We start from the raw sequence: 72089 nt of genomic DNA, 5'->3' as shown, positions 1-72089 counted from the left end.
CGTTGTTTAACCGTCTGCAAGTTTTAGTGAGTAGTGAGTGAACAAGAGGGAGCCCCTCGATTTCTCCACTCAGCATACGAAGGGTTTCCCCCTCTCATTCTTTCTCTCCCCTCATCCTTTTGTAATTCCAAGTTTAATGCTCGCCGAGAAGTGTGTTTATGCTTCTCGCGGGCAGAAGTAGACAGGGACGATTCTTCTTCTGAGTTTAACGCACTCCAGAATTGGCGCCAAAAGTTGTGTACGAAACTCTGTGTGCATGCATGATGCTGCTTGAACCGTGTTGTGTCGTCTGCTTACAAATGACCTGTTTGGTTCAAATACACGGAATTTCCACTTTGTCAAGGTAACACCAAAGTAAACAGACTGTTATAAGGCCCGATTCTACCTCTGTTTGAACTTTCTGCTTAATGTTTTTTTTATAAAAGAGTTTCCAGTGTTGAACGTACTAGAAAATTTAATTTTACTATCTTACGAAGATGTTGAGTAATCTTTTTTGAAAATCGCAGTTAAGTCTCATATTCGTTTTACTAATTTCAACCATGAAAAATTTGTTATATTGTTGATAATCATCAATCAAAGAATATTGTTACAATGGGGAACCAAGATCTAAGTGGATAGTTAAGAGAATGCATATACAAACTACTAAATGTCATCTCATATTGTGAGTACACTTGCTGTGCATGTTGATGCCAATCGTTAAGACAACGACCTTACTTCATAAGTAAAAGGCAACCCCGGTCGATAATAAACTTTATTTTCCCGTTACTTCAAAGGCAATAATTTGATTTAATATTCTGCTCAACATTCACAAGTCCCACTCCCTATCTGTTTTAAACGAATAAATAAATTAATTTGCTTTGCAAAAATTATTCTACCCAACAGGGAAAATGGTGGAAACATGATGACATCACTTTCCGAATACCTCAACAACTTCTTGATTCGTGCACAGCGGGCTTCGACCTTGTTGAACCGTCCTTATAATGACCTTCACCATTTTAAGAGCTTGACATTTCGAGTATACCCTAAGAGGACACCTTTTCGCTGAACATGTAAATGCATGATGTGTCCCTAAACATTACTTGGTGATTCTGTAGTCTGCCCGCATATAATGAGCTTTTGACCCCGTCCAACGGAATGCCCTTCCATGCAACCCCTATCGTAAAAAGCATGGCAATTGAAGTGTTTGGCTCTGCATTTGTTAGGGAAGACGACGATCTCTGTGAATGTAAATTGACATACTTGATGTGTCCCAGAAGACTATATTTGCAATCGCTTTGACTTATGTAAACGTTTACCAGAATAGTTGTTACAGGATATTGCCCTACTGCTAGGAAATGCTACGACATGTTTACCACATCCTAGAGCCTTCAAATGTATCCCTGTATTCACAAGTCAATCCTGTATAAATCTGCAACTGCATGGGAGCTACCGCTATACTAACATTTCCGACGAATCTGCAGACAAGTGGCAATGTGGTTTGTTGTTGATGCTGTTGTTTGAAAAGGGGCGTTTTGTTACCTCAATATTGCGGGCTGGGCAATGATGGACTTTCCGCCGTTGTTTTCATTAAGAAAATATGTAATCTGAACATTTAAATTATTTTGGTAGTCGAAAGAGAATATCCAGCCAGGCGTACACAAGTATTACTTTAGATGGGTTATAAAAAGCAAAACATATGCCCATTTCTTCTTTGTGATTGAAAATTCAAGTTATTGTCAAGCCATGATTCCATCAGTCTCATTTTGGTAAACACAGCAAGTTAAATGCATGTACACGTACATATATAATACAGGCCCTACGTATCTGATTTTCTATTCATCAAAATAAAATCTCAATGCATTTCCGTTTACACTGGTTGTGTAACTCGGACGAGGGAACATGGCCGATATAAACCAGAGGGTGACATGACTTGATGTGGTGTAATTACCCCCTGGAGCCAAGCGATGGTAATTATTTAGACCTATTTCCAAAACAAAACCTGGAGTGTGCTAAGCTAGCCATGGTTTATCCAGAGATGTATCCCTGTATCTTATAACCACCCTCTAAACCCCCTGCCAGTTGGGTCCTGTCTTATAGTACTAGAGGACTACGGAGTGGCGCCTTCTCATTGAAGGGTGCCTGGTGTTTTGCGAAGTGGAGTGGTGGTGGGTGGCCGGCTATAAGCTGTGGCGTCAAGACAAGGGGTTGACCACCTCTATAATCAAACAGGTGATAATTGGTAGGCGAGAGATCAGATCACTCTATTCTCGTCAGTTATTGTCAAGCCGCTTAAGAGTTGCTTTCCGCATAAGGGGTACAGCTTCACGCAGTGGTTCCACTCGCTATTTTATTAGGGGTATGCGAAGGGGGTTAGATGCAGGGCCTCCAATTGACTTGACGTATTCGGTCATTATATCCATTGTCCGCCCCTACAATAGGTTATTTGTCCTGTTTGTCGCTGATCCTATAAGCTCTTCTTGACTTCAACTTCCAAACTGTGATGCTCTTTTGACTGCATTCCCTTTCTTCCACCCACCCTTTCTCTCCTTTCGCCTGTCACCCCAAAAAGAGACAATAGACTCCTGACACAAGATAGCTGACACAAAACATGAATAAGACGTGGATCTTGCAAGAAAAATACCCTCTAATCGCACAAAGGGAACAATGTAGAAGAAGCACTGAGATAGATTACCAAACATCAGATTAGAAGCAGGGAACTGCGAGAATAAGCGCTCGTAACGAAGCACGGCGTCGGCAAACCTTTCGCGAGGTGTCTTTCTCGTCGCCAACAATTTTGATGAATTCGCGAGACGATACCGTTCAGACACAAGTCTCCTCTAGAGTGACAAAGCATATCTAAAATCACTTGTACGTCTACCAACAGCGTGAGTCATAAAAAATTGAATAAGAAGACACCAAAAAGTGGTTGTTAAACATCCTTCCGTGTTTAAAAACAACAATCGTAATTACTCCTAGCGGCTGCATTAGTCCAGTGAAGTTAAACCCCCTTTCTTGGCCCCCCCCCCCCCCCCATGGTATAAACGAAACAAAAAATAGCAAATGGCTACAAACAACTCTCTCTTCATGTTTTCATCCTCACTTTTCTGTGACTTGTGAGGGTGAAACTTGTCATTTTTTCTGTCAATTTTCAAAGTAAATTATTATATTTGAAGAAAAGTCTTTCTTTTTTTGATCGAGGGATGGTATCTGTCGTTATCTCGCTTTTATAATGGCCAGGTGTCTGTAGATAACAACATGAACTTTATTGAAAGTGTCATACGTTCGATTTTGACCAAGTTGAAATTAGACTGCAGCTACAAAATCAATACCATTACACAAATCATCAGGTTCTCTACCTTTTTGTCCCTTTCAATTTCTCTCTTAATCTTCTCTTAGAATTTTCTAAATTTGTCCACATTCTTGCTTTACAATGTCCTAAATCCCGTAATCTCCATTCTAGAAATTCTGTGCATCAATTTGTCGGTTTGTTTTCCTTCCTCCGATGGAATCCGTGATCTTTCAAAAAGGTACAATACCGTTCCTACCAAGTTAATTGTGATAATCTTCTTAACATAATGTAGGGCACCGTTTGACAGGTCAGTTCGTATTACGCAACAAGTCCACCAAGTGCTATCGACAATTAATTTAAGCAGGTCAGAAATATATCTTATTGATGTATTGCTGATTTAAACCAAATATCACTTGGCAACATTGGTACATATAAATAGAAAGGTCATGTTGTTGATAGGACATTATGTAGACTGACAAACTCCACGTTTTCTTACTTTGAGGCAGCTTTGCAAACATTTCATAGAATCATGGTGCATGAGGTGTGACCTTCAAAATTCTATCATGAAATTACATCAAAATTAATAATATGCAATTCAATTATTACAGAAAGATGAAACTGACTAAAAATGAATTCGTAAGAATTATCATTTTGGAACGGTGTGGGATTGGCGTTTATTGTATAGCACGTGACACCGTAATAGTAATGACTATTCCTGTCAAACGACGCATGTCTGGAATATTTCTATTATAGCTGATGGATAACAATTCTGGCGTTTATGGACCCTTTCAGAGGCCTGTTGATTCTCCAAGAATACATGCAATGTTGGACCACCCGCCGATTCTTTGCCGAAGTCAACGCAAGGTTCCATCTCGGTTGAAGCCATGCAGAACGAGAATCAATAAGGAATGCCAAACATCTGAAAAAGGTTGCATCGATTTTATTCAATAAGACCCCCATCCCCATTAGGAGCAACCCTCTTAGAGACGAGACGGCAGACAAAAGGAAACTGTCAGATTGTGGCGACTTTGTAACTCCCAAGTCCGCCGCGCATTGCAAGCAAATGACAAGTGTGCGTTTGTGTATCTGTGCGTTTTTTTGCGTGAGTGTATAAATGTGTGCGTGTGTAGGGGTGTAGAGGTCAATGGCAGGATAACTGTTTCACTTATACTAGTTTCATTTTGCAAGTAGTCGGTTTAGGAAGTTTCAATCTTGATATCAATGAATTAGAATCTGAAGCTGAGAAAATGAGAATGTGCTGGTTGTGCATATGTTGGTCGGTTTTCGTGTAGGGGGGCGTGTAAAGGAGGATAATATTTGCAAAATGTCACCATTAACAGTATAGTAACAAAAGTCCACGCACGTATTTTTTGCTATATTTGTAGTTTGGTTATTTTTTTGACATAAATGATATGGAGAACCATTAAAAATGAAAGAAATTAGGCAAAAAAAGGCGGCGTCGACTGTGAATGAGTAGCTTTCATATCGGGAGCAGCCTCCCCCCCCCACCCTCCTCCTCCTCTCGTATTTTCCTATTCTCTCTCTCTCTCTTTCTCTCCTCTATCATCCATTTTTCTGAACTCGTGTTTTTTCTGACCACCTCGCTCTTTCCCCCTCTATCAGCTTACATCTAACCTCATGCAAATGGCGGGTAGCCTTCTATACTCGAGAAAAACATGTTCGATTTTAAGTCAATAACGTTCTCGTATTTCGTGCCACCTGCACAACACATTACTATGCAAGCCCGTAGGAAGATAACCCACTTTTTAAAACCAACTCCCTGGCGTGTGTTTTCCACGGGATGGATTTTGCGATGAAGAAAAATACATTTTTTGCCTCCTGGCCATCTATGAGAAAGGTATTTAAAAGTAGCAAAACGCGAATCCATTACGCTTTTAATCCGCAATGGATTTGGCCAAAAATAGTTGTCATGCCATGCATATACGGCGAGCGGAGAATGTTATTGGCTACTAGCAGTCGCATAGCAGCTGATTAAAATACATTTATTATTTGTACATCTTTGCATTGATCATAATGTGAGATAAAAATTCATTAGGAGTACAGGCCATCAATATGTCTTTTTGTGGAAAGAATTTCAAAATGTCAATTCGATTAATTTGTTTCTACTTTGCGTTGAAAAACAAAATGCACCATTACACGATTTATACGTGATATTGACAAACTCAAAGACATATGGGCACACTTTTGCCAATTAATTAATCTCGTTTCCGGCAAAGTGGGCTAAGTTATTGGCTTTTTATAAACTGACATCCATCGTTGATGTATTAAGTATTGATTTCTTACCAGTAAAATAGATGAGAAATTAAACTAAAGGAAATAGAAACGCTACTCGGAAAGTTTTCGTATGGGAATACAATCGAAATCACAGGAAGCGTGTGTAAGCTTGTACCCATGCGTATTATTTGAAGAAAATGAAGCTCTAAAGTAAAGCATAGCGATGTCCTAGTTTTAGATGCATGTACTTGCGGAGCCAACTCTTTGTTAATTAGATCCTCTCCTCTCGAAATGTGCTCATCCCACTGTTTTGGGAGTGTGTGCTGGGGTGTTATTTTGTCATTTTCCACCGTAAGTGATTCTTGGTGCAGCTGGCGGGCTTGAGACCCAATAACAACAGGGGCAGCATTGGTGTACCTATCTTACTTCAGAAGAAGAAACGGCTTGCTCAACGACAAGGTGAGGTTTTATCTCTATCTCCACGCGCTTCGCTCTTCTTCCCACCCGCGGGGCATCTCTAGTACTTGATTTTGCGAGAGAGGAGGAGGAGGAGGAGAGAGGGGAGCTAACTCGGGAGTGCATCTTTCTATTCTTCTTTCTTCCTTACTGTTTGGCAAAAGGTATTGCGCCACGTCATGTCACAACTAGGACACGGTGGCATGGATGACAGTTATTACATGTGCATTGCCGGTGGGCGTATTTGGAGGCGGGGAAGAAATTTGATCGAAACTCATCAGAATTAATGCATATGTGAGACTAAGGAGGTTCGGGTTGCATTCGGGTAGGCTGTCCGAGGGTGCGAGGAAAACATAGCACGTCTATGTCGTATGTCGGAATGTTTCAGAAGCAACTCCTTACACAATTTTCTTTCTATTTTCCTTTTTGTTTGAAGAATTCTTGAGAAATGGCACTTGATCAAGCATTCTTGACAATATTATGGGAATATGGTTTTTCAAGTCATGAATGAATCATCATGACTCTAGTTAATATTTCATATACAGTTTATCGCATTTTACTTGTCCACTCATGTTCAAAACAAAGATTTTCTTGTCGAAAGGGGTGACCTCATCGACACATGATGACTCTTTGGAGGGCATCCTTCCTCCTTCATGTGTAAAAATGAGAAGTATTTTGTTGTAAGAAATACTTAACGAACTTTAATATGCCAATGTCTTTTTCTCAATGAGATTGAGTATTTCACTCTATATTCTTCAAATATAAATTTCCTGCACGTGCCAATTCCTCTTCATTTTCGATAAACTCATCAACTCTCAGTCTCATGAAAAGTCCCACAAGACTATAATCATGATTGCCAATTTTTACTGAATTGGACTGTCAGCCACAAGAATGTAAACTTCCAAAATCTAAAATACCGAGATGCATTTCCGGTCGAGTTTTGTTGATAGATGATGAATAATATTTTGAAGAAAGAAAAAAAGCTCGTCTTGATATTAACGTCGATAGTAGGCTGAATCGCACTCACACCTAGCTGAAATACAGTATTGTTTGTTCGACATATCATCCTAAAATTATTTAGAAATATTTTTGCCTTTTTTAAGTCGACAGTATCTAAATACACAAAGAAGATAATCACGATTTATTCGTAGGGTGAAGAAGCCAATTAAGTGGATTGTTTAGTACGTCACCTTACACGAAAGCTCGGTGACAGAGTTGTGGTTTAGTAATACATAATCCATTGATTAAACCCTTTAAAATAGCACGGATTTAACGGAAGGGGTATATTGATTGATACGCTAGCGACCAGATTCCGACAAAAAGACAAAACACGAATTGGAGATTCACACAGGAGAATGGAGGAAAAACATTAACTAAAAAAAGCCCGTGAGGTCTTTATTTGTCACTAGGACTTCTTTCAGAGGTGATTGATAGCTTCCGTAATTTGTCAAAATCAAAATATTAATGCTTTCCTAAATTGACTTTTTCAGCTCGCAAATCCAGGAGATTTGAAGCGCCAATTGTGCTGATTATTATGTAGACGTCAAAGGTCACGTGGTTAATGAACTTGTGGGGATGAATATAAAGCAGGTGTTTTTTCTCCAAAATTGGAATCTCCGTGTTGGTCCTACAATGTTGATATTAAATAATGAAAATTGATGACGTACATTTTTTTTAAAATTTGAGATCTTATCTGATTGTGGCCCAATTGATACCACTTCCTCTTCTGTCGCAAGATTTGTATTACCCCCTTTCATCTATTTATAAAGCATCACTAGCTAATGTAAGTCACGTACCACACATTAGTCCCAAATAATCATGTTCTCTTTTGCTCTGCATTATTCCTGCAATTATTAAGAGATCTTATTTTCGCACAAGAACAAGAATCGGAGGCATAAAGCACACATGTGAAAAATCATTTTTTTATAGAAACATTATTTCAAAAAACAGAAGCCAAAAATTTGATATTTGTTAAATTATATATTTCTTCATTGTACAAATTAATAAAATAAATTCACAATTTCCCTAGATTTTCAGAAGTATCGACAGAGTTAAATCATAAAAACACCCTTTATTCATACAACTTGTTCACAGTTGATCTAGTTTTAAAAGATTGAGTCTTAATTTTCATCGTTTTTCAAAACTCAATTATTTTCATTTAAATAATATGCAATATTCAATATGTTCAAACCTTCTCAAACTCTACTTTAACTCAAGTTTCAAAATAATGCCGGAAATATGTTTCCAAATACTTTTTTTCAAATGGTGCTTGAACAAACCACTTGACACATATTTCATCTATATGGTAGTTGCCTGAGTAGTGCAGACGTCTTGGTTTCTAAAAATGTATTCCTGTTATGATGGTTTCACTGGAATGAAACAAAAAATAAGAGTGTCCTGTGGTTCGCGTTTCTTTTACAAATTGTTCTCATTGCCATGGTTGCCATAATCATGATATGTTATTATTTCCTTGTGCAACATTTATATGATTGTATAAGTAGGCGCAGACATTGCAATTTAAGATAAGATGGGAAAAAAGTGGAACAAAAGACAAGGCGAAATCTTATATATAGGACATACTGTGAACTCACAAATTTGGTACCGAGTGTGAGCAAATATTCAATTACATGGGATAATTTCGTATCATAAACAACAAAAAAAAAAAAAAAACGAACAACAATAACAAAGCATAAGAAAAGAATACAGGAAAAAAATACGTCCAGTGGTAACTGGCCTAGATCATGTAAATGGACACTCGTCATCGTGTCTCATTTAATGACCCTTATCAGGCTCGTTCAAGAACAATGAATATCGAGGCAAATAAATACCACAGGCTTGAGTACTGCAACTGGGTTGAGAGGGTAGATAAGGAGATGGGTCCAATTTAAATTCTCAGGAAAACAACCTAGGGTATTTTCTTGACATCATTTTTTTTATAATGAAAATGTGTATACAAATACATGCCAAAATATGAGATGTTTTCATCACTGGAGAGTGAAAGGTAAATGACATTAAAGTGAGGATGGAGAGAAGATATAAGAAAACATGCCTAACATTCCTCGGGAGAGATGGAACAAAACGATAGATAAGACAGTAAGTTTCAAATAAATGAATTAAGTTTTAGTTCCACTTATGAAACTAAAGCAAAACGCATTTATGTCTAGTCTTTGAGCACTAGCGTGTAAACTTCTTTCAAATGATAATTTACTCGCAACTTCTAGCAGAGAGTAATTTAACCTTTATATAACTGATCATTTTAATGAACTGATTTTATTCTATTTATATATTAAATAGCATCATAAATTGGAGTTGACAAAGAGTTCATAATGTATTATCGTGTCATGCATCGCTTCATATTTCACATATTAAAAGCTTGACTCAAGTGCAACCTTTGCCAATAATTTCACGCGACCTAACTACGCGCAGAAGGGGAATTGAAATCAATATAATAAAACACTTTAATTTTCATTTGAAGTATTTCTTCTCTCACGCTATAGATGATAGGATTTTCTTGTCAAAACTGCATAGCATCACGAGGTTGAAGAATAATGAGCATAATAACGAACCGAGAGAGATATATACATGCCTTAAGTAAGGGCTGTCATAATATTGGTTCACCCACGATTGGAAATGTTAAGAATAAGTGACTCGAGAGATAAAAGGTGCTCTCAAAAATCTCTGAGGAGCAGCTAGAAATGGGATTAACTCGCCCGTAAGAGGGGTGAATGCAGTCATAGTCTTCAAAATTGTTTATGTATGCTTGATAAGCATAAGAGTATGGGTGAATGTATGAGGCAACAGAGGTAATGGAGGCTAGTGTTGAGTAATGGATAGAAGAAAAATAGGGGGCGGAGGGGTTATGATTAATGCACCCAAAACAAAAAATAATTGTTAAGTTATAATCATCAATGCAATATCATATTTTCATAAGTTCATTCATACATGAATATCTTCAACATATTAACACAAATAATTTTTTGTTAAAGGGAAAAGAACGTAAATTAGGTGAAAAGAAGATTTCCACACTTACTAGTATATAGGTATAGTCGTCAAAAAGTTGCCCGGTTGTTGTGTATTTGTTATTAATTTTAAAGTTAGAATAGTTCTTTCAGAGGTAAAGTAAAAAGAAAAATAGGTAAAGTTTACACATACTGAATAATGACAGGTATACAGTTTCAACATAAATGATTTGCACATCCACTAGAGTGTTTGGCATAGTTTGAATTTCTTTACATCCAGCCCCTCCCCCCTATTGTTGCATATTTCATGAAGAAGGGGAAAACAAAAAGATGACTTTTTAATCCGAGATCCATCAAAGTGGGGCTGCCTTATACCCCTCAAAGCCTGACAACAACACAAAAGCTATCCCATGTCAACCAGGATTTCTCTATCAAGAAGACATCGCTGAAAAATGCATTATGTAAAGACACTCAACCAAGATCTGCATCTGCTTTTTCTGACAGTATGGACTAAGCAAAGAAAAGAAACAGATAATTCGTGACATCAGGGGGAAAATGGGTAAAAGAAACAGGTCCCGTTTCATGTTTTCGGGGGTGACAAGAATATCCACTGGCCTTCAAAAAGGAATAGAGTCAAACTTTATATTGGGTTTTAGACATCCTTTACTTTTTTCTTTTCTGTCAATTTGTTTTCTTTGCAATTTATCCGGGATGAGCTTATGATTTGTAAAACTTCAATTCGACGCACTCCTCTTGGTTATCAGTTTGGTGGGCGAGGGTAACAATAGGCAATTGGCTTTGTCACATAATAAGAAAGAGAAGAAAAAAAGAGACTGAAATCACCAAAGATGGTGGTTTTTGCGGAAAATAAGCCACTGGGATTCACCATGTGATTCAATCACCAACATTTCCGGTCTATTGATCAAGGCAATCCTTTTCATAATGGAAGTCTAGTTTTGTTTAAAAAAATGTCCATGTTTTGGCCAAAAGTCCCTGACTGTATAATGAATATTTCTCCTTGATGCCTTTAATTCCATCATGAAAGACTCAGCAGTTTATATATTAAAAAAGGAAACATTCCTGCTGATCAGAGTGTCCATCCCACACGCAGACAATGGGAATATAGCCAACTAACTGAATAAATCAATATACATGATCCGCAGACGAGGTCTCATGGTGTTGACCGGTATCAGCTTGATAACTTTCCTTTTCTTTTGTTTGTGTTGTTACCGAGATGTGCACACCAGACAAACTTTCTTTCAGACATCAGTCCTAAAGACCAAACTTTCCTCGTGGGTTTTGAGCTCGATACATGAACAAAATCATAAATGCAAAATGAGGTCAATCAACGGAGTGAATGTAGGATGAGGTATGGCTGGTGTTTACGACAACAGCCATTTGCGCATTTTCGGCACATCACCTTAATACATCCAATTTGTAAGAGCGGTAAATTCATATATTAATTTCAGATTCAAATTTGAGAAGATGTCGGTCAAATATTGCTCAAGCAGAGGGTAAATAGGTTGAACCAGATTTGAAAGCAATTGATAAATTGTTTACTCGTAAGTAATTGATATTACTTTCAACAGGTTCATATCTTATGGCGTAAGCTACGGCGGACTTCAAACGCTGCCGCTGACTCGACTGGCTTTGATGAAGAGGGCGAGGTCTGAAGAATGAAATGGCATAACTTTACATGCGATGTTTTTGTTCTTCGCGATATTTCTTTTATACCCCTTTTGATTGTTTGATGCCGTAAATGTATATTGCCATTCGCTGTTTTCAACCTTGAAAATGCAAATGCAATACATATCAATGCCCATATACATTGGACGCAATATGGAGACGTCTTGGGAACTGTTTGATATGGTTAATCTTACGTTGTTGAGCAGTTTACGTGTTGTCGGTACCTTTAGATGTTTGCGGAATGAGGTATGGATGATATTTTCCCTTTCTCCTTTTGTGTCATTTGTCGTACTAGTTTGAAATGGGTAGACAAAGCTAACAAACCATACAAAGATACAGCCTTGGTTTAAATAGCTTCTAGAGGAGACTGGCAAACAAGTTATCTTGGAATATATGGCTCTGATGGGGAAGTTTGCGGTAGCTGTCGTTTCATTTCTTGAACTGTGATCTCTTCCCATCTATTTTAACATTCATCTCACTGTAACAATTTCTTCACAATTGTTCTCTCTGGTAAAAGGTCTGTGTCTTTCCATGTCTCTTTTCTTTCTTTCTGTTTAAAGTGGTAGTCCATCTGCCCAACGTGCTTTCTGTCGAGTTGATGAAGGCCTATATATCCAATTATATATCTATCTATCTTTCTATCCGTCTGTCTGTCTGTATATCTCCCTATTAATCTACATTTTTGTCTGTGTTTCCATTTCTCTCACTCTATTTTTCTCCTATATGACCATGTTGACGATGATTCTCTATTTTGTACTACCAGACATGAAAGACGGAACAATACCAAGGCGTTGGAAAACGTCGGGTTTGATGACACCCTCAATTTGTGGAATTTAGGGAATTAGTGTCACCCCTTGTAATAAACATCTTCTCTTCTTGATTAATTGACTTCGAAACGTCCCAATTGGCCTTAAATCAGACAGCTATATCTATGGGTAAACAACCACACAACATGTTATGAATAGATGGGCATATGTAGCGAATGATTTTTATTACAAGGTATAATTGTTAATGATGTTAATCTTTGGTGTAATATCCAGCTTCTGCGAGTCGATAAACATACCGGCCCCCCTGTTACCCTTTCCTCCAATCCTTTCTTTTCAATTACAAACGCCCACACACACACGGCACACACAAAGCACCCCTCCCCTGTGTCATTTTATTACGCATAATTCCGGGTGTCGTTCTCCTACTTCTATTTGAAACTCGAAGTAATATATATATTTCATCATTTCATCTTGGTTGTACGTCAAGCTTTGCTACATCAATGTCGATGGTACTTCATTTCCTTCAGATTTTGGACGTTACATGAGCATTGTTACATATTTAGTATCTTAAACTATTGCGATAAAAGCAAATATCCATGCATCACCATGTGTAAAAATGTAGTTGGCTCTAGGCATGCTAGGCTTGGGATCTCAACTTGGTTACGACATTTCAATCTTGGTATGAAACAATGCATTTTATACAAGCTCTAAATCCGCTTAAAGCAAATGGTATAATCTCCTGATTTCGATTAAAGATGATTCCCTGTAAACTCCCTAGAGTATAAAAAATGGTCACTGACCCTCGGGACAAAATATTTCGAATCGTATTACTTTTGTTCGAACCCTTTGCTCGTTTGATTATAAGACGTATAACGAAATGGAGTGACTTGAAATGAAATAGGAGGATTACTACCGTTTCATTTTGGGCGTGGAATTAACCACCACGTAAGCTTTCAAAGCCGCTTGGGCACGTTGAGTCTCGACAAGTCAAATTCTTGTTCCCTTAACGTAAAAAAAAAGTGGAACTCCGTTCTCAGATTTCAATCTCGATGGAACAAACATATTTTGTTTTGAACTTAGCTTTCACTCTTGATTTCTGTTTCAGTCTTTAAGTGATATGGAAGGTTGTGCTATGCCCTTTCGTAATTTTTGCTAAAGTATAATCCAGTGGTCAATATTTTCACGCCTACATGACTAGTCACTATTATATTATTAAAAATAGAACACAGGTCGTGATTGTCAGCTCGTGGTGTCCCGTTCCAAAGCGTTGACAGCCTAATTCAATTCCAAATAATGTTCACTGCTTCGGTTACATTTGAAAATAGGCTAAGCGAGCAATTACGATTCTGTTGACAACGCTGTCTAGGGCAGTGGAAATATGACGATGGCCAACCCTCAAACCTGTCAACTTTTCATTTATTTCGAGGGTGAAAACTGCTTTTAAATCATAAGTTCTTTCGTTATTAAATTGTCTTTTTATGAGACTTTTATTCTCTGCATGAAAACCATGTTTTTTATTTTCAGAAATGCAGTTGACCCCCTCAAGTCCAATAAACCATTTTTGTTTCTCCTTGACATACCCAAGTTTGACCTGTGTTCTAGTTCTCAAAGTGATGTTTTTTGATAGAGTCATAAACTTGTTTAATATATTTATAGCCCTGCTATAATCACCGACCATTCTCTTATCAGTCTTCCAATAATTTAAGTTTTATCTAGAAGAACAAATTATATTTTAGTGGAGCAGATAATTCCCTTGGAGTCCACGATGTAGTTGGCATCTAGTCGCTTTTCGTCCATAGCAACTAACTTGCTCCAGGGAAATACCGTGGGTTGTCGCGCATGCACCTTTTTCGCCATAAGAATTACGGCATGTCGAATGTTCTTATAGAATTCATCAGGGGGGTTGGCTCTGATAACTTTGACCCATTTTACCGATTCTCTCTCCTCTCTTGAGTGCTAAGATCCATTGGCTTTCAGGAAACTTGCTCTGGGCAGTTCTTTCACGAACACGTGTAAGAATCCAGTCACACCAACGAAACCGATACTAGACTGACAACAAACCAAACCCCAAAATGGCTTTCAGGAGACGTGCTCTGGGCATTGGCTTGCAGGAAATGTACTCTGGGCATTTCTTCCACGAGCTGGTCACACCAACACGACCGACAGAGGATCGACAATAGACCGATCAAAAATGTACGTTATCTCAAATGGCGAAGAATCGGTCGATTTGATTCGGTGTGACTAAGGTGTGAGAGCCGTGGCGTCCCACTTCTTAACAAGAGGTGAAAGGCTCTCATCGTGTTTCTATACGACATTCTAATCATCATCGACCAAAAGCTCTGTTAAACCCCTTATTTTATATATCAAAGTCATCGTATATCAACCAAGCTGAATAGTTATGGAACACCCTCATGCAACTTACACTACATATGGAAACATGTACATTTAGTCGTGTTACACGTATGACCCAGTTTTACCATCAGCAGTGACAAACGATTTTTTTTGTTGTTTATTTGACGTTTTTCTACTATACATATTCTTTCAATCACTTACACTATACGAAATGTTTAAAGATAAACTTGAGTTCTGGTAAAAAAAGAAAATGAATTCTCTCAGAATCTAACGAAACTTACACTGAATGTTCACGATTACAAATAAATGTCATGTGCCAAACAATTTTGGAAGAAAATGTATACTGGCTGAGTAATGAGCATAGAAAGATAAGGAAATCAGGGTAGTACTAGCCCCGACACCATGTGTGTTGTCCCATATACATCTGTCTGTGTAAGTGATTGTTACTTTACCAAGACTCTGCCAAATTTATGATGATTTTGATGACTCCAGAACCTTGCATTACACACCATTACTTACATGCTATATGATCAACTTTTCTGATCCATTCCACACATTTTCTTTCACAATGCAATTGCATTACCAGAACTTAAGTTTATCTTTAAGTAATAACCAAAAAACGATCTTTTAACGATGAATGTTCCTATGAATAGTTTGATGATGCTGAAGCAATAAGGTTAGTCTGGGGTGATCGATGTTTCTGCATGGTTGGTGAAACTACTGTCTAGACTCTAGTGACTCCAGTGCCCATTTGTCTGAACGCGCCCACTGTTCGTAGCTAATTCTATAGTCCTGATAAAGCACAAACTATTGTCTAAACACTACATAAAGTGTGAACATGCCGGATAGGTTGCCCGTGACTCAACGTCTCCCCGTAGCCCCCATGAATATGGATGCCAACCCCAGTGGAAACGAAGCGAGGGATATGCGGATGCATGCTGTACCGGTCCCCCTACCATCTGGGAGGCGGGACACAGAGAATGGTGACCCATTTTCAACACACCGACGGGAGTCTACTCATGATCAATTAGTGCCGATAATTGGTGCATGGCAGGCAGGGATCCTCCAAGTGTATGTATCGTTTCACCGTCACTTTGATATGGATGCATTGATGACTAATCAAAACGATGTCAGGTTTTGGACGCTGAGGCGTTCATCAGCCGGAACTTTTTATACCGCGAAGATGATCACTTTTCGAACGTTATCAAAATATTTAGAATAATGTATGACACGTCCAGTGTAAATTGTCACACAATCATTCATTATCGGTCATTAATATCATCAACCAACTTCACTACCAACTCCCTCTGCCAACCCCCCTCTCTCTCTGTCTCTTTGTGTCTCTGTCTCTGTCTCTCACCCAAGTTCTCTGTATCCATACAACATTTTAAACTTAGTCAGGTGTTTGATTTTGTTATGATTTTTTGTTGTTGACTTTTTATTGCATTATAAAATCATATGAACTTGTGTAAATGTGTTGCATATTGCAATTAGCCACCAGTGATAGCCACCGTCGCTACGTGGAAAGCAGAATTATTTTTTAATTAAATAGTTTATACGTATTTATTGCCATTATCCATGGGTGACGGCTTAATACATTTTCAAAATGTGATCTGAACGATGCCTAAATTATATCCTTATTGTAAGGGCTCGGTCACCATATTCTCAGATATGCCGGACATCCGAGAAAATGTAGAGCCTCTTTTAAATTAGTAATAATGATATTATTCAGATTTGCATAGCGCTTAATACTACGTTTCTAAGAGCTTTATATTGTAATTTATTATGGCCCCGGGCATTGGATTCGATTACTAGTCCGCACATGATAGAGCGCACGCTCCACTCCCCGGGGAGTATTCCGGCCAGGCGCCATTTTACAAACGCACGCTGCCAATTCAACCACATTGACCATGTTAACGTTCGCATCCTACCGGGTACACAATTACACCTTGGTGGAGAGTGGCAAAGGTAGATTAATGTCTTGCCAAATGGCTTTAGTTCCGCGAACAATGTGATCCACAATTACTTGACGTATCAGCTAGAGCTAGACCACGATATCTCTACACTTCTACCTGTTAATTCCCATGTGCGTTAGAAGTGTGTCAACCCCCTTGTCCCCAGGCGACGTATGTTAGCATAACACATCGATTGCATGATCATGGCGAAGAATAAGAGAGATTTCTTTTCTTACCCCACCTTGGGTATATATGGAATCCCTTCCGAAACCAATTGCCATAAATGCCGCTTGTTCGTTCCACATTCACTTTCAGACAATAGAATCGATCAGTGCATTGCCTCCCTCCGACCACTTACAGAAGGGCCGCTTGGAGCGAGCAAGGTTATCTTAACATGATCAATGAATAGTTCGAGAGAACAAGATGTTCCGCCCTTTAATAATCCATTGATTTGTTTATCAAATTTGTTCGTTTTATAATACAAACTATCATACCAAATAAATACCGCGCCATGATAGCATGTGCCTGTAAATAGTACGTATGAGTTTCGCAGCACAAACACACACACACACACAAACACACGCACACAAGCTAAATGAGTCACTTTCTCCTGAAGATGAGGCACGGGGGCTAGACATTTTGTACGACATTCGATTGCGTGTACTTTAGAGACTGTTGAAAGATTATTTATTCTGTTTTATTGTTTATTGAGGTTATAGTTTGCAGTTCAGATCACACTTATGCAATTTTAGTCTGTTCATTGCTTTATTTTATTTCACCCGATGCAACACGTTCAGACGATGCACTTGGGTGGACTTCCCCTTTAAGTATTAATATCGGTTACATTCGTATTTATTGATGCACTCGTCCATTGTACTAAACGTAATCGAACAATACCTCTGCATAGTTGGGACTTATTTGAAGAAATTGTAAATTAAGATATACTGCATTGTTCTACAAGCGGTGTGAAACTGCATCTATTTTTCTCTCTTCGCCTATCAGAGAGAACCGTAGCAGAGACACATTTAAACACCAACTTCTTAATGATATCGATTCTTCAAAAAATCTTATGTCCCCCACGGTTATGAGGAAGCCCCATCTTGTCTATGATAGATTATATTTTTGTCTTCCCCACCTCCCTTGGGGGTACTTATTTACATTATTCGTCCAGTCTTGTGGGCATTTCAGTAACCCCCACAAGGGGAGAACATCTATCGCTTTCGCTAAGCCGGCTTAAACAATACAAAAAAGGGGAAAAGGTTACACAAAACATCCGGACTGCCTCGTGTAACTTCGCTAAATAAAGCGATTTGTTAGGCTTCGTTGCTTGCATACAATCCTCATCAAAAGATGTTTACTTTCTCTCTTCCTTTATTTTCATTTGTTAAAGCATTCTTTTCTTTATTCTTGAGTAACATTCTGGAAGGGAGCAACAGACGACAACTAAATAGAAACGGGTTTGATCTAACGGAGAGGATTTTCCACTTCCATGTCAAACATCTAAAGAGTAAGAGGATAAAACATCTTCACTCAGGGGGTTTTGCCATGTGAAAGATACATTAATGTATTTTGAAAGGATTGTAATGTTGTGCAATCTATTATTCTTTCTATCGAAAGCTAACTTCATTTCAAGAGCCCCAGAGGCACATCAAAGAAAGAAGCCAGACTGTGGAATTACTAACCATTCCCTAAAAAAGTACATTACCAATTTGGTTTTTTTTGTTGTTTTTCACATCAACAATTCCACTTTGTGATCAACCGCTTCAATTTCTTTTTCATTCATCTTCAGCGGTCGTTTATTATAAAGTTTTAACGAAGCATTTGCATGATTTTCACCAAAAAAGGTCTATCCCATTCTTTCGTGGGAAGTTTTCCCCAGAGAAACATAACTAACAATATCTCATTTTCCCCTCCAAGTCTCCGACTTAAGAGCCCAATAAAGAACACTTCAATCGTTATTTTTCGCGGCTTTTTGAAAGTATTGGTGTTGGCCGGAAACGTTTGAACACATCGATCCTCTAAAGCCTTACCGCTCTCTAGGGAATTCGTGTTACGGATGTTGTATACCCAACTAGATAATTGAGTAACGGCTCATTCCAGCAATTATGGTCTTAACTCTCCAAATCCGATTTCCATTTACAACGCGGAGGAAAGTCAATTGCGGATCTTTTGGTAAGGACAGTGGGCACAATTATGTCCATTCTAACAACCCTTTACATATCACTCGATAAACCAATACCACAGACCGACTTTAATATCCCAATGCACTCGTACGTTCATTGTCATTGATTACAAGATTAAAAAAGAAGAAAAATACTCTATTCTTCATTTTACAACACCCATAGAAAGTAAATTGGCCGCTATTGTCAGAACATGATGTCCACATTTTAGAATTATTGGTCGCACACTGTACAGTTGTGCTTAAGGTGCCTGATGAACTTGACATCTTGATCAGGGTCAGACATTTATATTGGTAGGGACGGATTTCAGGAGGGTTATGCTGCAATCAATATGATAGAGGATTGTGCAAACACATTTGCTTGTCTGTTGTTGTATATGAAGCATGCACCTTCCGCTAATACTTTAGTTAGAAAATATCAAATTCTTGATCATTTATTATTATGTACAATCGAAGCCTTGTAAAGTCTTGATGCGTTTTTTTCTTCTTCAAAAATTCCAAATTAAGATGGAGATGATGTTTTCCCCCAGTGAGGTTGGTACTTGACATGTTCCGAAGTTGTATGGAGGCTGAAAAACATAGTCGCTTTCAAAGGAAATGAAAACGGTATTGATGTGAAGTTTTGTATAAATTGGAAGGTAATCTTAATTGCATTAAGCAATATGGTGACAACCTGATTGTATCATGCTCAAGGATCCATTTCTGTTGCCTCTCTGTCTTTCTCATTTCACCCAAGACTTGTTTGACTAAGTATCATGAACTTTCACCCATTAAAGCAAGAGAGGGACGGGAACGCGTGGCCAAAATGAAGTTATCATTGCATCTTCCTTCTAAAATAAAATCGGTTAATCCGAAACCGGGGCGGGCATTACAGTCCCTTCGGCTCAAATAACCTGTCAGGCGGGCGGAGCCGAATGATTTCAGGTGTTACTCAATTCGTTTCTCTTGAGTCGATACCCTGTTTATTTCTCTGGTTATTTCAATAAATTGACACATTTGTTCTCGCCCGATGTCATCCCCATTGCCGCTAGACTACAGCCATTAATTTTCTCTCTTTCCTCCTTGGTCGGTTTTGAAAAGGTTACACGAAACCGCTTCAGGGTTAGAACCGAGATGAAGTGAACCCGGCGTCAGCATAATTCGCGGTGTTAGTACAGATGGCGGAGTTCTGCGTGGTGAAAAGGTGAGGTATCGGGGTTAACGCGTATGCATATCGAGGCCAAGCATCAACTAAACCGGACCAAGGGGTGTCGAAGCAGACGGTATAGATATAGATAGGAAAGAAGATATGAAAGGGACTCATATGCCCATTCGAAAATTATGCCTTCTATGACACACTATCTCACTTTTGACGGAAAAGAATTCCCAGTATGACGAGGCGCCACGGGTGACAGCAAAACGTCGAAATTCAACCTGTTATCTAAAACCATGATGGTTGATATTTTTATGACATTCGCAGGAACGAGGACACAGTCTGAGTGATGTTCTGATAAACCACAATGTAAGACTCCACCATCTTGCATTATTACTGTAACGGTTCTGTCAATGGTTTGCAAGTCAAGAACCGCCCACATAAGGATCATGAAATCTTAATCCTTAGATTTATTTTGAAATGATGAGGTAGAATAATTAGAAATCCACATGCTTCATTGAGATTTTCATGTTCTACGACCATTATCCCCCGAGCTTCCCTCGACTTTACGCAAGCCTTCGCTACCTTGAACATGCAGTGCGCGGGGGTGGATTAAGGCGTATAATCCTGAAATATAGATCGATGTGTCTTTACGTTTTGCTTGGATTCGTACCTGGTGAAGAAGAAAGTAGGGGAAACTGTCTACTTATCGAGAATATGTGACATTCTGAACCTAAATAATGCCAATTCATGAGGGACGCAGCTGCGACAAACCCATCTGATTGTTATCGCAAGTAGCAAGTTGAAATCTAGGGAGCTCGCTCGCATTAATGCGTGGGTTTTTTTAATACGCTTATTGTGTGTGTGTGTGTGCGTGTGTGTGTGTGTGTGTGAGGGGAGGGGTGGATTTAATTATTTGCGTCATTCAACTGCGTTCTTACAATGCGTATTATACCAACCGCAATGCTCGTGGCTTAATTTTGACTGCGTTATTACCTAACATCGTAATCAAACCTTTGAATGTTTATTTGCGCCAGAAACACAACTCCACAATATTATATACCGTATCGCTTGTACACTTTGTACTTTACCATTTTTATGTGGTGCGTCAAAGATCAAGCTAATCGGTGACTCAGTACTAAGTCAGCAAAATGGGGCCATATGCGCAACGTGCGTTATCTGTTCTGTAAATCATGAAACGCAAGATGAACTGGAGTATATTGGAATTGATTGAACAGGGTCAAAAGTGCACGACTTGCTAGAACGCAATATAAATGGAATGTGAGCCTTTTTCTTGTTTAAGACCCTCACAAAACTGTTTGATGTTATAAAAAAAGTGAAATCAAGGTATTGCTTGGGTGGGGATTAGCATCATGCCTGAATACACCTTCAATTGAAAGGTAATCCACTTGCTAATCTTTTTTTTCTTCATTTAACTTAAGATATTTATCTAGTCTACATTTCGAAAACATTCCACACGGACATTTATGAGGCACATGGGGAGTGGGAGAGAGAGAGAGAGAGAGAGAGAGGGGGGGGGCGTCATTATTAACTTCGTTGATTCCATACGCCAATAATTGAAAACTATATGATTGCACTATTTATTTTGCTTTCACCTTTGTAAATTTCCAAACCCATAATGACGCATCGTAGGCCGCGCTAATCGCTGGCGCAGCAAAGGGCTCCTCGTGTGAATGCAACGGGTACCATACCGCTAACAGATTTGCAACGCCTCCTTGTCGAATATCGTAACGGAATACCGTTTCTTTAGCATGATTCATTTTAAAGAAGCTAGGATTCCTTCAACAAACGTGTCGTCCTAAAAGCAGTGTGGCGCCACGCAACGATTTTGACATGCATTTCGGTGTCATTTCTTCTCCTTTTACCCGATGTCAGGGCCAACTCACTGCATGCTTGTGCATCCAGCGGGCCCTAGCTGCATGACAATTCCAAAAGAAAATGCAAATTTCTCCTCCGATTTTCATTTTCCAGGCGAGAAAAAAAAGGAGGGCAATGGATAAAGCCTAGCGATGGCATTTTGTTTCGCTCGATAACCCTCAAAAGTAGGTCATATGCCCTTCGCGTTTTCCATTTCCTTGCACGTCAGATTGTCAACATAGACATACGATTTAATCAACGTATGGCGTAAGGTATCGGGTGGGCTGCAACTGTAGCTGATTGATAGATCGAAGAAGATTACAGTGATCACGTGGTGCCTCGAAGACTGCTAGATTTTTCTCCCTTTTCCCCGCTTTATTTAAAGATAGTCTAACAGGAATGCTCGGTTTCTATATTTTTCTGTCCCGAGTCTCAGATATGAGGGTTTTAGTGAAAGAGTTGAACAAGAATAAATCAACATCAATTGTCAAGAAGAGATATAGAAAGAGACAGAGAAATAGGGAGAAGAATGAGAGAGAGAGAATAATGAGAGAGAGAGAGACACACACAGAGAGAGAGAGAGAGAGAGACTTTATTAAATAACTTAGTTGTAAGCCAATGCAGTGAAATTATATCTATTTTTCAAATTGTAATATGTGTAGAAATATAAATAACTGTTGACAATTTTGGGGGTCGGCTTAATGAGATGAAATTATCTAGGGGTTTGAACAAAATCCGAAATCTTTAGAGACACCCAAATGAGAAAACATCAGATGATGTAGGTCACCCTACAATTCCAATTTTACTTGAATAAAAACATCTTAAAGCTGGAAAATAAAAACAAAAATGCAATTACCGACGAAGCTGTACTCAACACGAAATAAACATGTCCGGCGAAAAGTGGTTGCAAATCAAAAGTTAGTCTGGAAAAAGGTACAAGCAATAACAAAGGGATATGTAACTACACGTATACTTAAATTGCTCTTGTAATAAATATGAGTGCTTGACCCACTTGTCACAGATTGAGGCTACGGTATTAGTACATTCCAGGAAAGCACAATTGGTTGGTACAATTTTACGTCATAAAAAAAGGCTAACCTTAAACGAAAATAGAAAGAATATAACCATAGCAAACATAATCCACTAAATACAAGGAATATTTATGTTGATATTGAAGGGTAACTTCTGCCGCAATTCTCCATTTAGATTTTCATTCTTAGATTGATAGCTCTCCTAATATGTATCGAAATATCGTTCTTAATTGGGTCAGCAAACGGCTTATTGATGGCAAGATATCAACGCACAACTCCAGCAGGATTAGAATTCAATAAAATAATTGGGTCAAATTTTTTTTCCAGGGCAAATTGGAAAACTACAAATCCAAAGCACGATAAAGATAAACAAACTCTATCCTTTTTCATGGTTCCCTCGTAATTGCTCTTACGGCTCCCGATGTAACAACAGTGTTGTTCTTTTTCTCTGTCTAACCAAATTTGTCGCTTTTTATGTGTCGGTTTAGGCGGTACAAAGAAAAGACCGCCGCAAGATGGATTGCTCAACTCTCCCGCCATTTGCAGAAGCTAAGATTCACAATCGATCTAGATTGAGCGATGGTGATCGTTTGCTTCGGGTGACGTAAAACGCGAGTTCACACAAAATCTAGATTGCCATTCGAGACGCAGTTGGAACAATTTGTATATTTGTGTAAATGATAAGAGATCTAAGACAGACCGAACATTTCTCGTCCAAAGTGCGAAATAAGTTTTCGATTTGATAGGAAGAAAATGGTTGATATGACACGTTAAGATTTCTTAGTTTTAGAAGAAAACAAATGTTTTAATTTATCCTTTAATCATGAAGTACGCAGTATGGTGTAAGATGTTGGGGGAAATGGAATGATTGCAGCCATGCCCTATTCACACCGACGAGACCGACAATAGACCAAACAAACGTTTCCAATACCCCACACGAATACCAAGATTCAGTGATGTCGGTTAGCGGTCGGGTTCGGATCAGTTTGGCGGTGTGGATGGGTCATCGTTGTTTTCAAGCGTGAGCTGAAGGGACAATTTATGATATTTTTATCATGATGGTTAAACAATGTAAATTAGACACTACATTTCGAAGAAATAGTTTTGCTTGTTGGGGTGGGATGTTTTCCTTGGGGAGGAAAAAAAGACTTATCTATGACATCCTCCGTCTTTAATTAGAATGCATCGAGACGTCCCGCCTTCGTGCAAATCACCGCGAGATTTTATTCTAACGGATTGCTCGGAGGCAGAGGGAAAACACCAAGTGCACCACATCGAGGCATCTTCGACATAGAATCCGCCTGTTTTCTCACGTTTCTTCTGTATCATGGAGATCTTAGACGGATAACCTACAAAACACTTGGAGGACATACGAGACAGTTGTCCAAGATGCATAATATTGAATATTCATCGCGGTTTTGTTTCCTGAACTCCGTCTTTTTTGTGCTCTTCTTCTTTTTCTTTGTTTGTCCACCTTTTCTTGCTGCGTGTCTCTCGCCCACTCTCTGCAGATTCGAATCGTCTGGGTGAATATTGCAGGTCTGGAGTGAATCACCGCGGGCGCTCTACTTATGGCGCGCCATTTCTCTGCTATAGGGGTGCGTTCCCTTGTGACGCGGTGTTGACTTCGGCCCGCATCTGCGTCACTGAACATGCGCGCTGCGTCAACATTTCAACCCAATGATGCAAGCTCACATTAACCTGGAAATTGCAGTGCTGCTCTAAGTAAACTGCAAGAAAATTATAGTCCAGTGAGCAACATCCTGCTCTAGGAGGATTTTTTTAAAGGATTTTTCTTCGAGGGTGTACATTTACGCTTGCGCTGTTTCTTGAGGGTATTGGTATCTATTGTAATTGACCTTATTTTAGCAAACTTTGCCAGAAGGCATGGAATAAAATATTTTAGAAGATGGTCTACTATAAATGGTCACCAGAATAAATGTCTGAGAACTTTTGATGAACAACAATCAAGTTAACAGTTCCTTTTTGTGTGTGTAGACATGTAGCCAAATCTCTCAGTACAGGTAGTCATTGAATTAAAGTACCAATTTCGTACATATCTTTTTCTGTCTAGATTTAATATGTATATTACTCGGTATGCGGTTATGCGGTTTTTTAAGCGGTATTTAAACCGAATTATCAACATATCGATGTTGAAATCAAACCAATCAATCAGCGTGAGATTGATCAATTTAATGAATCCTCATAAGGACAATTTGACTTTAACTTCAGTGGGTGTTATATACCACCAGCCAATCAATCCATCAATCATGAAGTGGAAACATGGTGGCATTCTGAAAGCGAACATAATCCCACACAACTCACAATTGGATGATAATTGGTGAAAACTTGAAAAGATCGCGAGCCGATCCAATTTGAAGCAAGTGCTCTGATTTCATCGATAAATTTATAATGACGCCTTTACTTGTATTTCGATGGAATCTCTCCCTCTCCTGTGACCTCCGGCAAAGGCTAACTTGCAACAATTACGACGGAGGTGACATCGGGCAATGGAAGTCAATTTTCTATCAATTATTGTATTAATCTATAACGGAAACAAGGTCATTTATGCTACATCTTTGGCTGTTGATTGATTGATATTGATCAACTGATATTAAGAAATTGTAAGCAGTTTGAAACCATGTAAAAAGGAGGAAATTGCTGAATTTGTTCTTCGTGTTCGTCTCGAACGACCAAACTTGTTTTACCTTCAAGCGTCAACCGACAGGACTTCTATCAAAAAAGTTGTCTGAAAATTTAGACGTTTTCACCTCAATTCTTCGCTAAACTCATTTATATGAAATATAGGAAACCTCGCTATTTATTTACCTCTCCAATTCGCTCCCAGTAGCTCCTCCTCTCTTTCTCTCTCACCCCTGTCAATCTTTGTCTTTGCCCCTCCCATTCTCTCCCTCTCTCTCTCCACCCCTATCAATATTGGTCTTCACCTCTCTCTCTCTCTCTCTCTCTCTCTCTCTCTCTCTCTCTCTCTCACACACACCTCTATTAATCTTTGTCGTCGCCCCTCCCCTTTTCTCTCTCTCTCTCTCTCTCCACCCCTATCAATATTTGTCTTCACCTCCTCTCTCTCTCTCTCTCTCTCTCTCTCACACACACACACACACACACACCTCTATTAATCTTTGTCGTCGCCCCTCCCCTTTTCTCTCTCTCTCTCTCTCTCTCTCTCTCTCTCTCTCACACACCCCTATCAATATTTGTCTCCACCCCATTCTCTTTCTCTCTCTCTCCTCTCTCTCTCCCGTATAGCTCATGCCAATCATCGTGCCACACGTGTTTGTAGCAATGTGTCATCTTTTTACGACTTTTAAAACAAACAGCATGGAGTGTAATTGACAGATGAAAGAAATCAGGCCATTACCCTCTTTGTCTAATCCAATGACACATACGTGTACAACTTCGAAAGGCAATGTGAAAGTCCTCAATCAATCAATCACTTACCCTTTTCCTTGAACACCCATCCCTCCCCCCCCCCCCCACTTAAATCCTCTCTTAGTACTTGCAAGGCATTGGAACCCAATCGTTAATAATGTATTTTTTGTACCATAGTCCTGACATTTGTAGTTTTGTGTAAATGAACAGCAGGTTACTAAAAAATATCCAAGCAAAAAAAAAAAATCAACAAAAATACCAAGCAGGACCCCCCCCCCCCCATTTATCATGCAAAGCAAAACAAAGCAAAACAAAGCAAATCATAACAAGGCAAACCAAAAGTTAAGACACTTATTTATATATTTGTTTTAGTTTTTTCCACATCAACTCTCCTTTCTCTTCTCTCTTCTCTTTCTCTCTCTCTCTCTCTCCCTCTCTCTCTTTCCCGCTGTCTATAACCACCTCTTTTTGATTTATCTCTCTTAGTAAATCTTGACCATGCAGTTATGAATGCTCGTTCTCCTTGTATTACAGGAAAAACCAACCCTGTATACAATTTATCAAGACAAGGAAATTTAGCGTCAGCTCCTCGGCGTACCCACCGGGGAGAGTGGGAATCATTAGACAATTTCCGTAAAATTGATGAACTCTGAGTTGGGATGACACGATATAATCCTCAAAGATAGAACAATCACATTGGCCCCCACGGCTACAATAAGCTAGTGACACTTTGATTTATTACAAGAGGTGATCATTTTCAAACCTCCATTGAATACCCCCTTCTCCCCCTTTTAATTATAACCATTTTACACCGACTTGTAGTAACTGGGATTTATGAATTGCCGGTAATTTTAAACACCTCGTAAATTCAGTCATTTCCGATGCCAGTGTGAAATTGATTATAGTTATCAGTTGTAATTTCTGCTCGTGGTTTGAATGAGTGCAACAGTAAGAAAAAACAAATTTCAGAGGGGATATTGAGAGTTAATTGGTTTAATGTCTTCCAAACTGCGTGCTTGACTCCGTAATCAAGTAACATAGTGGACACGGGGATCTCTCCACCCTCCCTCTTCTTTAGTAGGACATTAGTGAGAGAAAAATGAGAGAGAGAGAGAGAGAGAGAGAGAGAGAGAGAGAGAGAGATACAGGAGGGGGCGAGGAGATAGGGGAGTAAAAATGATGGGTTTAGTTATTCAGTCGTTAAGATGATGGATGGTTGCAGGTGGAGGAGGATTATAATATTCTCTAGATGAATAATTAGATTACGCACTCCAATTTGACGAAAAAAGATTGATGATACAAATTATATTAAGTTGTATGATCACAAAACACAACACTGCCATGATTTTGACCCACGGACCGGCACTGGAGTACTATCAGCAACTTTGAGGGGGGGGGGGGGGGTGGCAATTATAGTTTTCGGACATGAAATCAACACTTTTTTTACCATCTCAAGTTCTCAACTCTAATTCAAAGTGATTTACGTTAGTTAAGGGGGGGGGGGGAGAGTTAATTTACCCATCCTTAACAAATCGCAAAAAAACTTGTCACATCACTCACACCTGAGCGATTGAATAGTGCTTTATTCCATTTGTTCATTTAGATAAACGTAAACAAAACCAAATACATTGACGCAGCCTTGATGATTAAACATTTCAATAGCAAAAATGATGAAAAGCGATTCCCCAAAAGAGTATGCTGCCAAGGTTTTCAGCTGCTTTTATTTTGTTAAAGGTAAAGACAGTATTGGCAACGCCCCAATTTCAAAAAATGAAATGGAAGCTCTCATTACCAATCATGTGAAAGAATATGTTTTGACTAATACATGATGATAAAAAATTTGCCGGGAAACCGCCTACTAATTCATATATTTGGTAAACTTATTTCTCTCATGGTCTGGTGAGAGAGATAGGGTAGTCCCATATACATCTTTCTGTGTATAGTGCTTGTAACTTTACGAAGAATGGGCCAAATTTCTTATCATTTTGATGATTCCAGAACCTTGCAGATGCTAGATGCTAGATGATCAACCTTTTCTGATCGATTCCACAACGTTTCTTTCACAATGCAATCGCATGACCATTACTGGTCTTTACCTTTAATAGCGGAATCCCAATAATGACTTTGTTCAATTGCTTGGATTTGTGCATGATTTATATGCGTTGTGACAGACGTGTTATTTCAAAGCCTCGGAACTCGACGAGTGATTTTTCTTACTCATCAATTTCGGTTGATTATCAGAAGTTAGAGCAAGTGTATACCCCACACTCTCTGCACTACTAGTGTCATAGTTGTGCCAACCGACCACCGTCAACCAATCATTGTTATAACGCACTGTTTTACTCAGGGACAAACCAGTTAGACACTTGTCATAAAATGAAGTGCATTTCAATTGTCTTTTGTAATCAGCTTTTGTGATCAAGTGGACGGAGATTAAATGTTTGATTTGATGTTGTATTTTGAACTCAATATGGATATGGCTGCATTGTGGAATATAACGTTTATCCTACATTTCGTTCATTTACTTCTTCATGTAACACACGGTGATGCATTTATGAGCTCCAAAGGTTGGTTGGTTGGCTGCTTTAAACTACTGTCACTCGATTCTTTCGAAAATAAAAAAGATATTGCAGCATCATGTATTCGTTTGGTGTTTTATATCTTTCCACGCGATGGGTATATTCGAAAGTAGGCGTCAACTAAAAGTATCAACACGATGTAATTACTTGCACAATTCCAGCTTCTTGACAAAAATTAGCTTATGTGGGGTTTTGCGAGTTTGTGGGGGTATTTATCTTCGAATTATAGAGAATAAAACTTTGCATGATTGGCAAAGTGAGCATTAAAGGTCGACCCGTCGTAATGGTACGCATTTCAAATCCTGTGTTAGTGTTGTGAAAATATTAATTAAAAACCAATTTCTTTTGATTTGCCTTTAAATAGGTACCGCTTTCAATGCGTTCAAATGGCAAGTAAGATGAGCATATTTCAATACAACTTGACGGTCTGATAACGAACAATATCGCCATGTATTTAACCTGTTGTCTCATTTCTTTCTTTTTTTCCTCCAGGTTCAAAACTGGTCTGCGAACTTGAGGGGGAAGAAGTTACACCGTCGATTTTAAAAGGAAACCCATGTATTAGCTGTTTTTGTAGGGTAAGTCATACTACTGTATTCAGTTATTACAATATCTCATATCAGTTTAACCTGAACTATGAGAATGAGCGTTCATCATTTCAGGCTGCTTGTCAAATTGTGTAGAACAAATTTGTATTTCAACATAATCTACAACAGCACTCATTCTATACATGTATATACGCTCTCCTACCACTTTCGCAACTTGCACGAAACTGTCACGAATCTATACTACTCAAGAAATTCGCGATCATTTCATGTACGCCAAAGTCGTTCAGCCTAATAGCGTACCTAACTTGCAAAGGTACACTCCCTCAAAGATGCATGTATTTGTCGCTTTATTCTATATCTGTTGGTGGCCTTGCATCTCTACATTCTTGTACATCATGGGAACTTTCTGGCTTTCTTTCTTTCTTTGGTATCTGGTATTTCACCCCAGAAACCATGATTTGTAGGGTACATTCTCGGCTTCTACACCCAGTCTCGGGTGACCACCCAAATTTGCGCATTACCCCACTTTCGTTCCCCGGAATGGGATTGGAAACGACGTTATGCTGATTGTTATTTATGGCGGTTGTGTTGGCGGTCGAACTTGACTACCAGTTTTGGAGCATCGTGGCCCGCATTTTGTGTGATAAGGGGTATTTTCAATGCTTTTTTTTCGCGGTACGGCATGGACTCTGTCACCCATACTCGCAGTTCATTTGTGTGACATCAACATGATGAACATTACTATGCTTCTCTAGCTCCACTTTCGTTCAATTCATGTAGATCTGCTTTCCTTGGAACTCGGTAGTTTTTCTTTCACCATCCATTTCTCACTCGTGCCTTTTTGTTTGCATGCTTGGTTGTTTTCTCCTCCTCTTGCGTAGTAGCTTCTTTCAAATTCTATCTTCTTCCCCTCAATGCATTTTCTCCATCTGTTACTCTGTCTACCTGTCCGTCTGTCTATACATTTCTGTATTTATCTTTTTATCCCCTCCCCCTATTTCAGTCTGCCTGGATGTTTTTTTTTATATATACCCTGTACTATTTCCATGTTGCTGTCCTCGTATTTTGTAGACCCATTCAGCCTTCGTACCAACGTTTACATTACAATCTGATAATAAAGGAAATTATTAGAACTACCGTATGGTTTCAATTTAAGAAATTGGTTGAGAGCATGTTTTTTAAAAATGTGATATTTCATAATAATATTCTTAGTGATGCCTCTGATTCTCTGACAAGAGGCTAGAAGAGGGGTGGGATGGGTGAATTCACAGGGGTGCATGGCAGGGTGGGGTTATGGGGAGGGGTCATTAAGTCGACCAACTCGGTTTCATTAGATAAATGCGACCCATGTAACATATATCCTGTTTGAAACTCGATACACGAATTATGACTTCATTTCAAGCAGGTCCTAGGAGGGTTAGCGAAGTAGGTTGCTCTTTAGGGCGATGACGAAATGATCGTAAATTATGATGAACTTGGTTTCGAAATGAAGACCACATATCGAATGCTTCCGGCTTGTATTTACATTGCATCATTTCATGTCCGCGGGCTAAATGTGATCTTTCATTCTTTCATCTTACTCCGACATCATGGCGTATATCATCGTTAAGTGTCTTTCCGGTTGTTCACTGTCCACCCCTCCTCCACCTCCTCCACCTCCTCCTCCTCCTCCTCATCCTCCTCCCCTTTCCAACATAACTTTATAAGCTCCTGAGAAGACCTGACAGTTGGGGTATTTGAAACAATCTCAAAACTTATTGATTAACTTTCCCAAACAACGCTGGTAATTTTAAGTTGTAATTTTCCCGGCCCTTTTATTATTCGCAACACGTTCATATTTATTCCAAATATTCGGTGATACATACCACGCGTTTTGGGGGTGATTTCTATCTTCTTTGCATGGCAATTTATCGCATAATCTAGCTTCAATTATGGTATGTACTATATAGCCCATATTTCTGTCAAAGTTCAGGATATGAACCAAAAAATAGAAAAACGATTTATTTTGTCACCCCTAATTGAATTGCTGCTCAATTATATCACACGTTAGCAACCACCAACTACGTATTAGGATCAATAGAATAATACGAAGAGATACTATCAGATTATCTGTCGATAAGATTCATTTCTTTTGAGGCGAAACTGTTTTTTGATTTGTGGTGATAAGTTGATGACATTCGATGATCCTAGATAAGCTAATGATGCACCGAACAAAGACTACATCACAATGTTATCATTAGATCGGCCCTTCCCATTCACTAGAAATTCAGATCGAGATGATATCGCATATCAAGCGAGAGATATAGATTTTTTTTGAAGAATCATGATCATGAATTATATCTATTTTATACGCTGATGGTTAGTATAGGAAGTTTCATAACTTTATAATGTAAATCCTCGAATCCCCTCTTCCTCTCATTTTCTGTCTCTGTCTGTCTCTCTCTCACCCCATTCTCTTTCTCTCTCTTGTCTATTCTCCTATTTTTCATTCTCCTCGTTACTTTAAAAAAATATATTTGTAATATAAATAATTCATTAGTCGGATGATAATTTGTGTGTGTGCGTCTGTGAATTGTTCAGTGGAAGAAAAGAAATTAATATTTGTTGTAGTTGTTTCACTGAGCTCGTTATTTTGTGGTATATCACCCTAGCTGCTCCCCGACCTTATCGTTTTCCATAACTGTAATTTCATCCACTGAACATTAAGCTTCAACTAATTCAGTTTTTGCATATTTACACATTCATCACCTATGTGTGATGTGCTTTCGTGTCTATTCATTTCCGTTTATTGCTCTCTGTGTGTTTAATTCAATACAATATTTTATTCTTTGCCGCACGTAAATCTGGGGTCAAAACAGGACCCGAAAGGTAATTTGACGTCATTCCAACAATTACACATTCCTATATTTTCGAGATATTATCTCTTGATCATCTCGATATATTCAAGTGGTGTAGAATCAACATGATTTATGTGCTACTAAATGTCAAAATATGATAAATATTGATCGATGTGGGTTAAGGGCCTATAAACTACAAAGACGGATTCTAGTACATGTCAATCCTGTCATTTTCTTGCGACAGTAAATTGCTTGCGAGGGTTGTTTCTTACTAACACAGCAACGTTCGTCCAAAGTTCGAAAAAACAGTTCTGAGAACAATTGATTCATGGAATTTTACACGTTTTAGGAATGATTTGTGCTTGTTGGGAAGTCTGTGATGTGTTATGCAATTCAGTTGTAAACTAGCATTTTTAATAAAACAAAACATCTTAAATTTGGATACGCATCTGAAAGGAATTACACATAGGGCATAATGGATGGTAAGACAGGGGAGAGAGAGAGAGAGAGAGAGAGAGAGAGAGAGAGAGAGAGAGAGAGAGAGAGAGAGAGAGAGAAGGGGGAGGGGGAAGGGGTGGTGGAAGAGGCAAGACAATATGAATACTCCCCCTTCATCTACATGTAACTGCGAAACTTATTCTATGAAGAAATGGGAGGAGCTCTACAACATGCATTTCGCATAGGACCATATAGCGTACCAACTGACCCCTCTTTCAAGTTGAACAAAAAATTGAAGTAAGAACTAGTGAACACCTTCAAGCTTATCAAGAGTCCTCAAAAATATTATACTTCTTATTAGGGGAAGTCACAAAAGTGCAGACAAGTCGATGATCGTTTACTTAGACACAAAGGACTAAACGACAGGACTGGCGACTTTTCACGAAAACAATACGAAACCGCGATTGAAAACAATCATTGCCAGTTACTAGAGAGGTTTTATTCAAATATCAACTGACCGCTCATGCATCAGGACCTGACAGACGGAGTGTTCCGGAGTTTGTCCGTCTTTTGTCCGTTTTGTCCGCCATGGTCAAGCAAAACAAAGCTATCTTGGGCATCTACAAGTCAATTACAAGCGGGCGGAGTTTGAGGTTTGTACGACGCTGGGTCGCGTTCAGTCAATCAGTCATTTTCAGATTTCAAGGAGGGGGGGGGGGGGGAGTCGGGGGCTGTGGTTGCGGTAGATATGAAACGTCGAAGATGTCATAATTATCTATGCTTGTCATGGTGGAGTGGATTGCTTGATGGGGTGGAATTAGCAAAGCGATAAAACAAAATAGCAAGGATATACACAACCTATAAAAACTCCCATCCCCATCTTTTGGGTCTGACGTTTCCACTTACAATCATTTTAGATGGTTGGGTTACAGGAGATAACCTTATCGATGACGTCATTTCGGTATGTTAACGAAGATGACTCTTCTGGCTAAACTGTACCTGTAAGATTGTGAGGACATATAATTTCCAAAAAATACACCATTATTATTTTGTATGTTTCACCCCCAAATCCAGCATTCATCTGCCGGCCTAAGTTAAAATAGTGGCCCTTAATTGAAACTAACAAATATTTTGTTGATACAATTCTGAGGAATCATTTAGAAGTTCACCATGACTGATTTACGTATCTTAAGTGATTCGAATACTTGTGACATCTGTTAATCAACTACTGACGACCCAATTAATTGCAGGGCCTACATGTATATATCTGAAATACAATTTTAGTACTGCTTAAATGAACGTTAATCATCTTTGATATTCATAGCAACACATGCATGCATGTTTTTTATCAGTCATTAAGGGTTTTAAAGAGAAGGTACGGTTCTGGTAGAAATGAAAAATAATGTTTTACTTTTATCATTCGTCAGGTTGGAAAATATTCCCTGAAAATGATGTTTTCACATATGTGTGTGTAGTCCCATTTACGGATTTTTGTGTGCAGTGCCTGTGATTTCCGAAAGAGTGAATCATTTTTTTTGCTCTCCATTCAATCATTCCAAAACGTCACAATACACATTAAATTCTTACGCACTACACAATCGACCGTTCCCGATCGCTTCCAGATAGTTTCGTTCACATTATAATCTGCTAGTACTGAACTTTATCTTTGAAAGCAGGTTTGGGGTAGAATTATTGATCGGACTAATTGGTGTGCATGGCTCGGAGTGAAAATTGAGATATCTTCCAAAAGTACGAGGACCACCGTTACACGTATGGCATCAATTAGTATTCTGACATTTGTCATATCTCTCTGTAAAAAAAGGAAGAAAGAATCTCCCCCCCCCCCCCAAAAAAAAAAAAATGAAAAATGAAAAATGAAAAATGAAAAAATGCGGAAAAAATAGGGGAAAAAATAATCCACATTCTTTTCTGTCGGATAATGTTACCTTTAGGCATATATTCGACATCCCAGTGAAATCTAATAACGTGTTGAATGATGACAAAATGAAGAGAGAATCAGAGAAAGAGAGAGAGAGAGAGAGAGGGAGAGAGCGATGGTGGTGGGGGAGGAGAGTAAGAGAGAGAGAGAGAGAGAGAGAGAGAGAGAGAGGGGGGGGGGGGTTTCGGAGTGGAAGTATCAGATTATCGCAGATTCCAATGGCATATTTTCCCCTTTATGAATTATCCATTTGAACTTCAATTAGGGTGGTCTTTATAGATTTGGCTAATATTGTCATGCTTAAGGGGACGTGCGATGAGATTTGCAAATTGGGTACATTTCGTACTTTGTTGTGACAAAAATATGAAGGGGGAACAACTGTGTTAATTTAAAGAGATAGAGAGAAAAGGAAAGGCCAGGGGAAACAGATGGAGTGGGGGAGGAGAGAGAGAGAGAGAGAGAGATAGAGAGAGAGGGAGAGATAGAGAGAAAAGAGAGAGAGAGAGAGAGAGAGAGAGAGAGAGAGAGAGATTGCAAATTAGATACATTCTGCACGTTATTGTGACATAGAGATGGAGAGAGAGAGATGGAGAGAGGGAACAACGGTGGTAGACATTTATACATAGAGAGCTAGATGATGAAGAGAGATGGAGAGGGAGAAAGAGAGAGATAGAGAGAGAGGTACTATAAAGAAACTGATTTACATATATAGATAGATAGATGGGGGCTAAGAAGGAGAGGGGGAGGAGGGACAGGGAACTGGACACACCAAGATGAAAACAATTATGCATTAGGAAAAAAGAGAGTGAACTTGTGAAGGAGAATGGAGAAAGAAGAAGGGAAGATGCCTGTATATACATCTGAACGTAAAATGAAAATTAAGATGCATTACGTGTCTCCAAATATGCAACCGTATCTTAGGTTTGATTTCGTTTACAAACTACCTCTCTTGTCCCCATTGAGTGAGTCACCATTCCATTAGAAGATTATTGTCAGAGGTCGTGAGTATACTTGAATAACATGAATTATTCATGTAGAATAAACAAGATTATAAGCCCCTTAACTCCCATGCAATGTTCAATCGCCCTTCCTTGAATTTACTAATACATACAATAATATCAAAACCTTTAATAATTTGTGTTTCTATTTTATCTCGTTTTTATTTTCTACAGAATAAAGAGGTAGTTTGCAGAAGAGAAGTATGTGAAGATCTTGTTGATTGTGCATTAGTAATAACAACGCTGGGAGTCGACTGCTGCGAAAAATGCAAAGGTAAGACACAGTTTATTTTAACTATGTTTCTTCATCCTTCTTTTCTACCCTTCATCTGTTTGTGTTTACCCCCCCCCTCCCACACACACACACCCTCTCCTCTCTATTTCTCTCTTATATTTTTAAGTATTTTCGCTTTACTCCATCAACAATATCGATGCAATTATTTGTGTAGACAGCACTGTATCTGTGCCAGTAGCAATTCTAGAGGGATGTGGGGACCCCCCCCCCTACAGCGAAAAAAGAAGAAGAAAATTATTACCCCCCCCCCCATATTATCACGAAGCACACATAGAAAATTAATGCAAGAACCTTCGGAGCCCCTCCCTCTCCAAAATGTATTCTTTTAGAACTGCTCCTGATTTGTGTTAACATAATTTGGTCTTTAAATTACATTTTGTTAATGCAAGAGTAAAAGAAAATGTTGTGATAGAATAGGGACCATTGGATCATAACATTGCGACAAAATGCAAACAAAATTCAATCTATATAGCAACATCAGTAGGTTGGGCAGCGACAAAATCTCATCGGATTCGTCGTAAATAATTAATTATGGCGCCCAACAAAGTGAGCTTCTACCGATTTCAAACAAATCGTATACCGCAGTGGACTCTTCAAATCGGTGAAAAAAATAAAAACAAAAGGGTGGGAAACCTTATGAAGACAGAATCTCAATTATACGATTTAGTTATTCAATGCTTTTCAGCGGATATGCATGCTTAATTTGGCGTCTGTTTCCAACACACACCGTTCCAGGGCGCCGGTGTCTCAAAAGAAATACCCATCCTAAAAATAATCCTTTACAGCGATCCGTCCTTGGACGAGAAATAATATTTTGTCGTTACAACAAAGAAAAAGATCGAACCCTATTCCATATTGCGCATGGGATTTAGTTAGTTGAAAGGCATTTTGTGAAACTCGCGGAAGCTATAGTACTGGTGTTGCAAAGTAATTGGAGTGGAGAGACGATGAATGCATATCAAAAATGGAAATGAGTTTACATTATATACATCAAGAAAATCGTCGTAGGTTGAGGTCGAACTACGTTTCATACAATTTATTAAGGGTTGCCGATATCAGACAGAAGCTTGATACTATCTCTAATCTTATAAATACCTCTCCGGTATATAATTAATGGTCGTAAAGAACAGGAGAGGAAATGAACTTTTAAATTAAGGATTATCACAAAACAATGAAAAAGTTAATCTCATAATTACAGTATGATAAATCAAAACATGGTCGTAAATATCAGTTCCTTTACATATTCAGAAACTTCAACCTACCTTTAGAAAGAACAAATTAAACTTACCCCATGAAACCTTGACAAAATGAAAAACATCCGAAGTCAAACAAGTACTTGTCCCTTAGATATGGATTTGTTTTGATAGGGGGGGGTCTGTATTCATCAAATCGTGCACAAATCAAATACCAACTATCTCTCCTAAATTGAGCCAACTAAAAGAAGGATTATCCCATTGAATGTGGGATCATCATGTTTTGTATTCAAGCGGAAACGGACTTGTGATGGGAAATCATTTTTTTATTGAAAAACACAAAAATACACTTTTTGATAACCTTGATTAGGGATTACGATGATAACAACGCGCGAAAATAATTATGAAACCTTTGAAATTATCGCGATAGATATCAATATTTCAGATAATGTATCCTTTCCAACAAAGAGAACACAATAAATTAGTGTGTTGTAATCTTTTTGATCAGTTGATAGGCTATAATTATGGTTCTGTTTTCAAATTGCCTTCTTCAAATGCTTTATGAATGAAGTTAAAGTTCAGGTCACTGTGTAATCAATTCAACTGATGTTCTTCATTGTACCAATATCCAATTCAAAACATGATAATTATAACAGAAGCAATCAAACAAACAAAACAGTATCAATACTACAAACAGCAAAATAAAGAACACAAACATGAAAATAAAAGGGGGAACTGGAAACAGTGAGTTGGTTCAGCGCTTATTAGTTATCACTCTCAACTTAATGAAATTCCTAAACATGGGATGGGCAGAAGCTGGGCCACCACTGAAGTTAGTATGGCAAGGACGGTTAAATACGATAGGTCCTAGTATGTGACCCTGAGGCACGTAACATTATACCACGTATCCGGGCCACGATATATCGTTTTCGCCTCCTAAATTCGAACACATCTCCAAAATGTGACGGTTTATTGAGTTTCACATGAAATCGATATCGGTCTAATTGATTCGCGGGTATGGGCATCGAAGTAATCTTAACCTTCGTCCCCAGTCGTTACGTCTGGTACCTCAGAAGAGGTCATAAGAAACTTTAAAAAATGAAAATGAAAATATGATATCTTAGATCTTTGATAATGCTGCTCACTTCTATTTTAAATCGCATTAAGGAACTAAATTTGACTGCATTTGCAATACAAAATAAAATTGATTTCACTGTCATGGACATCACTTTGTAGAATGGGTCACCGTGTAAGCAAGCAAGACTACACTCTACAGTATGTTTATCTAAAGGATACCCTCAACAAAATGTTTAATTGGCAGTATCATTGCACAGATCGTGTTTCTAGCATTCACTATACGAACTTTTGAACTGGTTAATTTGAAGGAGGAAAAAGTAGAATCGTAAAGAACATAGAAAATAGAAGGAGGTAAACGTGGTTAGAAGGGTACATCATGATTGGGTGGCTAATTATGAAATGTCCATTATGATTATGAATCGGATGTTGAAATAGAGCGATAAGAAAGTACATGATTATACATTGGTCGATTTTTTCGACAATTATAAATGAAAAATGGACCAATGGAGACGATAATAGAGAAACACGTGCTGTTGAAGATATTCTCACTGATGAAGACTCACAAGATGCTGATAGCGATGACGAGGGTGATAAGCAGAAATGAATGGGGAAGGAAGTGATGGATGAGAAGGAGGAGAAGGGAGAGGGGAGGAAGGGGACCAATCACCGACGATTGGTGAGGTGAATTTGAGAGCCCCATCCCTCCCCCCCCAATTACCACCATCTCATCCCTCCGCCCATCCTTAATACGCAAAGGTTACCATCAAGTTTACCGTCATTGTAATTCTTTTTATGACCGGTTTTAAACACAATTAAAAGATCGACTGTTTAATAGCAAAGTATTTTGCTGCGATAGACAGACTAAATCAAAGGAATACTAAAGGCATTCAATTCTTTTGTGACCAAGCTTGATTACAAAATATTTTATGACTAAGCTAGTTACCGATATTCTATGCGTTTCTTTATAAATATTCATCAACTCTCACGAAATTTCGTCTATCGCAAAATTAGCGATGACGCCAGTTTTTGTTGCTATACCCAAGTAAAACTTAAATATGATATTAAACCACAATAATCAGATTAGGACAAAGGATTTTCGCATATTAATTTCCGCTTTATAAAACCTGAAATGGGATATACTTTATATCTATACACGCAACCATCCTTTGACATTTTCCAAAGCTAGGTAAATTAAAATGAATATTACGGTTTTCAATGAGTTTTCATTAGTATCCGACAATTATTACATACCGCCCGTATTGAAAGAGATTTTTACTACCGCTTAATGGACAATGTATATTTGTTATGATTATGTCTATATTGGTATCCCGTTAAATGCAGATGCATCCAAGGCATAACTGGTATATAGCGGACAGACCGTTTTGTAGTTTGCCCCCCTTAAAACCAATGGCGCCATAGCTCATTTGGGACGTCCACGGGGACTAAGGGTCCACAAGCGGAGCATTCACCCGTACCCGCCGGTTATAAGCGAATATCAAACCATATACCCTGGAGCGGACGAACTTTGAGCACCGCCCCATCGCTACATCTTACCCTAGCCCTCCTCTCTTCTGTCATCGTAATTTAACCCTGATCAGAAGGGTCTGTTACGATGGCAAACTAAAAAAAAAAAAACGACCTCAGCAGTGCATAAAGCCGCCATGACTTAGCAAATAATCCGTGGGCGCGCTTTTAAATGTCGAGTGAATCAAAAGACGGTCTGTCGTCTGTAACCTTTGAGTTACATTTTTATTTATAATCATGGAAATAAATTGGTAAAACAATCATCTCGATATGACATGCCCAACTTTGACTATTTGTCAGTTTGAATCTCTAAAATGCTACTGATTATAGAGTTAGGAAGCAACTTGAAAAGTTATCCTTTCCTCCCACTTATGCTTCGCTTAAAGTTGCATGGTGGTTATGTTTTCGGGAAGATTACTTCTCTTCATTTTACAAATATTTACCAGAGTTTTTATCTTGTTACTTACTTTTCAAATTCTAATTAAGTTGTTTTTGCACAAGTCACGTGCATCTTAATGACCATGCACATGTCGGGCTGTCTGCGGAATATGAAAAAGACGCCAAGCAAATAGCCCACAATGGCAATTCACTACATGTTTTTATCGAGCTATTTAACTAGCTATATCATGATCCAACGAAGGAACGGAACTATTATCTCTAAACAATGTTAAAGTATTATATCCTAGTATGTATTTATTTAAATTTTATATAAATTTTGATTTTTTTTCTTCCCATGCAGGTTGCCGCTATAATGGGGATGTTTATAACAGTGGGGATACGTGGGCTGCCCACGATGATCCATGTAGAACATTTCAGTGCCGGGTTAGTACAGCTGATGACATTCAGTTACATTTCATATTGCGCCCTTTATATTTTTTGTTTTTATAACGCACACTTCTTCTTCTTCTTCTTCCTCTTCTTCTACTTACTCCTTATCCTCCTTACTCCTTCTCCACGTCCTCTCTTGTATTCTTATCATTCTTTCCCTCTCCATCTGCTCTTTTTTTTAATTCTCCTTCCCTCTATCCCTTCAAATTCTCTTTCATATTGCTCTGTATACGTACATGTAGTTCGTCCTCTGTCACGATTATATTACTATTATTACATTATCCCGTATTACTCGTACTACAACAATATTGTTTTAATCTGTATTTAAAACCAATTAAAACAAATCAAATTAACCCATAACTTCAATTCAGTCAACAATAAAAGACATTCATTTTCATACAGACCTTTAATAAGCTACATGTACTTGTCATTTCGTCGTTGTCTGGTTTGGAGCTAACCTTAACAAAGTAATGTGTCATGAATACACCTGCCCCGGTCATCCGATGACACGAAACGCTTCAGAACGACAGGTGCACCGCTTTGCTGTAGTATTGGAAAGATAAATCAATAGCAAGCTACGTTGATAACCTCTTCATATATAGGAATGCAATATTCATAATGCAGAAGTCCATAATGCTACGAGCTGAAATCAAATCAAATGTAGGCATCGAATGTTCTTTGGATTGAGTCATGAAAAGTATTGAACATGAGAAAAAGATGTGGTATTTTGAGAGACCTTTATCTTGTTTGATATCACACAAACAATTTAGCAAGTAGATGACGTGGTAATCTAATCAATACTTGATATTGAACAGAAACAAAGTGTGCATATTCGCACTGTACTTTGACATATCATAATCTTTAAAAAGAGTGTATGGATCCGAAACATAGATTCAGGGCTAGGTCTGAGCTATACAATTTTAGAATTTTGCTTTATTTGAACAATTCTAATGGCGAATGCCATTACAACCAATCATCTTTATTTTTTATGGCGATTTATTTGTTTAATTCATAACGATTGAAATGGTTAATATTATGAGGACAACCTCCGTTTCTCATGCATGTGTGGCTTGTAAGATGGTGTTTTCATGTTTTTTCTTAGCGGCTTTGATATTTTGCGTTTCTTCAACAAAGTTTTGAAGAATCTTTCTTGCAGTCGTGATATTAATGTTCAAACGCATGAATATGACTAGGGTACACTGACTTGCTTCATTGTGTGTTTGTATGAGTAATGTAAACCCTATCGTTGAAGCTCAGTCAAATCCATTGCTATTTGGCGTGAGACCTGTTTGACGTACAATGACAATGGTCTCGTAATCATGACGAGCGGAAATCCATTCCCTTCTTGACGGAAAAAGACACAAGTCGTCTGCGTCGGATCATAGTTGACAAATTTGATACTTCCTTCGTTCGGACACCTGTGGTCGAAGAGCAAGCCAAATCACTAACCCCATTGACTTAATGAAGTCGTCGAGAGAAAGTGCGTTAGATGCCGTTAAAATTGGGTGACTTCATTCCTGCCATCCACTGAGTCACACACGATTTCAAAGTTCAAAGTTTCATGAGATTTGTCACGATGTTATTACCACTTATTAGGTAGATAACAATATTTCAAAGTGTTATTAACTAAAGCCTCTGTCACGGAAACAATATTCAAAATCATTAAACTTTTGAAATTAATGATCGTTTGTTCATTGCTTTCTGTCTGCCATTGGCTTTCTTTAATAATCCTTTCTAATATTTCTATATTGCTCGTGATTCATTTTTGCCATGAACGTATATATTTTGTACACGCAAGGCAGTATCTTTTTTCTTGAAATTAAATTGTAATTATCGATGTCATCTTTTTTATTATCACAATTTCTTAAATATGGTCACGCTCACCTAAAATCTTTTCCTTCCCTCACCTTTGTTATTGACATCATCATAATCATCCTCATCACCGTCTTCGTCAAAATCTCTGTCATCATCAGCAACATTACAACCATCTCATCATCGAGATCATAATTATGATGCTCATGATATCATGTTCATCATCATTATTTCTACCACCATCATCGTCGTCATTATCACCAATACCATAATGAGGGTGATGATGATGGTGATGATGATAAGGATGATGATGATGATGATGATGACGATGGTGTACGTGGTGATGATGATAATGATGATGATGATGGTGGTGGTGGTGGTGGTGGTGATGAAGATGAAGATATTCATCACCACAACTAGCACCATCTTTGGCATTTTGAGCAACTCAGACACAACAATGATCACGTGACTTCACTTTTACCATCTTTCTTTATCTTACCACAGGAGGGCGTCATAACAGCATCCGTCATGCAATGCGAGCCAGTAGACTGTCCATTTGGCACTCAAGTGTTACCCGGGCAATGCTGTCCATCATGTGCAGGTAAGAATATACCCCTCTCCAAGACACCCCCCCCCCCCCCCTCCTCCACCTCCCACCCTTCCTATACAAGGATACGTGTCAATAAAGCTTAATTATAACTTTGCTTATTCGTCATATGATAACATTGGGAATGGATGAGAGCCTTTCGTCTGGCAAACTCTCCAAGAAGTGGCTGGAAGCTCTCAAGATGGGTGGAAAGCAAATACAATCTCAAATCAAAATTAAATACCCATCATTCGATAAAGCATGCAAAGGAGTAACATAGCAAAGCCTCGAAGGATATGATATTTTAAAACAAACCGAAATGACATTGAGCTGGACTAAGTTATTTTTCATATTTAACTTATAACTTAGCATGATTAAAGTTTTTTTCTCAATTCAATATTCGAGCAATAAAATACATAGACATGGTAAATATGATGTGAGGCCAGAGTCGATCTTGGGAGTCCCACATTTGATGAATTCACATCTATATTTGTTCGATGTTTTTAGAAGCCTTTTGGGAAATAAATTAAACTCCCTATTCAATCAGACTTTTCAAGCAAATTTCAGAGTCATAACCAAAATGTTTACCTTCACAACGAGAGATATAAAATAGCAATCTAAGTCGTAATCATTAGGGGGAGATTGTCTGTAGAAAGAATTATTCTGCGAGACAGCGCTAGGGGCTTGCTCAGGGCACCTACTCATACGGAATAATATTTTCTTCTCTCCTTTTCACCAATATATTTCCGTAATTTCTAGTCATCACCGTCGATAATTTGTAGATATTGGCGGGGTAAATGTACGATTTATGAAAACACAATTTGAGCCCGCCTCATGAATGGAATCGCGTGTCGTTTACTCGCTATTTAAATCTCGAATGCGTCCAAATTTGTATTTGGGGAAGGCACTGCATTATACATCATAATGAACACGCCAACTGTATGGCGCCAGATTGTTAAGTGGTGAAATTTTTGAATAGATTATATGATAATGACACATCAGCATTATGCCTTTTGCAGGGGAACATTTTCATATCGACTGCCTGATAGCATATAGCGGACCTCGCTTTGTTTACTTTCCGTTTCCATTTTCAAACCGTGCTCTGGGAAATAGGGGGAGAAAGGAATGGAAAATGATAAAGAAATATTACGAGGGATTAAGATGGAACAATAGTTCTCCATGAATAAACTGACATCTTGCGTTTGAAGAGGATGATGAATTGCATCTAAGAATCTATGAATTCGATGTTGACACGCACGCATTAATAATCAGTATGCCGTGCGTGGCCCGGTGTGTCTCGGGCTTAAAGGCGCATTAAAAGCTAAATCTCCGTGAAAGCCCTTCGATATTGCACTCGCATTGTTTAAAATCATCTCAAAAAGGCAGAATGGAAAACCCAATTACTGAATGGGAAAACAAATTGAGGTTAGCTTCCAAGGTACATTACAAATTACAATTTGAAAAGGGAATATCGAGGCTATGGCTGTGTAAATGGTGGTGCCCCCGCGCCAACCCGGCGCATAGTCAGTCGAGTCGCCGTCAATCGCTGGGAATTTCTTTTGAAAGTCATGCTTGTATACGGCTCCACCCGACTGGTTCAGAAAAACCTGGATAATGCGGGTGGAACGAGCCGCAACCAAGCAAACCATGTTTTGACAATCATCCCATATTTCTCGAATCGATCTGCTCTGGTGAAGGCAAGTGAACTGGATGGGACCCTGGACCAACCACCAAATACTCTAAAACTATGGAATAAATGAAAAACAAATATAGAAATGATAATTATATAAATAACTGAAATAGATTGTAACCACAGGCAAAATATATACTGACCGTATATGAATACACCAGTCTACCCTCCTTTTATTACCACCGTTTCAATTCTTCAGTATCTATTGTCTAATCTCCTTTGTCTCACTATTCTTTCTTCAACCATCTCTATCTGTCTTTGTCTCTGTCTCTCTCTCTCTCTCGCTTTACTTATCCCCCCCTCTCTCTCTCTCTCTCTCTCTCTGTCTCTCTCTTTCCCTATTTTCTTTCTTATTTATTCCCCATCCGTCTCCCCTCTCTCTTTCTCTTACATTTATTTTCACCACTTCTTATTCCTCCTCGTCCTTCTTCTCCTTTTCTCCTTTTTCTTCTCATTCTTCTTCTTCTTCGTCGTCTATTTCTCCTTCTTCCTCTTCCCTTCGTCCTTCTCCTTCTCCTCCTTCTCCTTCTTCTCCTTCTTCTTCTCCTTCTTCTCCTTCTTCCCTTCCCTTTACCACCCATCCCAACTCCTTCTTATACATCTTCTTCCTTATCGTTTTATTTTCTTAATTTGTTTGCATCCCAGGTTGTTCTGTAGATGGAAGGCAGCGAGCTGAGGGTGAAAAGTTTTACCGTGATTCTGATCCGTGCACGGCATGCGTCTGTGAAGTAAGCATTTAAAAAAAAATCCAACTGATTATCATGACATTGCCAATTTACCACCTTGATTTTAATCATTTCGTGCCCTTTCCATTTCAGTTTATTTCCCATTGTAAAAACCACTTATCCAATGACAGAGTTACGTGTTCGACGACGAAGACCACGTATATTGTCCACGCTATCCGATCCAATTCCATCAGCAGTTATTTAGCAAGAGTTCATCAGTTCATAACTTTAACATTGCTCAATACATAGTGATATTAGACTGAATTAACTTACTTTCTGTAGAGAGCTTTCGTAATTTAAAATTCTTTTTTGAAGTAAATGTAACATCTGTTTTATCTTCTAATTTCTTCTCTCCTCCGATCTGCCCCCTCTCTCTTTCATGCTTTTCTTTCTATCTACCTACCTATCTATCTATTTATCTTTCTATCTATCTATCTATCTGGCTACGTTTCTCTCCTCCTCTCTATCTGCAGAATGGAAGAGTCACTTGTTCCAAACAAACCTGCCCCGTCCTATCTTGCCCTGAATACCAAGTCGAAACACCGGAGGGGCAATGCTGCCCAAAATGTGTCGGTAAGTTGTATTATTTGTGGTAGCTAGATATGTAATGATCTAGAATGACTGGTGTGATTCAACATGTTAAAATAAGTGTGGGAATATATCGGGCATATGGACAGTTGGAACATTGTCCTCTTTGTTCACAATGTCCGTAGAGGTGGCTGACCATGTACATCACCTTTAGATTAAAACAAATACTACAACATCTTTCACCATTTTACATGGGATAACATGGGTCTCCAGTGAAGGAATTTTACCACTCTTTGTGTATAAATCGCATACCACATAATCTGATGTATTTTAAATATCTTCTTCATGGTCCTATACCATCATGATCGTTATCTTCCACTTCGTTCTTTCACCTATTCCACTGTTCACTCTTTAACAGCTCAAAGAAAAGTCTTCGATCTCGGGGACAGGTGCCTCTTCCGGAACAACATCTTTGACGCAGGACAGACTGTCTTCAAAGACAAGTGCACCAAGTGCGTCTGTTTGGTAAGTATACGAGGGATCCCCAACAACCTGTTTCCTTTTTCCTTCTCCCTAATGATTCTTTTCCTTTTCTAATTAACATTTTAATTACCCGCCGAGGAAACCATTTTTCGTCAAGCGGTGACTATTTGGGAAGCTGGGATTTCGCCGTAACCGGTTATCGCACTCATATCTCATCCTCCGTGCGAGATGATGAAATTATCTATTAGGTATCGAGGACAAGTAACAGCTTTATCCTACTTTTGGTGAAATCATATGTTTAATGAGAACAAACCGTGTGTTTATATTTGTGTGTGTGTGGGGAAGGGGCGTGTTCGTGTGTATGTGAAGATTGATACAGAATTTCATGATTGTTCTAGCAATGATATTATAAGTTCAATTTGGTGTCAATCCGGGTTACAGTTTCATAATGTTACAAATGGACTGTTTACGTATTAGGTTAAAGAAGGAGGGGAAGAGGAAGAGGAAGAGAAGAAGTAGATTACGAAGAAAAACAATGACAACAATGATAACAAGGCAAAATTATTAAATGATGATATTGATAGCAATGATGATGATAATAAAAGTAATGATAATAACCCTTTTTTATGAGGTTAGTTATGTCAAAAACTCCCATGCACTCTTCTTCAAATTCTTCATCGGAATTATGACCTCGGTCTTGACCTAGAAAGTAGGAAATGTCGAGGGATTATATTGGATTAAGTATATAGGCGCTGGATTAGGTTGCAACCTGCCGAGGGTGTCTGTTAACTAATTCATGTCGCTGCAAAGGTTAACCGTATAGGCCTATGTGGATTTGTGGAGATCGAGTTCATCGCTTAATCTCGATTCTTTTGAAAATGCAAATGAAAGTATAAGGATGAAGTATTTAATAAAGAAGATATGAAACAATAACACGATTGACTACAGCATACTACAATTATTGTAACGACAGTCATCATTAGCTCAATGATGTATAACGTTTTGAAAAGAAATGAAAGGAAAACAGACAAACAAAATGCAAAACAATAACCTAAACAGAATACGGAACACTACAATGATAGTTTTATATACTTTTGTATTTCATTTTGGCTGAGGAGAGGCATTTTTCCAACATTAAAACATACAAATGAACACCCATCCTGCTATCTTTGACCGAAATGCCAGGAAATTATTTACTCATTTTTATTTCATTTTTCATAAAAGAAACCTTCAACGTGTTCAAGAAAGTTGTTGCACCTCTCAAAAACTAATAATTTCCATCTCACCCAACACTTACACTGACCTCCTTTTGTCATGAGGTGATCGAAAGTGTACTTAATTATTGTTTATTGACCATTTCTTAAGTCCAAGTTTAAACACAAGGATGCTGCCCTGACGAAATTGTCACTGACTGGACATTTTGTATCTGGAACGAAATTCCTGTTCGAAACAAGTGTTGCCCATAACACATCCTGTCACTCATGTACACTTTTCGCTGCCCCCGCAGAAGGTTGATGACCGATATATATAACACATTTATATGTTAGAAACAATAGCTTGAGCCAGCCAGCTAGAACACAGATCCTGTCTTCGATTACAGTATAGTTCTTTCGCTCGGAGCAAGATCATATCACTCATCGTCTTTTGTCTTCTGGGGAAAGAGTTTTCGAGGAAGAAGTGTAAAGCAGAGCGGAAGCTGCTACTGGTTTCAGAATCGAGAGGCCCCTTTGGCCCGACATATCGAACCAGATGCATTGAGTTGTTCTAAATCCCTTGAAAATACCTTGAAATCTTAACCTACTTCGGTGTCAAGGCGTTGAAGATGAAATAATTATTTGACACTACAGATGTGTATACCTTATTGCTAAGGAATACATTGTATATGAACAGTGTACTTCTGAGGCAATGGTCGTTTGAGGGATAATTATACGAAAAAGAGGCGCAGAAAGAGGTAGAATGGAATATTAGAAGCGGATGATAAAATGGTTATTGTTGTTATTATTACCCGCAAGGGCTATTGCTTCCTCCTTAGCCAACATATATCTTATCATACCCCTCCCCCCTCATTAACCGCTGTGTTTCTATTTACCTCATTTACACACCCTTTCCAATTTCGGCAGTGTTTTTCTGTTGATATATATTTTTTCTGCACACAATAATGCAGGATAATAAATGTGGATTTGTACCATACCCGTGAAATGTGCTTTTAGAATGATGAAAGTTATTGGGATTCAATTCTTTTTTTGTATTGATTTGTTGTTGACCAATCAGTCTTCTTTAAAATCATGAGCTACGATTTAATAATAATTATTTTTTTCTCCACAAAAAAAATGTCATTTCTAGGAGTCAACAGTGATGTGTCACAGGGAAACCTGTCCTTCGGCATTAAACTGTCCGTCGGGCAATATCGTACAGGGAGATGACGATTGCTGTCCGCGCTGTGAACCTTTAGTGTGTGACGTCAACGGGACCAATTATCAGGTAGGACATTTTCCTTCTCCCCCTTCTTCTTCATCTTCTTTTTTTCTTCTGTTTCATCATCTTCTACTTCTTTTTTTTTTCTCCTTCTTCTTCTTCTTTTTTTCTGTGTCATCCTCTTTTTCTTCCTATACTTATTCCTTTTCTTATTCTTCTTTTTCTTCTTTTTCTTCTTCTTCTTCTTCTTCTTCTTCTTCTTCTTCTTCTTCTTCTTCTTCTTTTTCTGTGTTATGCTCTTCTTCTTCCTATACTTATTGCTTTTCTTCTTCTTCTTCTCCTTTTTCTTCTTCTTCTTTTTCTTCTTCTTCTTCTTCTTCTTCTTCTTCTTCTTCTACCTCTTCTTCTTCTTATCCTTCTCCTTCTTCTTCTTCTTCTTCTTCTTATCTTTCTCCAATGTCTTCTTCTTCATCATCCTTATCCTTTTCTCATTCTTCTCTTTCTCCTTGTTCTTCTTTTGTCATGAATGACTTATAGTTAATCTGAATTTGAAAGTTATGTATGAATTAAAAATCACAGTTTCCTCATCTTCATTAACACATGTTGCAAATTCTGTAAAAGCATAGCTATACACATTATACCATTTTTGTAAAATATCTCTATGTGTCATCGATAACGCGGATTGTACCGAGTTCCATTTTTCACCACTTTATTTTATTTTTATATGCAGGATGGTGACGTATGGCACCAATCTGTGTGTGAATCTTGCAGCTGCAACAGCGGAATTGTACAATGCAGGGTGGAAGAGTGTCGCATGAATCTTCAATGTGAATCGGTAAGGCAGCATGTCCTGCTTTAGTTCAAACACTACAATAAAAGTATTTATCCTGAAGGGAAAAAATGAGATTTGCAAAATATTAAATCATGTATTAACATGCGTCTGAACATCGCCTGTCTTTTAACGTTGCTGGAAAAAACACACAATAGGAACATTTGCTCACAGATCAAGAAATTACGATGTAACGGTATTTCAATGGAAGTTGGTTGACGCCATTTCGGCGTTAAGAGGTACCTCGCGGGTAAATTTGACTCCTAATAAGGTGTACATAAAACAAAAAAAAATGCTTTATCATTCACCGTTTTCGCATGCTGTTCTTTTGGGAAGATACTATCCACGATCTTTATTAGAGGTTATTACCGGAGTATTCTTTATAGGATAGTTAAGCAATAATATGATTATCTGAGGAATAAGAAAGGGAATGGGAAGGGGGGGGGGGGGGGGTTGTCAGCCTCTTAAAGTAGGACGGAGTATTCCTCCTTAGTCATTTCCTTATGGAAAAGGGCATTGTCAAATATCTTATCATCTCTACCTCGTATCTCATTTCATGCACTACAGCGAAGCCAGCTGTCAATAGAAATAGTGTGGAAATTGCATTAAGATTTGGCAGAGGTAACTTCCCGTGGATCAGTTAGAGTTTTCGATAAGTTGGAATTGGAAGTCGGATCCCGGACAAAGAGAGGGTGGAAATGCACTCCCAGAATAACAATAGATGGTGATTGGTGATCTATTGTCATGAAACAGGGGAAGACGGTGAATATGGGTGGAGAGAGAAATGGGAAGGGGTGGTTGGAGAGAGACAGACAGTCCGTGAAAGCGAGAGAGATTACTTTGCTTAGTTTGTTTGGTTGTTTTCAAAGCAGATAACAACAATTCGCATGCATGAACAGATGATTTGAAATACATTTAAGATTCCTGGCATGTCAATGATAAATCTTTAGCGTACATGAGTCTATCAATAGTTTCAATCTATTTCGAAATAAGAAATATTGATGTTAGGTCAAGGAACGCTTTCTAATTACTAAATATAGAGATGTTCCTAATCCTTCAAATCCCTTGGCAATTAACGGCTTTTAAGCAAAACTTTGTGACCCTGAGGTTTTACCATGCAAAGCATTCCTACCACCTAATCAATGCCAACATGGAAACAAGAAGAATAAAGTTTTCGTGTTTCCTCGGTCTCGGGACTAGCCAGGGACCTTGGATTCACTCATCCATTTCACTCGATTAAACAAAACTATGTATCGATTATTCGATTTCCGCTTGTTAATAGCTGCGGTATTCAACCACATGGCGATGCCATGCGGAACCACGTTTACACCCTTCATCTTGCCAATTCCAACGACCATTTAAGTTCCGGGCACACCTGACCAATTGACGATGACCATAACCAAACGATTAAAAAGTTTGTTCATATTAATGATACAGTATCTGTTGTATAGCGCATAATCAGTCCACCACTCGATGTGTTATAGACCCTCCAATACTACCCCAGGTCTGCGATTTGGGCGCACACGGCATGTAGGGAATACCGGTGGAGAGTGGCAAATGAAGATTAATGTCTTGCAAGTGAACGTCAGTGCTTTGGCACGTGCCTTGTGATCTGCAGTCCGGTGATTTATCCACTAAACCACAACACTATACCTTGGCCCTGTAACAAAAAATTCGACTTGCAATCAATCGTAAAAATCTATCGTAGTATCTAATCTTGCTCAAACTAATCGTATCTTACCAAATACTATATTATATTTTCTGAATTAAATAGTAAGTTACCATTCGTTGTAAGTTACAATTGATCTGAAAGAGATGCGATTAAATTTGGAGAATTGAAACTAATAATAACTTTTTAAGTTAAATGGCCCTGTTTCATTTATAGTTATCGATATGGGTGTCATGTGACCGGTACACTTTACTGATACGCGAACACCCAAAAGTGTGTCTGATTGGTTTAAGGGGGTAATGGGTATTAATTAAGGACATCGTAGTGGTCAGGCATGAAAGCACGTGCAAAACCTAGTGGACGTTTTGGCGCGATAGAATCGTCTGCTCCGATCAGGTGTACGTAAGACGATTGTAGATGTCACCTCTCGTGACGATTCTGGGTCAGCTATTCATCGATCTAGATCAAAGTAAAACCTCGGAGTCTTCGAGAGTGATATAAGAGATTGTAAAAAAAGAAAATGAAAATGTTGAGTATAGCCGATGTTTTGATGCAGTAGCAGATATTGTAAAGCGTTAACAGAACAAAAAATATTGCACAATAATAAAATGAATTGTAATTTCACTTGAAATGAGGGACGGATGAACGAGACAACTTAGTGGTCTTTGACGAGAATAAATCTTGAGTTTGAAAGAGGGAAGTGATGGAAACATATTTTTGTCAACACTTATTTATGGAAGATACATTTTCATTTAAATGCAAACTAGATGCCATGCTAGTTGCGTATACATCTTAAAGCATTTCGTATTCCCTATCTGCTGTTCTAGTTCAAAAGATTCATATATTTTACCGAGTTTGAAACGTTTTCTTAAGACACTTTTAAGAAGGGGGTAAATTTGTCGGCCATGAAGGAATCTGACCCAGTGCCAAGAAAGGCTAATCTGTCAGTTAATCCCCTTTGATTGTTTAAAGACTTCGAAGAAAATTTAATGAAGGAGATGCACACGTTTAAAACCATAGGCGTGAACAGAAAAATCCATTACCCCTTTGAAATACCGTTCCCGGACACTAATCAAGGCGATTAGTCTCTATACCGTATTGATTCATCGAATGATAGGTCAATCTTTAATGTAAAATACCTAGTGTGTAAACTTTTGAGAAATGGTATCCATGCAATTGACGGATACGCCAGATCTTTAAGAAAGGCCGTTGCACATAAAGCTACATTTCGATTGCGTTATTATCCCCCTCAACAATCCTGTAACAGAAATTAATCAATGCGTCAATAACTTAACGTGAGGGTTGCAGTTGATATTGCACAGAGGTTTCGTACGGTGTCACTCTCAAAATTGCGCGTCAAAGACATCACGAGCCGCTGACGCAGCCATCATAGCTACGTCAACAGATGACATCTCGAGTATTAGGGGCAGGAGATAGTGTATCTATATTCGGGTAGCTAGGAAAAGGATAGCAAAGTGATGAAAGGGCATCGTAAAGCAAAGTTCATGTTTGTGTCTTTGAATGAATCATCACATGACCTTGACTAAGGGTTGATTGAAGCGTGTTCTGAAGCTCTTACAGTTACGTCCATCTCAGAGTACAGGGGACCTCACTTTCCTTCCCGGAAACCACCGGCAAGTGCAGACAAGTTGCTGCTGGCAACTATATTCGCAGCAGCTAGAGTTATATAGCACTCTACATCAGCGGCATATCCAGGATTCTGTATTTAAAAATGAGAAGGGTGGCACAACTCTTTAAGTACTTTGTGATGAGCATTTTTGTTGATTGTAATTTCTTCATCACGTTTTTTTCTTCTTCTTCTGACCCTTAAGCTCACGTGCTTTTTAAGGGGCATCTGTTAGTTGTACCCTCTATATCCACCCGTCTTTAGTCTCACTTACAGATAAACCTGTCTTAGTGGCCACCTCTCTATAAAGGTCAAATGTCTATCGTGACTATGCATTTCATCTCCCTCTAGAGCGAAATGCGCGTTGCATTGTCTGTCTATAAAGGCCACATGTATGCAGTGGCCACTTGTTCTGTTTCCTGTGGGTGACCTTATCAGAAAGGTTTGAATGTACTTCCCTACTTCAGTACTGACGAAATCGAAAGGTATTATGTCACTATTGCCTTTCTTAGAATGAGCATAGAAGCAGAATGCTTGGGAGTAGGAGGTTCTGTCATTGACTTTAATAACAAAATAGATTTTATTGACGATGATTTGACACCGAATGACATCATTAAGTAGCTCAAGTCACCCACCGGCGAGTGAACATCTTCAATAATATAAAGTCCATAATGTGAAACCAAGCATTGCTCACTGGCGTAACATGGTCAATCAGCCATTACAAAAGGATCGATGTTGTGGGCATTGTCTCCTGTATCGCTTAGGGCGACACTTAAACAATGTTGAAATAGCGTTCGATTGTAAACATTAAGACGTTAAAGAAATTAAACGGTGACGCTCTCCAAGTCGACAATAATGAATCATATCAGGATGATATATTGGACATTTTTTTATGATCGAATTTATTGAGAGAAAAGTCGAGAGTCTCATATGTAACGATTATCTTGCTGATTGTCTAGAACATTTCCTTATTTTGTTCTTATAGGTTATGTAATAACAGTTGCGTTAGTAAATGAATCTCTTAAAAGAGGTGGCATATGGTCTATGAAAAGATCACGCACTGGATTTTATTCAAGTTATTGGGCATATCGTTGTGGTTCGAATTTTCTGCCAACGTCTTTGGCAAGACATTGATCCACATCTGCCTCTCTTCATCCAAGTGTGGTAAATCTACACCACACATGCAGGAAGAAATTCCTTGAATGCTCGAGCTAGCGCCCAAGTAGCTCAGCTAAAGCTGAACTGATAATACAATTTAGTGTTTTGTATCACGTGATTGCAGAAACTGTTTGGAAAGATGTATCAATGATGCGCTGCTCTTTTAATCTTTGTGATCATGGAAGAAGATATATCATTAGATACGTTTTTATTTATTTTCGCGACGCCCCTCGTTACCAGCTAACATAGCCTTGATATACACTAAAGACAATCTTCCTACCGATCCATGTTCCTTTTATAGGATAAAAACTCCTTTCCTCCATCTTCTTGGTACAATAAAGTCAATATTCTTTTGCCAGTAATGCACAAATACTGTGCAATCAATTTTATTTGGCGTCGTTGGGAGCTGTAGGGGGTCTCATTTCTTAATCCCCGATTTCAAATAAAGGCATTTAGCGCGCCACATTCCCGAAACAATAGTACAATGTCTTCTTTGAAGAATGTGTTGTTTTGATTAGTGCCATGGAATTGTTTTGAAATGGACAAGTCTTCCGTTAAAGCGTGGCAAGGTGTATTGATTAACAATTCAAACCGATCCACCTTAGTGAGTTAAACGGGTGAAAGCATTGATGGTACATTATTCAACAACTAATGACTATTGTATCAATTATGAAGCTGAAAATTAGTTTATAACGAAGACTTTCTGTTGTGAAAATAAGCGGTGCTATACTGTTATATCATGCAAACGAAGACTCGGATATAGAATCGTATAAAGTGATACATAATGAATAAATTAGATATATATTAGTATTTCAATTACCCAAAATACTATATATATATATATATATATATATATATATATATATATATATATATATATAAATTCAAAATTATTGATTTGATTAATCTTAATTATCAATGTGCGTGTTTATTTATGCAATATTTGCTTATAGAATTCGATATCAATTCATAATCTGTACTTTGAAATACAAACTTCGAGATTAATTTTACAGGGTTATTTAAAGTGACACGCATATGGGTTATTTTGTAGTCACGATAACTAAATAAATATTATGTTAATTAGTTTTCTTTCAAAAACTCAATATTTAATATGCAATTATACATCTCATATATTGTTTTCCCGATCAAACTCCGAGTATTTACGTGCCAATGTATATGATAATGTTGATGTGAAAACATGCGGAACTGTATGGAATTCAGAATGTACAGTTTCCTGTTTACCTTTTTTCTACTCAGAATTTTGAACTGAAGACGTTGGATGGAGATTGTTGCCCGCAGTGCATAGAAAGTAAGTGACATTTAATATTCCTCTTGATGAAATAACATCATTTTAATTTACGTAAACTGTGCGTCATATTCGTGACTTTAAATTCAACTGTATATGTTATTTGTACGCCTTTGCGTCCATACAATGTAAGCTCATGCCATTCCAGAGGTATTCAAAATGTCCACACATTTCTTACACAAACATCAGTCCTGTCAACCACAGAGCTTACCTAAGGCGTGCCTGATATAGCAACGACTATCTGATGATTGTAAGCACTATTTATTCTCCTTGTGGTGCAACCATACATCGAATAGAGATTAAATAGTATTGCCTCACTATTCTAACAAGAAAGAGCCACAAATCGATCAGTTGAAATACAGTAGTATGCTAGTCTCTTTGTGATACATCTTGTCATACTAATTTAATCATTCTGTTTTAACATTCTTCATCTTGTAATCATCCTTCTATATAGCAATATCCCTTCTCCTCCGCTGTTTAGATAGTTTAGTAAAAAAAAAAAAAAACTCTGCTTACATCTACAAGTCTCGTCATGAAAATTGTCTATATGGGATGAGCTACTCAGATATACGATTCAGTAGACCCTCCTTATGAAGTCATGCCCGTCCTGGTTCCTTTATGAAACATATTCACCAACACAACCATATCCTGCCCGCCTGTAGGGCATATCTGAACATTCCCCCCGAAAGTCACAAAGTACCCGTTTAACTTTAAAAGAGTGTTTATCTTTGAACAATGAGCGATTCACTGTAACTTTAAGTATCTTAGGTGAACTTTTTTTTTATCCAAGGTCGTATGTTGGTAGGCACGTACAGCGGAGAAGAAAATGGACTTCATTCATAAATATCTTGCCATGGGCACCGAATTTATCAATGTCAAGTCGTACAAAGGACATGATAGCAGGCGGGTTGTAACTCTAGAGGTTTCATTGTACGTCCACAGACTATGGGAGTATGGGGAACACCACTCGAAAACCACAAGGTAGATTTTAGAAGTGGGGAAAAATGCGGTTCTGAATTGAAAATGGAATGCCGATAACATCGCAGTGAGCAAATATTTTATCAAGTTTCGGACTTTTTGGCACAAAACAACGATTTCAATCTATAAGCATCCGTCATCCATCTTTTGCTTGTTTGGCAGGCGAGAAAATGTGCTATTCACTGGTGTTCACGGTGCGATAAATTTGGACAAAAACCGCCAATTATGAGAGATAATGGCGGGTTTTGAGTGCCTTATCAAGCAGAATGATCAGAATGTGACTCGACTCAATGCAAGATGAGAAATAAAGTAATTTATCGCTTGTGTGACGAACACAAGTCTTATCACTTCCATGACAGACAGTTATTTGATGGCTTTATATACCAATAGATTGCAATCGCAAAGTTATCCTTTATGGTATTTCGTGCTTATTGTGTGAATTTAGAGTCGGAATTATTCGATATAGAGCGGAGCGTTGTTCACAAAATTCAACAATTTGTTAAAGAAAATTGTTATCTTTTCCTTTAAATTTGGGTTAACAAAACATGAGAAGATGCCGGTTTCTTGTGTGGACATTGTTCTGCTAGCTTGGAAATTAACGAATTTGGACACGTGGATAATGAAGGTACAGTGTAGATAGTAAATATAACAAGGAAACAGTTTACACAATTTATCCAACAGTACAATCATTGTTTGTTATCTGCAGTCTCATAATTGTACATTTTCATAATTCACTATTATAAGCTCCTACTATTTATGCACACAGTCTAGGCAAATGGAGTCTTGGCATGTTTAAAGTGTTTTGTTAAACTATAGGTGACGGTTTAGGTGATGCGACGCCAAAATACGAAGGAGAACGTATTTAGGCGTTTTGTAACGAATGCATTGCGTATTCATAGTTTCATGATTAACGGCTTAAAGAGAACAACATTTCATACCAGATTATAACACAGTACACCTAAGACTTAAAATGATAATGCTCATGCTTTGAAAAAGAAAACAACAACAACAAAAACAACAACAACAATAACATTCTCATTAAACCAGATAATGCTGTAATATTACATTCAGCTGCAACTAAACGGGAGATCCGCCATTTTAAGCATGAACTAAGAGATCTAGGCGGGGACTGAGGTGGGATATGGCTAAGGGAAGGTGGGGATTGGGCGGGGAATAGATGGAAATAAGTATAGACCCCCAAAATATTTTATCGACTAATATGATAAAAGATTGAAGAAGATCGACAAGGGCCAAATTCTGGAAACACAAGAATTGCAACAAAAGGCAGGCAGCGCCAGTGGAGCTGGTTGAATATTGGGGGCTTGGTTTTACGACCGTCCCACGAAGAAAAGGCAATATTGTGGTTCGTGTTTCGCCTGATTACCTCCGAATATCCCTCCCTTTGATCGTGCTAGATAACTGTTTAAATCTTACCCATCAAACTGGGCCCCCTTATAAACCGGCAATTCATGATTACCTGATAGTGGATAAGTTCGGAAACTCGAGTTGACTTATATTGAGCGTGCGGTGTTTTTGTCATGATAACTAGGTCGCGGATATTGTGACTTGACGAAACCATTTGCTGCATCCATTACGAGTTATTTAGAACTTGAACAATAAAAATTTGCAATTCACCGATTGTATCTGACGATGATTCATATTTCAAAGAGTCTCTGATGCTAATTTAATTTCAATTTATGAGGTCTTTCAATTGCATGCATGCAAGGATGTCCCGAAGTTGAACTTTAAACCCTATTTATAGCGATTGAATTGAATTTGAACTTATTTAACCGGACTTTCCGCAGTCTATAATGACACAAAATACGCTTGAAACCCTTAAGTTGTTCTAATAGTTGATCGGGTAAAGCTCACATATTTATTTATCCCCTGGTCGAGGGATTTGGCGTTGTTGATGCCATAATGAGACTAAAAATTAGAACTGTCGATACATGAATTGGTCGAGACATGAATTGTGTTATTTTTCCCATTTCTGAAGAGGGGGGTGTTGCTCTTTTTGAAACATTCGAGGAGAAACTTCTCACTTTAACCAAACAAAAGTGGAAAACCTAGAAATTACACATCTTGATAATTGAATCATAATTTGTTAATTTTGCATTAAATATGACCAATGATAAACTGCATCTTAAAAAACACTGCTGTCCATACAATTTAGGTTAACGTTTAGTCATAATCATACACCGATAAGATGATCCTGTCATGTTAATTGACACGGATAAGTTTCTTATGTTTGACCATTCGCGTCTCGACTACTCTATCTAGATGTCCAATTCTGTCGGGATTTTCCCCTCTGTTTCTGTTTGTTTCTATCTGTTTCTAGTCATTCATATCTGGTTCTTGTTTCTTCATTCTCTTCAGAAAATGGAGTCTGCACAGTTTTCGGTGATCCCCACTACCGCTCTTTCGATGGTCGACTCTTCAACTTCCAGGGCCGCTGCAAGTATCTTCTCGCGGCCGACTGCAGTACCAACGACTTCCGGGTCAGAGTGCGCAACGATGGCCGCAACACCAAATCGTTCTCATGGACGAAGACCGTCTTTCTGACCCTCGGGAAGCACTCGATCACGCTGCTCCAGGACTACGTCGTCCGCGTCGACAGGGAAACGATCACGGTTCCGTACAGCGTCGATTCGGTGTTTAGGATATACAGGGATAGTTATAACGTCATCGTAGATACAAATATAGGTAAGATACTCTGACAAGTTCATTCTATATGTAAAGGTAACCATCACTAGAACAGTTTGTAGCTTATTAAATATCTGCAGTAACAAACAATGGTGGAATGTGGAGTTAACATGTATCATGGCGGGTGTCACCCTACCGTACTGGTCTTTGAACTTTTTCGCGAATTTCGGCATGTTAAACATATTTTTGAGAACGAGGAGCACTAAATCTTTTTATTTAACTGTTTTTCAAATTGAGAGAGAACAGGGGCTAATGAGAGGCTATAATATATCGGAGGCCAATAATGGATAACCGATTCTACCTAGGTTTCTACAAACAGCCCACTGAAATTGGGTCAAAGACTTTCTTTTTAGTTTCTACGTAGCAACAAACTAATTTTACAGAATATAATCGTTTAACCATTTTTTAAAACCATATTTTTAAACCGATTTTCCTTTACAGGTATAATTCTTTCATGGGACGGGGACAGCTTTGTGGAACTCTCAGTCCCGCCTCAGTACAAGAGCAAAATGTGTGGTCTGTGTGGCAACTACAATGGTGACCGTCACGATGATTTAAGAACTCTTAAAGGCGAGTTTACAAATGAAGTAAGGACGTTTGGAGAATCATGGAGAGTTGGTGGAAATAAATTTTGTGATCAGAGCGTTACGAAAGCATTAAAGTATTCGTGTTGGGACGACAGCGTTGCAAGGAGGAGGGCGCAGAGGTCGTGCCGGAATATAAAGTCCATGAAGTTACAGGCCTGTCACGGTGTAGTCGATCTATGGGTGTATTATAGGTAAGTCTGAAATATTATACCAGTATACCTTTTTCTGTTTTTCTTTCTCCCTTTATCTTTTGTCTGTTTCTTCTCGCCCCTTCTTTCCTATCATTTTATGGTTTTTCCACCCATTTTTATTCCAGTTTCGCTCTCGCGTTCTCATTCACTAGAATATTGAAAACTAGAAGGAACTCATCAGTAACATCAGAGGACAAAACTAAATGCTAATTTGTAATCTTCAATCAAATTATATATTATGTAGGGTATCAGTTAAAATCAATGTCACAACTTTTTCATTCATAAGATCTCTGTAAAAGTAATTTGGGATCTTGCCCTGGTTATACATGCATAATGACATGTCAACATATGTCAACGAATGTAAATGGTCTCTGGTAAATACTTATATTATATGTAATCAAATGATATGTGAATTTGTTAACATGCTGTGTTCTACATCTCCATGTTGATATGGTAGTTATATTTTGACTCTGTTTTTCTTTTTATCCCAGGTCCTGTTTAACAGATATGTGCGAATGCCCCGAAGATAAACTATGTTCGTGCGAGGCCGAGTCGGCCTACATCCGGGAATGCCGTAGGCAGGGCGTTGAGCTCAACTACACCCAGAATGCATTGTGCACTGGTGAGTAATATGACGTCATCATTCAACGTCTTCCAAGTTGTCTGTAAAGCATTTGAAACGAAATAGGATGTTGTACACGTATGTTGTAGTGTAGGTTGCGTATCAGGGGAGGGTTTCATTAATACATATTCTTCTTATTTTACTAGACGCACCTTATCATACATATTACACAATATGTTTAGCAGGTACATTCTTAAAGAAAGAATCCTATGGAGTTTGTTCACATTCAATGTTATTCAATATTTTCAGACTGTAATGATTGTTTTTCACCTATCTACATTCTCTCATTTGAAAGGGAACATACAGAGTTATTTGAATTTATTTTATCAAAATGTTATCCATTTCATAATTCAAAGTATCCTGCAATTAACAATTTGCTTTTGCTATATTTCTTTTTCTTTCACATAGATATGTCATGAGAGTGAATACAAAGTATGATGCTGTGTTTTGACTCGGTCTGTATCTGCATCAATGGCTGCCAGAAGGGAGTTCGAACTGCGACCCTGCTACGCTACAACATGGGTCTCAAATCACGATGTCGCATGAGTGGAACTCAAGGGTGATCCATGCCGAAACATGCACAGCGCCACCTACCGGGGTCTAAGAGCAGAACCCTTCGCACACGGCGTTGAACTTAATCATCACCAACCCGTTCGCAAGGTCCACTACGATGCCACTGCAATGCCATTACGATATGACTGCGATTTCGTGAGACATGATCGTAGAAGCTGTGTTAAGAATGCTCCGTCCATGCACCCTCACATTAGCGTCGTTATGTTATGTTTAAATGATAGAAGGAACTGCAAGAAGTATTTTTTCACAAAACACCCAGCGTTTGCATCATATTTTGTTTTCTTTTCCTCATAGACAGAATTTTAGAATGTGCTATTCTTTAAATGACAGAAGTACAGTTTCTTGTTATTTGTATTTTGGTTTAAATCTTACACAATCAGGACCACTTTCAAAGCAATTAAAAGTCAACATATTTGTTTTATTTTATGTGGAAAGGGGCAAAGTGTTATAACTACAACCGAATACTAAACGACGTTGGTGACTGTAATGGTGTCAAGTTTAGCCTACGGGTACTATTTATTAAACTTACTTCTATTTTTCTTGTAGTTAAATGACATATAACTTATTTTCAAATGATTTTCGAAAGCAGAATGTTCTGTATTCACATCAAAGTACATGTATTACGTTTTCGGATATTGTAAGGAATGTGGGAGGAGTGCTGTTAAATGTTTTACTTCGATTAATGTGTCACTCGGTTTTGTTGTAATAACTCCTGTCATTCATCTTAAAGGTAAAGACCAGTTATGGTCATGCGATTGCATTGTGAAAGAAACGTTGTGGAATCGATCAGAAAAGGTTGATCATCTAGCATCTAGCATCTGCAAGGTTCTGGAATCATCAAAATGATAAGAAATTTGGCCCATTCTTCGTAAAGTTACAAGCACTATACACAGAAAGATGTATATGGGACTACCCTATATCTCTCACAGACCATCCATGAGAGAAACAAATTTACCAAATATATGAATTAGTAGGCGGTTTCCTGGCAAATTTTTTATCATCATGTATTAGTCAAAACATATTCTTTCACATGATTGGTAATGAGAGCTTCCATTTCATTTTTTGAAATTGGGGCGTTTCCAATACTGGTCTTTACCTTTAATCGTTCATTTGATATCTTTCATAGAGTAGAACCATCTTACACAAGCTTTGCCTCCTAGTGACAACAAAAATGGTTGGCTATATATTTTTTCTCCGGATTTTGACCTTATTTTACCCTAACTAACATTGTATGACAATATGGGCCTCTTAAACCAGAATTATACCTCCCATGCCATATATGTGCAATATACTATTTTTATTTTATTTGGTTTTAAGTTTATACATTTAATTCACGAAATATTCAAGTAGTCTTCACATAACCTGTCTTGCAACACATTTAGGTGGTGATTTGTATTAATTTTTAATTCCTTTTGACTATTCAACCCCCCCCCCCCCCCCGCGCCCGAAAATAGTTAAATATTACACTACAAATTCGCCACATTTGTACAACTAAAAATATTGAGGAATCGAACAGTAACATGTTGTTTTTCAATGTGGCAGAAAGAGTGGTCATCGCTTTACTATTTGTTGTGTTAAAAAAAAATATTCACTCAAAGAAGATTTAACACTCTGTTGTGCTTTTTCATGGCGCACTGGCACCGCGGAGGGCGGCGTCAATCGTAATTAAATGCAATTGGTTCAGAAACGATTCAGTATTTACTTCTATGCGAGATATTTGTCGGAAATTGCATTATTCAGGATGGTGCTAATGCTGATGTAATTAATTATAACAAGTACGGTATAATGTTGTTTCGCGTGAAATGAGTTATGGAGAGAGTGAGAGAATATATTTATTACGGCTATGACGACAGTAAACAGAAAAAGACTTTCATTTTAGATGCGTCGCTTTCGTAGTGGTTGTTATACTTCTGTCAAATGTCCAGAAATGTACAAAGCAAGATTTTTATAAAGCTACCTCTTCTTTGAATTCTGTACATATATCATCCTCATTGTCCTAATTCGTTATACAGATGTATATCTGTATTTTACAGCTTGGCTTTCATTATCATGACGTCACGAGAGCTCAAAGTAGAATAGACAATTCCGTCTTTGTTACGTAGACTTGTACCACATGGGGGTATGACTAGATGTTATTCTATTATAATTATACAGCTTTCAGCGAGTTGGAAAGATTTGTTTTTTCTTCTTCTTTTTTTGTCCTTCTCCAAATAATTGTTCGTCTACTGGGCAGAAATCTGTGAATGAATACGTAGACGATTATGTATATGCTTGATGATATCCAATTTTGAAATTTAGGACTATGTTAAGGCTGCATCTACGCAAAACACTTCAGTCAAGACATCGCCCTTATTTTTGTAAGTGATAATTATTACTTCGAACAAAATCAAAACAGTTCTTAAAACTATGACGAAAACAATTTGTCTGCATCTTTTTGCCGGGAACATGTTTATAAATTCGGATTCAAATTTCATTACGGGTTCGAATTAATATCGTACGTCTGTGATCTATTACCATGTCATCATACCCAGGAAAAGTAAAGGGAATTTATCTGGAGAATATTGGCTCCACTTATGTGTAACATAAAACAAATTATCTTCGAGAACCTTTGCAGGTCATTTTTACTACCGAATGATAACATTTACAATCAGCTAGTAAAAACAAGAAGAGCGTTCATCCATTTGTAATGGCTAATATATATGACAATGATAATTATGATTAGAAAGTCGTTAAGACCTCTGAGTGGACACGCCCATCAGATCAAGTGCCCTTCTGGATCTTAGAGTTAAGAGCATTTCCTTGTCAATAATGTTTAACGTGTGTAACATTGGTAGAATTAACAAAACAGTAAATATTGACCGCTTCTTAATTCATTCATTTAGCGCCCTTGGCATCATAGAATGCCACGTTAATGACTGTCTTCCTATCATACGACGTCTTTTATAAAGAGTCAGTAGGTTCTTACTGTCTGTAAACGAACACATATCTCTCTCACAATATATTATGTATTTTGAAGTGATGCGATGGTGATTCTTGGATATTATATCCATTTTATAATTCATCGCATACTTTTAGGGAGAGAAATTGAATCATTTCATATTTTGGTATTTCACTTTTTTTTTTAATCCTATCTCAATCCAAATGTATTGGTTAAATGAGCATTATACTTATGAGGCATAATACAAGTGTTTTGCCACAAAGGGTAAAAGTGTATGAGGATTCTGACGCTATTAAGATCTGGAATTGTATTTTGTATGATTAATCATATTATAACATTTATTTCACGTTGCAAATCGTGTAAGGTTATGAACTTTATTGGTATAATGAATTTAAAGTAAAGCTTTACAATGATTATGTTATCGCACTTTTACGGATCCGAATTATTGTACAATTATATACCCCCCTTATCCCCTTATGACGATAGGTCATACTGCGGAGCTGGATTTGACGTAATTTGAAATGCTAATGCCATAATGAATCTCGGAAATAATGCTAAATATTATGCAAAGTTAGTTTTGTTTCTCAACGCTTGTCAGTATTCGTCAAACAAATTTCTATTCAATTTATTTATTCGATTTACTTTGATGTTCGCGTTCAATTCATATTCATGTCAGTAGTATACATATGAAAGCATTTCAAATGCTTCAAATTTGTTTATGTGATGTGACATAATACTAGACGTTCAGTCACATGGTTATACCTCTGTTGATAGAATTGCACACAAATTGTATATTGTGTTGGGCTGAAGTTTTTCGATGTGATTTGAGAAAATGATGTTATCCTGAAAGTGTTTCATTTTCTCTGATTCTGACAGTTGTAATATATTGATAATGTATACATTAAAGATTATTTTAATATAACCTGCTGAACTGAAATGTTTTGTGGTCTCTCTTTTGTCCCTTTGCAAAGATTTATTTAATTTGGTTCATTGTATTAAATTCGTGGACTCTAGTTATCGTTGAAGTAAGGGATGGGGAAACAGATAAGACGAAGAAATAAACCTGCACAAAATGACATATCAGGAATGAAAAACGATACGGAAATCAAAGGGCACTTAAAATTGTACCTATGATAATTAGTTAAACTGCCAGCCAAAGGAATAGTATAACAATTACGCAGACATGATGATGGTGATGATGATGATGATGATGATGATGACGGCGATGACGATGATATTAATGATTATGATGGTAATGGTGGTGGTGGTGGTAATGATGACGACGACGACGACAACGGCGTCGATAATGATGATGATACCGTTATATTTAAGACAAATATGTACATGATGAACACCAAAGACGCACAAGCTAAACAAACTTGCGTAATACAAGACAGTAGGAGAGGACAGGGCACGCAGTGACACAATGATACATGTAGACAAACAGAAAGAGAGATAGAATTGGGAATAAAAAGAGAAGCGAAGACTGAATGTAGAAAAAAATGAAAGTAATCCAATGAAACATCAGTCATGTAAAAAATTGAAGAAAGCAAACCCACAGATGTACCTCTCTTATAGTTTATCTCGTTCATTGCCTTCATAGGATGTGCCTTCTGGAGAGGGTTTACAAAACCCAAGTGTATTAAGGGACAATAATGGAATCGTTTAAGTTCTTGCCTCTCGAAAATCGTAATCTTTGTCAAGTCCTCCCACCCGTAGCTCCTTTTTGTTCCATACCACGTCGGGTTAAAGTGGACTTCTTGATTTCAAGTGATACGTCAAGTTGATAACGGAGTGTTCTTCTCGTTTCAAGATGACCGCCTCAGATTACAAAACAGGGTCATTCTCCGAAGTTACTCTCAGTGAAGATACAATGTACCAACCAACGTAGAGGGAGCAACTCCAACTGAGAGTACTCCAACCGGAGTATGGATGATTTTGTTTTTGCATAAGCTTTCGCAATTTCCTAGCAGAGCGGTTATAATTGAGAGAGAGAGATATATATATATATATATAGAGAGAGAGAGAGAGAGAGAGAGAGAGAGAGAGAGAGAGAGAGAGAGAGAGAGAGAGAGAGAGAGAGAAAGAGGGGAAGGGCGGATCAGCTTAATTCCATTTACGTTTAACCCATCTTCTTCTGACAAAAAAAATACGTTCAACTTATTTTCCCCTAATTACAAAATGAATGTTTGTTTTTTGTCAAACAAAACATTAATCAGAAGTTAGGACCAAATAACGAAGCACATTTGATCAGTTCTCATGACAGATTTATACAAGAACAATGTTTTAGTCATGTTAGTAGACTACGCGGATCCATTAGAGTAAATCGTACAATGTGAATATTATCGAAATATTTTAACTGCACGATGCTTTTTAGTGTGCCTTTCCTCCTTCTATTTTTCTTCTTCTTGGTTTAAAATTCTTTCCATGTCATCTGTGTTACAATTTGCTCCCCTTCCCCCTTCTCTCTCTCCCTCTCTCTCTTTCTCTCTCTTTCTTCCTGATATAGCCTACATTCTTTCCTTCCTGATACCAAGTTTATTTATTTTCTGTCTATTTGTAACATTTATTTAATTCCCTCCACCACGTCTCTATTTCCACGTCTCTCAACTTCCCTGTCATGATCTTATCAACTTGTCAACATTATCAACATTAATGAAAATAGTACCCAACCCCTCCTAATTAACATACAGTCACAACGGTACTGTGTCAGAGGCAACATAATTTAATTTCTCAAATAAAGTGTCATTTTAGAATTACCTTGTGTTGAGTATTGATTGTGGTTGAGATTAGTCGTGGGTTACACATTTTGACCAAGAGACATGCAGGTATTGTTTCAAGCGTCACATTTTCCTGTTTGTGCCATGAACAAACTAATACCAAAATAACAAATGAATCTGTATTTTCAAGAAAATTAAAATTTCATTTCAGATGAACATTTTATCAACGCATTTATTGAATCAGTGGCATACTCTCTTTTATACTCTGTATCATTAAAATGTTTTTAATATAATATTTCGCAGATATTCCAAGAAGATCAAGGATTGATAAGAACAAATAATGGAGAAGCAACTTCTTTATGCCATCTATTTTTCAAATTTCTGCGATACTTACCATCCCTATATTGCAGTTTGTTACATTATTTCAATTTGTTCACATCAAAGGCGTATCTACAAGAGGGTAACGGGAGGCACGTGCCCCCCCCCTCCACTCCCATTGATAAGTCACATGGACCACCTCTTGCACCCCACCCCCTTCATTCACGCTATGCCACGGGACCGAATGATATAAGTACGCAACTCTATTTCTGTGCACAATGTCTAAAACTAAACAGTGATCACGGTTGAGAGTTATCGCCTTAAATAAATAGGTCATGCAGGGGTGTGTATGTATTTATCAGTGAGGTAAACACTTTCACCCCTCCTACGCGCCTATCAGCAAGGTCGTACATATTCATTAGATGTGGCAATCACGTGTGCCCACGTTGTGTCAACTCGTTCAATCGCCTTCTGAACCTATCAATGGCTAGTCTGACAATGGCAAACACTTTCCAGTCTGAATGCATAACAGACAGAGGGTCTGAAACGCAAAAAATATGAATACTGCAGTTTTGGCCCAGCGGCTTTTGACAACTGACTTACAAGGACTGATAAAGTTAGGCAAGGCTCAAATCATTACGGAATTACGTGTATGTGTCAGAATTGAGTCTGCGGAGTATGGATATGCTTTTTCTTTGTAAATAAATTCCTTTTTTCTGAAAAAACAACACTGTAAAACATTAATCTGTTTTAACGGCTTTTCTACAGTAGAAAAGCCGTCCAAAATCAAATATAAATAGGTAAAGGTTATGATAACACAACGATTGTGATGTATGTCCAGTCAGTACTTGGTTGATCGCGTAAGGAAACTGAAAAGTTTATCTTCATATTTAGCGAGCTACCAACTTACCTTTCATTGTGAACGAATACTTAACGTGATGTCTTCACTATAAATGCACTTTGATAATTGCAGAGACTGTCATAACATACAATTTAAAACCCTGCACACACCAATTAGGTATATATTACCTTTAACACGCCCATGCACCGATTTAAAGTGATGAAACATATGTTCGTATTTCTCTCGCCTCCCTCTGTACGCTGCAACTCACTATGTCACTGCATTTAACTTACGCCCTCTCTCGAGTCCATTGACCTCAGTCGACACCACTGTAGTGGGTTAACATCTACGCTAGATAATACCGCCCATATCTTACGCATACACAAACACACTCTCACACACAGAGAAGCAAAGAGACAACGGCCAATCTTGTGTCACAAGGTGACAACTCTATTCGTTTCTCGCGAGTTTTGTTTCTTCTTCTTTTTATTCAACTTCTCTGTTCATTGTTAAGAGAAAACTTTAGGGGGTTGGACTTTTGCTTGTTTGTACTTGAGACTTGACGCTTGAAACTGAACACGCGCAGCGGCTGTGACTTTGTGAGTGTCTAAGCCAGAGAGTCAATGATCCACAGAGTTGTGCCTACGCGAGTTTGGACCTCTCAACGCTTGTTCGAAAACAAGTTGAATCTGTGAGAGGGGTGAGAAGAAACAAAACAGGTGACAACAGTTGGTGATGTAATGCCATGATGATACGGATTTGTTGCAGTCACTGGTCTTCCCTTGAAAGACGTCTTTGAAAACAGAACTGATCTGCTGAAAAGCGACGAGGCTACTCTAAAGAAAAAAGAGGTGAATTAGAGAGATCCGGGCAATTGCAGGTGATTAAGAGATCAACAACTCATCCCAGGTTTGTCATTTTGATTGATTGGTCGGTTGACGTTATCGCATTGTAACTAATAGTTAATTAAATGTTTTTTCTTAGAATATATGTTTAGCGAAGACATAATATTATTGTCCAAAATATTACTGACATAAAGTGTTTTGTACACTGGGAGGCATCATTTTTATATGCAAATATTTATATCTTTATCCGTTTTTTTTTCGTTGATTTACTTATACAAATAAATAATCGATTTTGCTAGGGCAAACTCTTGTATCAAAATTTCGCATATAAAAATGTAATGTACAAATCAATATTCAATTTGCGTATATTAATACAAATATTTATTACAAAACATCATGATGAAAAGTTATGCATCTGGGTGACGTATTTCAGGAGTAAAATAAAACATCGATAGCCCCTCGTCATTACGTTTTCCTCTTTAATGAAGAAAGTAAGGGGGCTATTTAAGGGGAGGTTGGGGGAGGGGCTATTTTTACAAGTGTTCGACAGGTGATGCTGGTCTATGAATAACAATTTTCACTCTCTTACTCGGTGAAGATCATGAACAGATATTGGGTGAGGAGCTTTGTGAAAAGCACCCCTTTATTCAAAAAGCCACCCTTTTAATCTCGTAGGGATCATTCAAATCTGCTTAGATTTGTTTGTATCCCCTTCGCTATCCATCTATACACCTATACAAATCGCTTTCTCAAATCAATAAAAACCGATCAATGGCTAATTTTAAGTAAAGTACCGTTATCATAATAACAGATAAATTTATTATATCTAAATAAATATCTTATTCAGATAATTACGGTTTGTTAGGCGCAAAACCAGCCCTCTTTAACGGAGATTAAAAGCAAATGTTGATACATATATAGAACATCAGTGGCGTAGCGTTGGCTCATCCATTTGGGGGGGGGGGGGGGTACTTGTGTTATGGGAGGGGGTGTCCGTCTTAGGAGGTAAAAGAACTTGATACAAGAGAACTAGTCTACGATATGTAGTGGTAGGATCGTATCATCTAATATTTGTGTATATGTCGATTTCTCCATCTTTCCCTTCTCTGCATCTCTTATTCCCCTCGTGTACCCCTTTCTGTTGTCGATAGGGGGTGCCACCGGGGCTACGCCACTTAGTTAACATGTTATTTAAAAGTGCAACATTATGCATTCATTACACGATGATTGTGAGCAAGAACAAAAAATAATTTATCGACCATCATTACATTCATCAACCCATTTCCAGCAGACTCGGCTTTCTGATGAAGCACATTAATTTTTTTGTCCATCACCATGTACGATGATCCAATTTCTTTTTGTTCATTCACTACAGAAAGTGCTCGACATTATTTTGTATTTCCTGATACATTCAGTTTTTTTCAAAAGCAATATCTAAATATTTCGGCCTAGCTTTTCCATTGACCTAGTTTTCTTGCTCCAATTTTTGTTAACTATCGTAAGGGTTGGTTGAAAAAAAAAATTCGAGGGTATTATCATTTTCATTTTTATTATTCTTACATTTATTTTAAATAGACATTAGAGGCACTGCTACTTAATTGGTTCTGAAGGTTATCCTGAAAAAAAAAACTAGTTAATGAATGCGGTGCAATGTGTTAGCTTCTGATCTCCACTCATCGATATGGATTTAATTTACATACGCATGATATCTAAAACAAACATTACAAATCAGTGGCGTGGTGTAGTGTGGGTCCTCCAAATAAAGGGGGCTTACTGATATCATGGGTTGGAAGGAACGGGCACATGTCAAATTCTGAAAAATTCGAATTAACAAGGAAAGTTTTAGAAGGAAAGTGCAAAAGGGGGTCGTAACGGCCTTTTCTTTCTCGAACTTTATTTTGCTTTCAATTTAAAAAAATAAAAATAAATAAATAAATAAATAAAATTATTTTTTCTTCTTCTATTTTGGGGAATATGGGTGTACTTTTTTTCTTCTAATTCTATGTATTAAAACTTGAGTATTTGTTTATGTTAACCTTGCAAATTGATTTATCGACTGGGGGCTTAATCTTGGTTAACGGATACATTTTTTCGTTTAAGGAGCAATTTGTTGAGCCTGGTTCTATGACAACTTCATTGATTCCTTTGCGTTTAAGTCCATGCCCTACCCAAAGTCAACCTGGATAAAATAAAACACTGCGTTTAACCTTAGGCTAACCATAACCCTAAACCTAACCTTAGACCCAATTGCAACCAAAATCCTGACCTTATTTCACTTACAGAATAATGCCCGGGGCAAAATATTGTTGCCGGAGAAAATATTGGGTCACCCTTCAATCAAAGAGTGAGCCTGTATGTGGGAGGGTAACATAAAGCGAAAGCGTCGATACATTCAACCTTTTCTTTTTTTGGAACAGTTCCCCCCGAAAAGGCCTCGGCTTCAACCCCCATGAGAATCCATAGAGACGGGTAAACTATTTATGCGAGGCCAACCAAAGTGTATGTTGCAATATCTGCTATGTTTATAAAATAGGTGAACAAAATCGAGATGGCGAAAAACTGGATTAACGGAACATGTATTGATTATGTTTCTAAAAAGAAAAGGCTCAAGAGAGGTGGGACTGAAGTCATGACATGTACAGCGCGTTTTGAGATGAGACGTGGATGAAATGTTGTGGTGCCTAGTTATGTTTTTTTTTTAAATCACATAATTTGTGTTATTGAATATCACAAGAGAAAGCCTGTAAACAGGACCATTCAAGTCTAAGCATCTCCCTGAAAACACATGATAGCACTGGCCGTAACAAATAATACACATAATTATATATTTACAGACAAAAACGAAAACAAGATAGACATACTGTACAATGCAAAGGTACAAGGAATGACAGAAAAAATAACTGGTAGAATAGAATGCTTCCGATTTTTTGTCTAAGTATAAGCTATTAGTTTTTGATGTTCATTTTCAGTTTACAGCAAATAGATAAAGAATCGTCTCACTAATATTTTTGTGTTTTCAGATTGTGCATTTTAAAAAAGCGAACGAGAGAGGACGGTCTTGTATGCATACAGATATGAAGCTGAGTTAGGTACATTGAATGCTCAATAATATTGCTCAATTTCAAATGAATGAATGGGATATACTTGTGAAGTACATAAAACGGGGACAGTGGTCGGGTGGGGGGGGGGGGCAGAGTACGAGTGTTACATCATTGCAACATAAAAGGAAACAAAATAATCACAGTGTTTACCAATTACAAATTAATTCCATTAAATAACTTCCGCCAAAGACAAAACGCAGCTCACCGATGAATATGATAGCGTAATCGGTCTGTGATGATATTCATTTCATTTTTGTAAATGAGAATATTTCACACGTGTATCTATAGCTGGCAGGT

The 72089-nt window shown here is 38.0% G+C and overlaps 1 protein-coding gene across 1 annotated transcript; it reads left to right on the top strand.

The window, feature by feature from the left end:
* Nucleotides 1-29343: 29343 nt before the first annotated feature.
* Nucleotides 29344-61846, top strand: LOC583098 (BMP-binding endothelial regulator protein; the record flags this gene model as incomplete). The annotated part of the gene is made up of 14 exons (XM_030974510.1): nucleotides 29344-29448; nucleotides 35805-35904; nucleotides 40459-40541; nucleotides 42864-42960; nucleotides 45281-45363; nucleotides 45834-45933; nucleotides 46307-46413; nucleotides 48715-48852; nucleotides 49517-49621; nucleotides 55327-55378; nucleotides 58730-59056; nucleotides 59498-59834; nucleotides 60326-60456; nucleotides 60865-61846. Coding segments are annotated over 14 exons (1776 nt in total), but the record flags the coding sequence as incomplete, so codon positions are not given.
* Nucleotides 61847-72089: the final 10243 nt, after the last annotated feature.

The sequence above is a fragment of the Strongylocentrotus purpuratus genome, unplaced genomic scaffold, assembly GCF_000002235.5.
Source record: "Strongylocentrotus purpuratus isolate Spur 01 unplaced genomic scaffold, Spur_5.0 spur5_scaffold_7, whole genome shotgun sequence".
Classification (NCBI taxonomy): Eukaryota; Metazoa; Echinodermata; class Echinoidea; order Camarodonta; family Strongylocentrotidae; genus Strongylocentrotus; species Strongylocentrotus purpuratus.
This window is presented reverse-complemented; position numbering and strand designations above follow the sequence as displayed.